Source organism: Stenella coeruleoalba (assembly GCF_951394435.1).
Source record: "Stenella coeruleoalba genome assembly, chromosome: X".
NCBI classification, from domain to species: domain Eukaryota; kingdom Metazoa; phylum Chordata; class Mammalia; order Artiodactyla; family Delphinidae; genus Stenella; species Stenella coeruleoalba.
The window spans coordinates 21,543,475-21,615,563 of record NC_137152.1 but is presented as its reverse complement, the minus strand read 5'-3'; positions in this window follow the sequence as shown (position 1 = coordinate 21,615,563).

Genomic DNA, 72,089 nt, shown 5'->3' with positions numbered 1-72,089 from the left:
CAGGTCCATGGGATCCCCTGTTCCTACCGTATACCTTATCACTTGGTCTATTTTCATGTTTAACTGTCTAAAGGGGACCTTAGGGGTGACAGCCTATAAGTTTGGGACAGTGTTCAAGATTCAAGAAATGTGTGAATCAACAGCCATTATATAGGTTACTGTATTCTTCATAGGTAGAATATACAGATTTGGGAACAAAAAAAGTGGAATTAGGAGTTAACTATCTCATTATTACTCCCAAGGGCCCACTTGGGGAATTTGTGCTTCCCATTCCTCCAAATTTAGGTTGAGTTGAACTAGAAATTGTGGCTCCTGGGTGTGGGTGTCAAATCTACCAGGGGACAGAGTGAAGTGCCACAAAAGCTAAAGTAAAGGTACTGAGTGACTATTTTGAGTTCCTCATGTCAGTAGATCATCAGGCAAAGAGAGGATTTACTATATGGTCATGAGTGATTGACCCTGATGAGCATGAGCAGATAGGATTATTGCTACATAATAGAAGCAGAGAAGAGTATTTCTGGAACTCAGGAGACTCACCAGAGTGGCTCTTGGTGCTTCCCTGCCAGCTGATAACCTTCAACAGGCAATTGCCTCAATCAGGGCCTGAAAAGGACAAGGTAATCAGGACCCCAGATTCCACAGGGCAAGAAACCTAGACCAGCACAAGTGCTGGCCAGAGTGATGCTTGTGTTAAAAAACTTTATTCTTATTTTTTTGAAGAAATGATGACTGGCCATCTTCTTGAAGAAGCCGTGCCGGGACAGAAAAAAACTTAATATGGGCACAAGTGGATCTGAGTGGTGCAAGGGGTGGATGACAGCAGACACTCTCTGCACCCCACTCACATCCCCTTGGTAAAGAGTGTTTGTTTGAATGTTATGTTCCACATCAAATGTATAAGAAATATGATTCCATGGTAAAATACACAAACGACTACAAAACTGCTTGGTGGTGTAATAGATACTCAGTAAATGTTTGCTGAATTGGTTAATGGATACAAAGGATGTATTATTATACAGATGATTTCTGCGGTAAGCAGAATTATAAGATGCCTCCTCTTATGCCTGTTACCTCCTCATGTTATTCCTGTGATGATGTTAGGTTACATGGCAAGCAAAAGGAGTTTTGTAGACGTGATTAAGGTTATTAATGAGTTGACCTTAATATAGAGAGATTATCTGGGCGGGCCTAATTTAGTCACGTTGGCCCTTTAAAAGCAGAGTTTTCTCTGGCTGATAGCAGTACAGAAATCAGAGAGATTAAAAATATGAGAGGGATTCATGTGAGGGAGGTTCTCTGTTGTTGGCTTTGAGATGGACATGGCCAGAGGGCAAGGACCCAAGAGAGTCCTTTGGTTGCTGAGAGCAATCACTGGCTAACAGCCAGCAAGAAAGCAGGGATTTCAGTCCTATAACCTCAAGGAATTGTATTCTGCCGACAACAGGAATGATGCTGGAAGCAGATTCTTCCCCCAGAGCCTCCAGAAAAGAGCCCGGCATTGATTTTGGCCTTCTGACACCCCCTGCAGAAAAATCTACCTGGACTTCTGATGATCAGAACTGTGAGGTAAAAATTTGTGTCATTTCAAGGTGCTAAATTTGTGGTAAGCTGTTACACAGCAATAGAAAACTAATATGACTTCTAAACCTATAAGCCTCATCTAGAACTAGGCTCAAGCTTCTGTCTTGAATGGGCCCCTGAACACCAGCATTCTTGAGGATATTGTCACCTAAAACTGAATATGCATAAAGCAGAATCTATCATGGTCTATGACCTACTAACTCATCTTCACGGGATTCCTAAGTGACCCCACAATCTTTTCAGTAAGTGTGACTCAAAACCTCTGAGTTTTCACCCAATTCCAGGTGGCTTTTGTAATTTACTGTAGTATTGTTAAACTCCAGTCTTCTATCACCTTCAGCATTTTTGCTACATACTAAAATTAACTGCATTGCTATTTTCTTAATATTTTTCTTTATATCCACTCATTCTTTTACTTAAGTGCATTTATGTTAAAAGTTAAGGATATATCACTACCATAAATGGCAAACTAGTATCATTGACCATAAATAGAGGGTAACTGTAAAAATAAATACAATGAAAATAAACTTTTAAATTTCAGCTAGATACTGCTGGCTGCTGAAGGCTCTGAACATAAGGCCTGCTCACTCTTTGTTTAAAAAAGGAGATTAGCAAATGTTAGAGAGGTGTTAAGTCGAAATAGCTCAAATAGCTCAAATTGAGAATTTCTTCTTGACATAATTAGAGGGATTGAAAGAGATTTAAAATGGAAATAACATTTTTCCTATGTGATAGTTACATTCTTCAATGCCTTTTCCACTGCAATTTAAATAACACCCGAAATCATCTTGGATACCTTGTGGTGAGAGTCCCACACTTTGCAAAACGTTCTTAGAGTGACTAAAAATTAGCTTTCCATCTAAGAGAACTGTGTAACCTTGGACACGTACTGAGTAAATGTTCAAGACGTACCTTTATTGCTGTTATGATCAGTACCATCATATCATCATCATCTCCACCCTCCTCCATATTCTTTATCTCAAATCAACTTTATGTTTATAGAACATATCAGTGGTTTCTCTTACAGCTATTGCTTCTTCTCATTCACCTTCTAAAGCTTTATTTTCAGTAGACATTTATTCTCTCCTAATTGATACTGTTGTGTAATAATCCTTTGCATTACCACTAGCTTTCCTTCCAAAATTCATATTTGATCACTTCTGTCCTCTGAATAACGTAAGATCAAAGTGTTATATTGGGAGTATCATGATCTGTTGAGTAAGGCAGACTCTTCTGCATCACCCCCAGTCACTCCCAAGCATATCAGCTTGTTTTACTCTCCTTTAGGCCATTTGTCATCATTTGTAAATTTTCTTTTTTCTTTTTGTGGGATTTTGTTTAAAGTCAGTCTCACTCAACCAAAACATAAGGTCAGGAGTGTGAGGACCTGGTTTGTCTTGGTGTCAATTTATCTGCAGCATTTAGAGGAGTGCCTGTCACATACTAGGCTCTCAATGACCTTGGTTAACCTTAACTTCCCTAGCCTTGGTTTTGTAATCTGCAAAATGGAGATCATAGTGCTCACCTAACCAGGTAGTGGTGAGGATTGAATGAGATAACTAATGTAAAGGTTCTGGTACATCAACAGAAGCTGTTATTACTATATCTTCCTGTTGTTGTTAGAATAAAGTCAATTTTAGACTAAGTATTCAGAGCCTTCGGATTATGTCATCAAATTTTCTTTCATTTTCTCAACCCATTCCTTCACATTAACTTAATACTCCAGCTCTTGTTATAATATTTATTTATTGACTGTTTGTCTTAGGCTAGATTTTGGGTATACAAAATAAAAAGACCTGGTTCCTGCCCTCATAGAGATGTAAGATAGACTCATGAAGGAAAAAAAATCATGCGTTAATAACCATAAATAAATAATGCACAACATGTAGTACAAAGATTAGAGAAATAGTGTCCTGGGTTACCTGGCTAGGAATGAACAAGGGATGGAGGAAGCAGGAGGAGAGGAACAAAATGAGTGAGCACTGTGACTCCTCATTCCTACAACTTTCATGCCACAGTTGCATAACCTGGGCTTTTCCTGCCCTCTGAGATGCCTTTGCACCCTACTAAGATGTCACTTTTTACATGGAATTTCCACCGAAGCTCCCTATCAGCATTTATGCTACCTTTTTCTTTACTCCTTTACACTTAGCTCATACCTTGTTGGTGTACTCCTCCCAGACTCCAAGCTCTCATATTTAATTTTACATTTTTCTGTTCATTTCACAAGATCGCAAGTTTCCAAAGCGTGGTGAATGTTTTTTGTTTGTTAATCTCTATAGACTTCGTGGTTATTTTGGAAGTTACTTTGCTAAAACTAGAACTTCTACTTTTTCTCGGGGTCTATAGGTCCCAAATCCATGCCTTTGGTTTTACTGTAAACTATTGGTATTTTTGTTTAAGACTATTATGTTCTTATAAAATATTAATTTTATGAAAGCACCCATATATAACTCCTTTCATAAAGTGTTAGAAAGAGGATTTAAAACACAGAACAAGTCAATGCACAATCCAGTGCAAACTGTAAACTGGTACTTGAGTTTAAATGAGCCTGAATATGGGAATAAGAATAAATGTGGGAAAAAGTAGAAGTGAGTGAAAAATGCTTGTGGCAAAATTACCAGCTGTTATTTATAGTATGTGCCAAGTATAAATCTGTCCTTGAAAAACTTGAAGAGATGAGTCGTCAGTAATTTCAAGACAAATTTCTGACTTGCTTTATATTATTTAAGCATATTTTATGGAGACTATTAAAAGTTCTGTGTATAGAGGGAAAGATATATGGAAGGACATTATGATGTGACCAGTGGGCCTCACCTAAAGAATTTAAAATTGTGGTCACCAAATCTTTTTGGTTTTACCTACCTATCTATTTTTTTCTGAAATAATATGGAAAGAAATGCATTTGAGTTTATAGTAATCATAGCAGCTCATAACTCAACACAAGTTTAGCAGGCTAATTGCAGAGAGCCATTGGTTTGTAGCTCCTCAAAGGTAAGATCAAAGCAAGAGGCTTTCTGCCCCAAATATACAGATCTCAGCCACTATACACATTTTGTTTCGTGGTTGCTACTTCTTTTGTCCCTAATGGTGATTGCACATATTTATTTAATGTGGGAGTTGCAGCAGACGTGAACTCCCAACAAAACCAAAAATGACCTTCTGCTCCCTTTACACACTCAACAATATCTGTTATGTGTAAGGCATTGTGCTAGGGGCTGGGATAAACAAGAAGGAATACAGCAAAATCCCTCCAAGAAGTTTATAGAAAAGTAGAGAAGCTAATATAGAGAATATAGAAAATGGAAAAGTAGAGAAGTCAATCCCTGACAATATGATGTGATATTCAAGAAGTACATATCCCCAGTGTCTTCATAGGGTCCTGTGGCAGGGAGTGCATCCTTCAGTGTGTGGCATTTGGGAACGATTTCACTAAGGAGACAGCAGGCTGACTCAAATCATAAATACAGGGGATTGCTTGGAAGAATGGTGGAAGGAAAAGTCTTCCAAGGAAGAGAAGTCATAAAATTAAAATCCTTATGTGTTGGATATAGTGTTAAGCACTAGATATATAAAGACAAAGATGATGCAATTTCAGAATTTAAGGTGTGCACAGCTTTGGTAAAGTTAGGGATAAAGACAAATATATATATAAACAAAATACCTGCAAGATGGTAATAAGATCATAGCTAACTTGGCTGGGCCTAGCAGCGAACCTGAAGACAGAGTGGGCCAGGGAGCCCCAATCACAGGATGGGGCTTGGGAAGACAAAGTGTGCAGACAAGTTTTTGCAGCAGAGAAGCCAGCTGAAATTCAGCCTCTGTACACCGGTACTGAATTGAATCTCGGAGACAGAGTTTTGGGTGAAGTAGAAAAGAATAGCTTTATTGCTTTGTCAGGCAAAGGGGACCACAGCGGGCTAATGCCCTCAAAACTGTGTGTCCCAACCCCGGGGAGAGGGGGAGGATTGAGGAGTGTTATAGTCAACAGGCACGGTTGCTGGTAAGGATCAGGGTGCGTGCAGGGCCTGCATTCCTTCAATCCAGAGATCTGCCATCGGGTGGTCTCATGATCTGTAATTCTCAAGGTTATTGAACTGTGATTTTTCTCTCTGGAACATCTTCCTCTTGGTGGGGTTTTAGTTCTGCAGAAGAGCTCAAAGATATTGTTATGTGTATCCCTTGCGGCAGAACCAGAACCTGCCCCAAGGCTGCACTATTGTTTCTTGACTGTTCCTCCCTTGTCTTCATATCCCCTCCCTTCCCTGATTAGCAACTGTTTGAACCTGCCCTTTAGAACTCAGGGAAGGGGACACAGAAAGGTTTTTGTTCTCAGGAGCCGCACAGGGTCCTGCTCAGTTTCAGGAAGGAGTCAGGCCAGGATCATATATGTAATCATCACTTAGTTTTGGCTTCTCCAGAAGCATAACCTGAAATAAGGATTTGATTGCAAGTAGTATATCTGTTAGGTGTCCCCAAGAAACACTGGGAGGGAGGGCAGGCAGCCAATAAAAGATGTATTGTTAAGTACTACTGTGAGTAACTGGGGATTAACCATGCTAGAGGAATTCTGTGATCCAGGGTACAGTGGGTCTAGGTGTTAGCCCAAGCCAGGGGTGAGGGTGGTTAGTCTATCCAGGGATTAGGAGAGCTGGGATATTTATACACTAAATCTTATCAGTTATGGGTCCAGGATTGCAGAATGTGTGCTAATTCTTAGTGCTTCTAGCCTAGTGTTGTGGAGGACTCAGTGGACTCTAGTATCCAAAGTAAGCCCACAGGCAAGGAGATACACAAGCGGGCAGTTGGAAGCCAGGCCTGGGTGGACCTCCATGGGAAGACCTGAGGGCATATAGGCAGATCGGTAACAGTGTCTGCCACATAGCTAATCAGCATTTCTTGTGGTCAGGATGGTGTCTTCTAAATCCTCATCTCTTTTCACAGACCATTGCATTCACCATACAGGATTCAACCTAATTATTTCATTTAGACTTCATTAATAAGAAGGGACATTAGGGGTCATCCAAATCACTCATTTTTATAGAAACCAAGCTCCCCAAAAGTTTTAACAGCTTGTTAATGGTTTAGTAAGCCTTAGAATCCAGGTCTCCTGATTCACAGCCCCAAACGCTAGTACTTTAGCCACATTCATCCACATCCTCAACCCTTTGAAGGAATGTAGCACAGATTTGTTAACAGATTAACTGATAATAGTATTTGAAATGCTTGAAAAAGATGATCAGACTCACGAAGTTTCATATCTATTGTTGTATAGCATCCACTAACTAGTAAAAAATGATTTCTTGAGCCTTTTAGTTAAATAAAACTTTAGATTTTATTTAAAAGTATATAGATAAGTGAATCTCACTTGATGTAATAAATTATTAATCAGATGTTAGTAAAAACAAATCTTTTCTTGTTGTTGTTTTGGTTTTTTTCTTAATTTAATTTTTATTTTATATTGGGGTATAGTTGATTTACAACGTTGTGTTAGTTTCAGGTATAGAGCAAAGTGATTCAGTTATATGTATACATATATCCATTCTTTTTCAGATTCTTTTCCCAAATAGGTTACTACAAAATATTGAGTAGAGTTCCCTGTGCTATACAGTAGATCCTTGTTGATTATCTATTCTATATGTGTATATGTCAATCCCAAACTCCAAATTTATCCCTCCCCCCAACTTTCCCCTTTGGTAATCATAAGTTTGTTTTTGAAGTCTGAGAATCTGTTTATGTTTTGTAAATAAGTGCATTTGTATCATTTTTTTTAGATTCCACAAATAAGTGATATCGTATGATATTTGTCTTTGTCTGACTTACTTCACTTAATATGATAATCTCTAAGTCCATCCATGTTGCTGCAAATGGCATTATTTCATTCTTTTTATGGATAAGTAGTATTCCATTGTATATATATACCACATCTTCTTTATCCATTCCTCTGTCAATGGACATTTATGTTGCTTCCATGTCTTGGCTATTATAAATAGTGCTGCAATGAACATGGGGGTGCATGTATCTTTTCAAATTATGGTTTTCTCCAGATATATGCCCAGGAGTGGGATTGCTGGATCATATGGTAGCTCTAGTTTTAGTTTTTTAAGGAACCTCCATACTGTTCTCCATAGTGGTTGTACCAATTTACATTCCCTCCAACAGTGCACAAGGGTTCCCTTTTCTCCACACCCTCCACGCCCTCTCCAGCATTTATTGTTTGTAAACTTTTTGATGATGGCCAATCTGACTGGTGTGAGGTGATACCTCATTGTAGTTTTGATTTGCATTTCTCTAATAATGAGTGATATTAAGCATCTTTCCATGTGCTTTTTGGCTGTCTGTATGGCTTTTTGGCGAAATGTCTGTTTAGATGTTCTGCCCGTTTTTTGATTGGGTTAGAAATAAATCTTAAAATGCACCAAGCAAGAGTATTATTTAAGGAAGCCACTGGTGAAATTATTTTCTGGAATTTTTAATAGCTATCTAATTTATGTATTATAAAGGATTATTTTTATTATTATTCTTGTGGGTTTGGTGTTTTTTACATTTATTTATGGATATTAGTCTTTCTTAAAGCCCAGCTACTTTTTAAACATAATATCATTGATACATTACAGTTACAATTCTTGCATTGATTATGAAGCCTAAACACAAAGATAAAATGCATCTCATCTCTTGTAAGGGAAATAATTGTGCTAACTTTATATTTTATTCCTGTATTCTTTGTGGTGAACTGTTATTAAATATTAAATTGCATTTTAAAACACAATCTTTGGTTACATTTCTGTTCTGTGTTGGTTCAGATGTTTATGATTCCCCTGACCACTAGAAATTCTTTCTTTAAATTCTTGCGTTCTTGAGTGGAAGTCATGAATTTTAAGCTGGATTGTCCTTACTGAAAGTAAAGGGAAATACTGTAGTATCTATTGGAGTTGTTGCATCTTTCTGTTTTTTCACAATTCTGGGAGGAGTCTGAGATGCAAAAAGGTATGCATCATATAGATGTCTATGGTTACTGTCTATCACTAATTTACATATCAGTGTTGAATGGATCAATAAAGTCTCACTCCTTATCTTGATAAGATCAGCCCCTTGGGAGGAGAATTTTGATTGAGGAGGTGGGTGACTTTGGAACAAGAACATGTTGGAGCTTAGGGCAGAACTGGGTAGAATGTGAAATGGGGGTGGTAAATTACAATTACAGTAGCAGCAAGATAATGTGTCCCTAAAAGATGAAGGATGATGACACTAAAATAGTAACAGCTCTATTTGTTTAATGTTTACACTGTGACTGATACATTTCTAACCACTTTATGGAGATTAACTCATTTAATCCTTCTAATAATCTACTACGAGGTGGGTACTGTTAGTATCACCATTCTACAGAAGAAGAAACTGAGTATTATGGTCTGACCTAAGTCCATTTGTCATACTCAACTTTAAGTTATTTAAGGTAGATATTTGTGGCTGCCATTAGTTAAAGGGGGGTGGTGAAGGCAACAGGTTATTCCCTCATCATCTCACTATTAGGAACTTTATAAAAAGCAAGTTTGATACTTGTACACCAGTGTTTGTTGCAGCATATTCATAATAGCCAAAAGGTGGAAGCAACCCAAGTTTCCATCAACAGATGAATGGATAAACAAAATGTGATATATAAATAAAATGGAACGTTATTCAGCCTTAAAAGGAATGGAATTCTGATGCATGTTACAACATGGATAAACCTTGAAAAGATTATGCTAATTGAAATAAGCCAGACACAGAAGGACAAATATTGTATGATTCCACTTATATTAGGTACCTAGAATAGGCAAATTCATAGACACAGAGAGTAGAATAGAAGTTACCAGGGAATGGGGGAAGGAGGCGATTATTTAATGGGTACAGTGTTTCTGTTTGGGATGATGAAAAAGCTCTGGAAATAGGGGTGATGGTTATACAACATTGTGAAGGTAATTAATGCTGCTGAACTGTATAATTAAAAATGATGAATTTATATTTTGTATATTTTACCACAATACATTTTAGAAAAAAGTTTGAAGATGAATTCAAAGGACATCAGACATTCATGAGCCAGTATTTGTTAGTCAGCAGGTGCAAAACTAGCTCAGACAACCAGTCCTGTAAACTCAATAAAGTCACAGGCCTCAGTCCTTGTGGGTGTTCCTACCACATCTTACATGCAAAGTGCACAAGAGGAAGACACAGCAATCTAGAGGGAGGGTTCCAATAAGTTTATGGTCAGCATCAGGTGTAGACAATGCTATAAATTATTGGCTGGATAGAGGACAATTTCAGAATCAAACTTTGGGAACATTCCAAAAAACCAAGAGCTTGTTTATTCCTTCTACCCTACTGGTGCAAGGATGCGGAGGGCCTCTCAGAGTTTAACCCATCCACTCATATCCTGGATATTAAATTGCACTCAATTTCGGGCAGTTTCCTGGCAAAAAACACCCAGGTGGCATAGTCAAATGTCGTAGTTAGGAAAAGTTTGAGAAAAGGACCATTCTTTATTATAAAAGGCAAGCCAGTAAAATGTGAAATTTTAATATCCAAACTTATGAAGTTATGCAACTTCTATGAAAGTTATGCATCTCTCAGTATATTTTTTGTTCAGAGTTTATACCTGAAAATTTTGTATTTATACCCATTTGACTCAATATAACATTAAAAACACAATGTGAAGGAAAAGTTTCAAGTTACATTTCAATTACAATTTCTAGAACTTCATAATCCCCCTTAGATATTAAAATGCAAACTGAATGTCAACAGATGTGACGTGTGGGATTTGGGGATTAAATAAGTTTTGTGTGCTGACCAGCCAATCAATTTTTTGATCCAACTGAATTATATATGAAATTTGAAATAAACCCGTTTGTACATAGACATTACTATTGATCCTGATATTTTACCTCTTTTTCTGTAGTTCAGGGTTTTAACCACCCTTGGACTTAAGGGAAGCATTATTAGCAAAGGAAATTGGCATTCCTTTCTCCTGAAAGATTCCTCTCCTCTCTTGCTTTGGGAGAAATTACGGGAGGGAGAAAAATGTCATTCCGCCTTGCTTCCTCCAGAATCTCTTGCCTAATTGACCATTCCTCTAGAGCAGCAGTCCCCAACCTTTTTGGCACCAGGGACCAGTTTCGTGGAAGACAATTTTTCCATGGACGGGGTGGGGGAATGGTTTCGGGATTATTCAAGCGTGTTACATTTATTGTGCACTTTATTTCTATTATTATTACATTGTAATATATACTGAAATAATTATACAACTCACCATAATGCAGAATCAGTGGGAGCCCTGAGCTTGTTTTCCTGCAACTAGATGGTCCCATCTGGGGGTGAGGGGAGACAGTGACACCCCAAGTGTGTGGCTTATGTCCAGTCTACTCCATAAGATGCAACTTAATTGTCCCTTGCCACTCACTGATCAGGTTTTGATATGAGTCTGCAAGCAATTGATTTATTATGGTCTCTATGCAGTCACACCTCTCTGCTAATGATAATCTGTATTTGCAGCCGCTCCGCAGCGCTAGCATCACTGCCTCAGCTCCACCTCAGATCATCAGGCATCAGATTCTCATAAGAAGCGCACAACCTAGATCCCTCGCATGCTCAGTTCACTGTAGGGTTCGAGCTCCTATGAGAATCTAATGCCACAGCTGATCTGACAGGAGGGGGAGCTCAGGTGGTAATGGGAGCGGTGTAAATGCAGATGAAGCTTTGCTCACTTGCCCGCCACTCATCTCCTGCTGTGCAGCCCGGTTCCTAACAGGGCGCATAGCGGTCCATGGCCTGGGGGTTGGGGACCTCTGCCCTATAGAGTCTCCTTCAGCACTGATGCTGTCAGCTTCTACTTTATAGAGAGGTACTAATGTGTCATTTGGCTTTGTGTTGTTTAACATTTTTCTTATGTGTATGTGTTCTGCTTCCCCAACTAGACTGTTGGGGAATGTCTCTTATTTTGTATTCCTATACAGTTCTGCAGGCAGTTGGTTCTCCCTAAGTCTTGGTGCACTAAACTCTGAGGTTTCAAATGCACAGGAAGTATATACTTGTCGATACTTTCATTTTAGCCAGAGAAAGAATGGAGCTACCAAGTTTCCAAGTAAGGTTTTACAAGCGCTCCCCTTTCACTGAACAGAGGTAGAGGAAAAGATTTGTTAGCGTTTGTCCCTGATCATTATTTTAGTTGGTTGTAGGACAGCTCTTGGGCATCATGCTTGCCTTAGGGGCTGAACACAGGGAAGAGAAAGCCAGGAAAATTCTGCACACTATTTGGGGCCAAATGCAAAGTGGGAACTAATGGTGTTCAATATCTCTTCTCCCCTGAAACCTTCTACTTTTTGTGTAACAGAAAAAAAAAAAAGAAAGAATGTAGGAATGGATGGAATACTATAGGTGTCAGAAAACTATGACCTGTCAGCCAAATCCAACTCACAGCCTGGTTTTGTAAATAAACTTTAAATGGAACACAGTCATGTCCATCCATTTCCATATTGTCCTTGGCTTTTTTGGAGCTACGATGCTTAGCTGAAAGGTTGTGACAGAGATCCTATGGCCCACAAAGCCTCAAGTGCTTACTCTACGGCCCTTAACAGAAAAAGTTTGCTGACTCCTGGAATACTAGATCTATGTAATTTTTTTAAAAAACCCTGAATTTTGAGTATTGATTTAAAATAAAAATAAATAAGTAAATGAAAATTTAAATGACTGGCTTCTGTTTGCCTGAGGTGAGAGCAATGCTTTTGAGTTCATGACTCCTTTTGTGGTACGATTTGAAGCACGTGCTTGTTCCAGAAGAGGTGGCCCCTTTTCTGGTAGAATTTGAGGAATCTACCACTATAGACTTGCCCAATTTAGGCAAAATATTTTAAAATGCAAATACTCTTGCAGGAAGATGCTTAAGGACTTAAAATCAGTCTTTTTCGTGTGTGTGTGAGTGTGTGAATTAATCTCCTACTTTTCTTCCCTGCAAGATAAGGAGGGAGAATAACAGAATAATCATTAGGAGTTGAACGTTGAGCTGGACATATGGAGGAAACAGTAAAGAAGGAATGGAACTGATGTTACATATACTATCTCATTGTACCTCACAACAATCCTGTGAGCTTTGTAAGGTATAATTACCCCATCCTTAAATAAAAGGAAGCTGAGTCTCAAAGAAGCCAAGTGAATTGCCTGAGGTTAAACAATTAATAGCCGTGAAGGTCTAATTCTCACTCTGAGTGTTTTTTTCCCTACTATACTCCATTTCTTCTTTTTTTTTTCTTAAAAAAATTATCTATTTGGCTGTGCTGGGCCTTAGTTGTGGCACGTGGGGTCTATGTTGCTGTGTGCAAGATCTTCGTTGCGGCATGCGGGATCTTTTTTTTTTTAGTTGCAGCGTGCGGGAATCTTTTAGCTGTGGCGCTCGGGATCTTCATTGTGGCATGTGGGATCTAGTTCCCTGACCAGGGATCAAACTCGGGCCCCCTGCATTGGGAGCGCGGAGTCTTAACCACTGGACCACCAATGGAGGGAAGTCCCTTCATTTCTTCTTCAACATCTTTGCCATCTTCCCTGAGGCCACCATGCTAAAAGTATAATCTCCTCTCTCCTGGAAATATGTCTGCCTTCTAGAACTTAAAATCATTCCCATAAGAGTTGTTGCTGCACCTTGGTCCCATCTAAAATCCCCAGATTAAAACCAAACACTCAACACTTAAAGATGTTTCTTAAATTCAGTCGATATTCACTGGTCAACACACTAGTAAATTGATAGTAATAATCACTCTGTTGTATCAGATGTGATATAGGACGTTGCTCTGTATTGAATTACGGGTGATACAAGTCCTGAATTAAAATCAGGCAAACCATCTTTTCACAATAAAGAATGTATAATAATTAGCTTCAAATTGGGGTAAATCATCAAAGAAAGTTAGGTATCCTGGGAGTTATTTACATGAGAACAGAGGCCTATGGAATTTAAATGGAGTGCGGAAATTTCACAGCATGCTGTAGTAGAAGAGAGGAATTAATAAAATGATCACATCTCAAGTTATGTCTGGTATGAAATAGAAGTTTTATGTATTTTCACAGATTCCTATTTTCAGTAGCAGAAAATAAGAGAAGGTTCAGAATAGTTATTTCAATAAGTGTGATCACACAAAACACGAACACAAACACATCTAACTTTATACATATATATCTGTGTAGGTGCATATACACATACACATAGCGGACAGAAATCAGTAACAATAATTTTGTTTTTGTTTTTTTGTCTGCATCGTGCAGCTTGTGGGGTATTAGTTCCCCGACCAGGGATTGAACCTGCGCCCTCAGCAGTGAAAGCACGGAGTTCTAACCACTGGACTGCCAGGGAATTCCCGATAACAATAATTTTGAAAATCCAAAAATGATTGCCGCATGTACATTATCAATAAGCTACCGTTGGAATTGGAAGCCACTAAGCCCCCACTTTCAGGTAGGATCTCATAAACACACTCAGACAGATGGTTCCCATAATGGTAGCAAACATCAGAGCCTATCGGGCACTTAATTTGAGTTTTACCTAGATCAGTGAAATCACAGTTTAAGCCCATTCCTCTGCCCTGGTTTCAGAGAATCAAGGTCAGGTAGAAAAAGCCACCTTCTTACAACCTTAGTTCAGACCTGCTACATTGTCTCTAGTTAACTTTCAAATATCTTTGCATAGAAAGTGATATTTAATCCTATACTATTGGTTAACTTTGAAGTACCCTAATTAAGCATTCATACTTCAGGTGTGGTAAATTAGCACTGGAACAGATTAATTAGAGTATGCTTTCCTGTTTTGGCTTCAGCTGTCTCATATCACAGCAATGCAAGAAGGTTGAATAATTTGCATATTAGCTATTGGAAATTATTTTTCATTGGTGAAAGAATGGTATTTTAATATATAGACACTGGTTAGAAAGAATGAATTGGCACCTCTGACCCTGCATGAGCAGGCAAAACCCTCTGAGTGGCCATCTTTATCTAGGGTTCTATTTAGCACACTTGGGTTCAACAAAGATTCTGTGGTGTCACTCCCAAATTTAGCTGAACCTGGCTACTATATGTAGATCATGTGCCTCAAGTAAAATTTTTTATGCAGGCTTCTTGTCAGAGAGACGAAAAAGGCAGAGCGATAGAACTTCATGAATTTGCAAGGACAGGCCATGTTTGTGTGCTACAAAATGTTTGCATGTTGGGCAGAATTTGGTTTGAGACTTTAATTGTAAGATGCCACCTGGAAGTGATGATGCAGAGGAGAAAAGCTGTTGTCAAGGAAGGAATGACATCAGCCTCCTACGTTTGCTTAAAGCTTCCATGGTTAAAAATTAATTTTTATTGGAGTATAGCTGCTTTACAATGTTATGTTAGTTTCTGCTGTACAGCAAAGTGAATCAGCTATACGTATACATATATCCCCTCTTTTCTGGATTTCCAAGCCTTCCATTTTTATTTGGATTTCACATCTTGTCCATAGGTTGATATAAATATCACCCCAAAATGCACATAATAATAATTTACAAGAGAATAACATGAAATCATTTATTTAAAAAATCTTGTGGTATATGGAGGCTACCCATCACTAGCAATATACCTAACAATTAAAAAAACCCACTAAATTGGCTTGAGTCTGTTTCAAGAAGGCCCTAATTAATTCTGACGGCTCCTATTTTTTATAGCCTCTTAGCAGGTGTCCTCACCAGTTAACATATTATATCATTATTATTAGAATATTCTAATAATGATCCCTGAATGCTAACTTATTTTCCTCATTAATTGGAATGGTGACTAGATTAATTTCCTAGGACTGCCAAGACAAAGTACCACAAACTGGGTGGCTTAAAACAACAGAAATTTATTCTCTCACAGTTCTGGAGGCTAGAAGTCCAGAATCAAGCTGTTGGCAGGGTCACGCTCCCTCTGAAACCTGTAGGGGAGAATTCTTCCTTACCTCTTCTAGCTTCTGGTGTTTGTTTGCAATCTTCAGCACTCCTTGGCTTATAGATGCATCACTCCAATCTCTGCTTCTGTTGTCACATGGCCATCTTTCTTCTGTGTCTGTGTGTTTCTGTGTCTTTACACGGTGTTCTCCTCTCTGTGTGTTTCTGTGTCCAATTTTTTTTCTTATAGGGACACAATCATATAGGATTAGGGCACACACTAATGACCTCATGTTAACTTGAATACACCTGGAAAGACCTCATTTCCAACTAAGATCACATTCACAGGTACCCAGGGTAAGGACTTCAGCATGTATTTTGAGAGGTTGAAAATCAACCCATGACAGTGACTATATCATGTTCAATTCAGGGCACTTTTGAGAGTCGAAGGATATATGCTGTTGTAAGCTGGCCCTGTCCCAGGCACACTGGGATGTATGATCATCCTGCCCATCATACAACCTGGCCCATGTCTCCAGCTCTTATCCCCCATTCATCCTACACATTCCCTAACTTCCAGTCTGTGCTCTAGACCACAGGTTGGCAAACTTTTTCTATAAAGGACTAGATAGTAAATATTTTAGGCATTGTGGGCCATGCAACCTCTATCTTAAATGCTCCACTTTATACAATATATAAACAAATGGTGTGGCTGTGTTCTAGTAAGGCCCCAAGTGGATTTGGCCTGAGGACATAGTTTTGAAGCCTGAGACCATATAAAGGGGAGGGAAAAGAGGGTGATCTGTGAATTCATGGAGGGGGTTCTTCATCTATTGGTAAGAACCCTTTCTTTGTGTTATGGACTGAATTGTGTTCCCTCACAATTCATATACTGAAGTCCTAACCCCCAGTACCTCAGAATGTGACTGTATTCAGAAACAGGGCCTTTATAGAGATAATGGAAGTAAATGAGGTCATATGGATGGGCCCTAATGAAATGACTGGTGTCCTTATAAGAAGAGGAGATTAGAACATAGACAACACAGAGATGGATAGGTGGACCTGTGTGGACACAGTGAGAAGGCGGCCGTCTGTAAGCCAAAGAGAGAGGCCCAAGAAGAAACCAAACCTGCTCACATCTTGATCTTGGACTTCTAGCCTCCAGAACTGTAAGAAAATAATCTTCTGTTCTTTAAATCACTCAGTCTGTGGTATTTTGTTATGGTAGCCCTAGCGAACTTGGTGATAGAAGATACAAATATTTTCCACATTTTTAATTCATCCATTGATTTTAGTTTTTTTGAGGCAGGGGTTTTGATTTTGATTATCTGAAATATCCATCATTTCTACATATTGTCTTATAGTTAGAGAATCTTTACATATGTAGTGGTTCAGTGAAGGATTATCCCATGTTTTCTGCTGATACTTTTGTGCTTTCATATTTTGCACATTAAATTTTTATCTGTTTGCAATTAACCCTAATGTGCAGTACATACTGTGGATGCAACTTTCTTTCCCCACCCCAGATTGCTGTCTAATTTTCCCAATGCCATTCTTAGAATATATTTTTTTCTCACAGTTGGTTTATGATGCCACTCTTTTCATGTTCTAAAGTTCTGTATGAATCGTGTCTATTTCTAAAATTCTTATTCCTGTCTTTCTATTCCTATGGCAATATTGCATAGTTTAAATTACTGAATCTTTTGGGTATATATCTGGTGGGAATAGTTCCCTTACGTTGCTTTTCCTTTTTTTCAGAGTTTTTCTATATATTCTTCTAATTTACATTATATAAAATTTGTCTTATTTCCCACTCCCCAAAATAATCCTACTGAATTTTCTCATTGTTTATACTAGTTTTTTTTTTTTTTTTTTTGCGGTATGCGGGCGTCTCCCATTGCAGAGCACAGGCTCCGGACGCGTAGGCCCAGTGGCCATGGCTCACAGGCCCAGCCGCTCCGTGGCATGTGGGATCTTCCCGGACCGGGGCACAAACCCACGTTCCCTGCATCGGCAGGCGGACTCTCAACCACTGCACCACCAGGGAAGCCCTATACTAGTTTTAAAATGGTTTCTCTTGGACTTTCCAGATATAATATCATATCATCTGAAAATAGTGATAATTTTACCTGAAGTACTTTCTCGTGTTTATTTGTATTGGTGACTCTCTCCCACAGAGTGTTAAATAAGGAATATGAGAGTGAGCATCCCTACCTGGATCCTGAATTTAGTGTGAATGCCTTTAATGTGTACTCACTGCTCAGCACAGTGGGCTGCAATAGAGAAACGTTTTCATGTTAAGGACATATTCATTACTTAGTCAACACATTTTTCTTGAGCACCTAATGTATACTAGGTGCTGTTCAAGGTGTTTGAGATTCTTTAAAGAGCTAAAAGTACTGCACTTGTGGTACTTATACCCCAGTGGAGTACTGAGGTAGAGACTTAATGTTCTCCTGTTTGTCCTAGGCACAAGTGAGGGCTGTATTTCCCAGCATCCCTGCAGTTAGGCAGGGGCATTTGCTGAATTGCAGCCAATAGAATGCGAGCAGAAGTGACTTGCATCACTTGTAAGCCCTACCACTCTCTTTGTCTTCACTCTTTGGAAGGCCATCCCCAATCAGGGATTCCATGGATGCCCTGGCAGAAAGTAATCTTATAAGAGGAAGGAGCCTGGATGCTTGGTCAGCACTTGGAGGTGGAAAGTAAGATTAAATATATAGAAGTCAATGGTTTTCATAGAATCTATGAAAAAACAATCAATTAAATATGTAATGGTAGAAAAGATCTCATTTACAGTAGTGTCAAAAAAGAAAAATGACCTAGGAATTAAACCTAATGAAAAATGTTCAAGACCAATATGAAAAAATAACCTTAAAGCACACTTGGAGGACAAAAAAAGTGTGTATGAACCAACAGAAAGACTTACCATGTACTTATGTTAAAAGAAGTCATAGGATGGGCTTCCCTGGTGGCACAGTGGTTGAGAGTCCGCCTGCCGATGCAGGAGACACGGGTTCGTGCCCCGGTTCCACATCCCACATGCCATGGAGCGGCTGGGCCCGTGAGCCATGGCCGCTGAGCCTGCACGTCCGGAGCCTGTGCTCCGCAACGGGAGAGGCCACAGCAGTGAGAGGCCTGCGTACCGCAAAAAAAAAAAGTCATAGGATATCAGTCTGCTCTGAAAAGATGAAGGTATATGAAATGTAAAATAGACAGCTAGTGGGAAGCAGCCGCATAGCACAGGGAGATCAGCTCCGTGCTTTGTGACCACCTAGAGGGGTGGGATAGGGAGGGTGGGAGGGAGACGCAAGAGGGAGGAGATATGGGGATATATGTATATGTATAGCTGATTCACTTTGTTATAAAGCAGAAACTAACACACCATTGTAAACAATTATACTCCAATAAAGATGTTAAAAAAAAAAAGATGAGGGTATATGCTAGGGTGAGCCAACTTGTCCTGATTTTGCTCGGGATTTTCCTGATGTTAGCACCAAAAGTCTTAAATTTTCAGGAAACCCATCAGTTCCAGGTAAATTGAGAGGATTGATTATCCTAGCACAGGGTTATTTATTGTAGCACTCTGTGTAAGAGAAAGAGACCAAAATCACTCAAAAGTCCATCAAATGTGCACTGTTTTCATAAACATGGAACATCTATACATCTATACAGCTGCTCTGTAGCAGTTTGGAGATATGGGGAGAGGGGTGATGAGACAATCTGATTGCTATACATTTCTGCTAACTATTCATAAAACTTGTTGCATGAGAGAGAGAAAGAGAGGGAGGAAGGAAGGAAGAAAAGGAAGGAAGGAAGGAAGAAAAGAAGGAAGGAAGAAAAGAAGGAAGGAAGGAAAGGAAGACGGAAGGAAAGATCAGAAGAGAATGTTTACTACATAAATATTTTATAAGAAATTGAATGAAATATGAATATTTATTTACTTATATTTTCAAAAATAAAGTTTTGTTTTATAAACAATTAACATGAGTATAAAAGGGGAAAAGATAGACTGGATGAAGAGACTGAAATGAAAACTAGACCTCTCTGAATATATGACATTTTATAATTTTAACTTAGGAACCATGTAAATTTAAAAACAAAATTGAATTAAAAAGTTTTAAAAAATACATATGAAATTGAAACAAATGACCCATGCATCAACTTGGAGGCATAACCACAGGGAGAGGACTTATTTCAAGTAACTTGGAAACAGTATTTTGGCTGAATAACTCTGGTGGACTATATTCCAAAGACAAAAAGAATATCAAAGACATCTTAAATTTCATTTAGTAGACTTATTGTTAAGATTAAAACTGATATTGTTATTTTGCAATTACACACATATATACATATATGTATATATAACATATATATGTACATACAACTACACACAAATATATATACATGTATGTATATATAGCATATATATGTACACACACAGTTGACCTATGCAAAATTGCTGCTATTCTGTAACTATTGATCTCTAAATGTGTTACTTTAAGATAGCTCAGCCTTTATGTATATCTAGGAAGAAGAAGAGGAAGGGAAAGAAAACACCTGTGCAGATAGGTCAGCTAAGATGAGGACTGAGAACTGACCACTGGTTTTAGAGATATTAGAGGTCTCTGGTGAACTTGACAGATAAGTTTTTCTTGGAGTGGTGGAGTTATAAAATCAGATGAATTCGTTTGAAGAGAAATTTGGAGGAGAGGTAAGTACAGTGAGCACAGGCAACTTATATGGAGAAGTTTGGCCGCCAAAGAGAGCATAGAAATGGGGTAGTAGCTACTCTGGGAAAGAGGATCAGGGAAACATTTTTATGAGATGAGAGATAATACAGCATGTTTGTAGGCTGATTAGAATGATCTGGTAAAGAGAGGAAAAACTGATGATGTAGGCTAGATTGAAGATAATTTCTGGAAAAATGTTTTTGAGGAGGTGAGAGGTATGCTTGAAACTGGCCATTTCTGACAGATGTGGGATTCCTCTGAGAGGCCACGGCTGCTGGATTTCCCATCGAGCTGGCTGAGACAACTCTCACAACTGCACTGAGGCTCTTACTCAATTCTCCCTCCTCCTTCCACTTGCAGAGGTGTCAAATCTGCACTGAGGTCTGAAAGTCTTTCCTAGACTTCTCTTGCTCAGTCACACTTGATCTTTCACATGCAATTCTCCAAAAGATCTTACGCACTTCAGATCTTGTCTTGACATGTGCTTCTTGGAGAGCCCAGATTGACTCACCTTTTGGAGTTATCTTCAATAGTGCTTCTTGAAATAGCCATTAGATACAAATTTTCCCAATTCTTCTACAGAAATTACATATGCTTTCTTTTACATTAGTTTGGTAAATTACATTTCTCTAGCAAATTATCTATTTCAGTCCAAATTTTGAATTTATTTTTGTGTAGTTGAGCAAAATAGCCTCTTATGATTCTTTTAATTTCCTTGCTTGTTTCTTTATTTATTTGTGCTTTCCCCCCTTTTCTTGATTTGGTTAACTCAGGGTTATCTATTTAATTATTCTTAATAAAGAGAGAATTTTAAAAAATCGAAGTATAGTTGATTTATACTTTTATGTTAGTTTCAGTATACAGCAAAGTGATTAAGTTGTATGTATATATATTTTTTCAGATTCTTTTCCATTATAGGTTGTTACAATATATTGAATATAGTTCCCTGTGCTATACAGTAAATCTTTGTTGTATGTATATTTTATATATAGTAGTGTGTGTATGTTAATCTCATACTCCTATTTTATCCGTCCCCCCTGCCTTTCCTTTTTGGTTAACAAGTTTGTTTTCCAGGTCTGTGAGTTTGTTTCTGTTTTGTAAATAAATTCATTTGTATTATTTTTTAGATTCCACATATAGAGTGATATCATATAATATTTGTCTTTCTCTGTCTGACAATTCACTTAGTATGATATGCTCTAGGTCCATCCATTTTGCTGCAAAGGGCAATATTTCATTTTTTATGGCTGAGTAATATTCCATTGTGTGTATTTATCACATCTTCTTTATCCATTCATCTGTTGTTGGACACTTAGGTTGCTTCCATGTCTTGGCTATTGTAAATAGTGCTGCTGTGAACATCAGGGCACATGTCTCTTTTCAAATTATAGTTTTCATCTTTTCTGGATATATTCCCAGAGGTGGGATTGCTGGATCATATGGTAGTTCTATTTTTAGGTTTTTTAAAAAAATTAATTAATTAATTAATTTTTGGCTGAGTTGGGTCTTTGTTGCTGTGCGTGGGCTTTCTCTAGTTGCGGCGAGTAGGGGCTACTCTTTGTTGAGGTGCGTGGGCTTCTCATTGCTGTGGCTTCTCTTGTTGCGGAGCATGGGCTCTAGGTGGGCAGGCTTCAGTAGTTGTGGCACGTGGGCTCAGTAGTTGTGGCTCACGGGCTCTAGAGCACAGACTCAGTAGTTGTGGCGCATGGGCTTAGTTGCTCCGTGGCATGTGGGATCTTCCTGGGCCAGGACTCAAACCCATGTCCCCTGCATTGGCAGGTGGATTCTTAACCACTGTGCCACCACGGAAGCCCTATTTTTAGTTTTTTAAGGAACCTCCATACTGTTTTCCATAGTGGCTCCACCAATTTACATTCCCACCAACCGTGTAGGAGGGTTCCATTTTCTCCACACCCTCTCCAGCATTTATTGTTTGTTGACTTTTTGATGATGGCCATTCTGACGATGTGATACCTCACTGTAGTTTTGGTTTGCATTTCTCTAATAATTAGCGATGTTGAGCATCTTTTCATGTGCCTGTTGGCCATCTGTATGTCTTCTTTGGAGAAATGTCCATTTAGGTCTTCTGCCCATTTTTTGATTAGATTGTTTGGTTTTTTGATATTCAGTTGTATAAGTTGTCTGTATATTTTGGTAATTAACCCCTTGTTAGTCACATAGTTTGCAAACTTTTGCCCAGTCCATAGGTTGTCTTTTTGTCTTGTTTATGGTTTCCTTTTTTCCTTTGCTGTGCAAAAGCTTTTTAAGTTTGATTAGGTCCCATTTATTTATTTTTGCTTTTATTTCTTTTGCCTTGGGAGACTGATCTAAGGAAACATTGGTATGATTTATGTCAGAGAATGTTTTGCCTATGTTCTCTTCTAGGAGTTTTAGGGTGCCATGCATTATATTTAGGTCTTTAAGCCATTTTGAGTTTATTTTTGTGTGTTGTCTGAGGGAGTGTTCTCACTTCACTGATTTACATGTGGCTGTCCAGCTTTCCCAACACCACTTGCTGAAGAGACTGTCTTTTCTCCATTGTATATTCTTGCTTCCTTTGTCAAAGATTAAATGACCGTAGATGTGTGACTTTATTTCTGGGCTCTCTATTCTGTTTCATTGATCTATATGTCTCTTTTTGTGCCAGTACCATGCTGTTTTGATTACTGTAGCTTTGTAGTATTGTCTGAAGTCTGGGAGGGTAATGCCTCCAGCTTTGTTCTTTTTCCTCAGGATTGCTTTGACAATTCTGGATCTTTTATAGTTCCATATAAATTTTAGGATTATATGTTCTAGTTCTGTGAAAAATGTCATAGGTGATTTTTATTTTATTTATTTTATTGAAGTATGGTTGATTTACAACATTGTGCCAATCTCTGCTGTATATTAAAGTGACTCAGATATACACATATATACATTCTTCGTCATGGGTGATTTGATAGGAATCAAATTAAATTTCTAGATTTCTTTGAGTAGTGTGGCCATTTTAACAATATTAATTCTTTCAATCCAAGAGCATGTGATATCTTCCCATTTCTTTGAATCATCTTCAATTTCCAATAAAGTGAGAGTTTTGAATTTTTAATGCTTCAACATCTTTTATTTTTAATAAATTTATTTATTTATTTTTTGCTGCATTGGGTCTTTGTTGGTGCCCTCAGGCTTTCTCTAGTTGTGGCGAGTGGGAGCTACTCTTCGTTGCACTATACAGACTTCTCGTTGCGGTGGCTTCTCTTGTTGTGGAGCACAGGCTCTAGGCTCATGGGTTTCAGTAGTTGTGGCATGCAGGCTCAGTAGTTGTGGCTTGCGGTCTCTAGAGCACAGGCTCAGTAGTTGTAGCACACAGGCTTAGTTGCTCTGCGGCATATGGGGTCTTCCTGGACCAGGGCTTGAACCCGTGTCCCCTGCATTGGCAAGTGACTCTTAACCACTGCGCCACCAGGGAAGCCCCACCATCTGCTTTTGTCCTTATTTTCTTTTTCTTATTCTTCCTAGTCCCTTCTTTTGTTTGTTGTGATTTCTTTCTCATATGTTAAGCAAGATACATCAAATATTTAAATTATTTATTTGTATTCCTTCCAGTTATATCCCATGAGTCTTGATACATAATTTTTAATGATTATCTTTTAGATACTTTGCAATATTATTTAGTATTTCCTCTTTGACTCAACTAGTATATGAAAGTATTTCAAAACTTTTAGTAGATAAGAGCTTTTTCTTTTTTGGTTTTGCTGTTAACATCTAGATGTATTCTCATCAGAGAATGTTATATTTGTTCTATTTCTACATTTTGCAGTTTGTTGACATTTTCTTTGTGACTAACATTATTTTTTAATAAATTTTCCTTTGGAATATAGTTGATTTACAATGTTGTGTCCATTTCTGCTGTACAGCAAAGTGAATCAGCCATACATATACATATATCCACTCTCTTCTAGACTCCATTCCCATGTAGGTCAATACAGAGCACCAAATAGAGTTCCCTGTGCTATACAGTAGATTCTTTTTAGTTATATTTTATATATAATAGTGTGCGTATATCAATCCCAATCTCCCAATTTATCCCCCGCCCTTTTCCCCTTGGTAACCATAAGTTTGTTTTCTACAGTGACTAACATACTATCGATTTTTAAGAATATTTTAAGATTTTCAAGAATGGGTATTTGAAAAGAACTTGTATTCTGTTCTTTAGTAGTACAGTATTTGGTTCACTTTATACTATATTTTTAAAATATTCTATTTTCATATACTGTTTCCTTAGAGATTTTTTGATCTTTCTGATCTTTTATGGCCCAAGAAATGTAAATTATTATCTCCCATCACCAGTGTTATTCTGTCTCTTTTTTCTTTTATGATTTGTAGTATTTGCCTTATGGGTGTTTTTGCTGTTATCTGATGTATAGGTATTTATAAGTATTACAACTTCATTGTGAATTTTACCATTTATTTTTATAAAATGGCTTTCTTTGTCTCCTTTAAAACTTATGACCTAAATTCCATTTAAACTAATATATTAAGAATAGTATCCTGATTCCTTTTTTATTTTCATTTATTTATATAACTTTGCCATCCATTTATTAGTTAATTTTGTGGAGCCTCAGTAGAACAGATCAATTAAACATAATTATTGGTTTATGTTGCATTATCATCACTGATTCATGCTTGGCCTTCATTTGTTGGTTGGTTTATTACAGAATAAATACCCAGGAACCCACTACCCAATCCAATCCAAGAAGAGATCCTTAAAATTAGCTTATTATTCATAAACTCCTTCTCTATTGCATTCCCCTGCTTCCATCACTCCCCTCCTACCCTCAGGTATCCACTATCCTGAACTTGGTATTTATTATACTCTTACTTTAAACATAATAGTTTAAATATATATTATTTAGTTTTGATTATTTTTGAACTTTTAAAAATGGATGTTAGGCTTTTGAGCTGGTGGATACAGGGAGACATGAACAAATCATCAGCCATTGTTAACAATCTACCTATGGTAGGTCATGTGGAATGTGAACATTAGGTTCACTGAGGTACTGTGTTAGAATAATGGATTCAGAGTCAGCCTGAATTATTTAAACTCTTTCATGTTGGAAGATGTAGAGGTTCACTCAGGTAAACTTTGTTAATGGAGTATTATTATAAACATTTTGGGTCAAGAAAGGAGGAAGTAGTGGCAACATCTGCTTAGACATACTGGTAAATAATTGGAAGATAATTCTGGATAAGACAAATCACTAGTGACTATACTATGTTATTTTCCCTTCTCTAGTTCTCTGACACTTTTGTGATTCAGCTATTGTTTCCTTGTTACTGTCAATCAACTGTTTATAGTTTGGAGTGATACTCGGATGAACTCCAATATTCACCAAGTATAGTGGGGACTAATATTAAGTGGAGTCTTTGTGCCTTGTCACTGTTCGCTATTGGTAAATTATTAGGTGACTATTACTGAGTCAGATCTTCATCACTAATTCAGCTCAGCCTAGAGGGCCATTTGAATAGATATGTGTGGGGGGATGACATTTGGATGACACTAACCAATGTTAATTTTCTTCTCCACCGTTCCCCTAACTCTTCAACATTTTTCTGCTCCCATTGAGTCTACTGAGTTTAGTGAGGCATTTAATTATTTGCTCCAGGGAAGGTAGGATACAAAAGATCTCAGAAACAACAAAAGAATCGATTGAGTTCCTAGATAAGTTTTTAAAACTCTTTAATATATGTGGGGTTTTAAAGGCACAGACTTTTTTTTAACTTGAGGTATAGTTGACATACAATATTATATTAGTTTTAGTGTATAACAAATTGATTTGACACCTGTATACATTGCAAAATGATCACCACAGTAAGTCTAATTATCATCTGTCACCATACAAAGTTAATACAATATTATTGACTATATTCCCCGTGCTTTACTTTATAGCTCCATGACTTATTATATAACAGGAAGTCTGTACTTCCTGATTCCCTTCTCTCATTTCGCCCCTACCCCCTTCCCTCTGCCAACCACTAATTATTTTCTGTATCTGTGAGTCTAGGTTTTGTTTTGTTTGTTTGCTTGTTTTTTAGATTTCATATTAATGAAATCATGCAGTATTTGTCTTTTTCTGTCTGATTTATATCAGTAAGCTTGATACCAAGGCATGGACTCTTGATTTTTAAAACCTGAGTTTTTTAAAAGAGAAGCATGAGGATTTTGTTGTTTTGTTTTGCTTTGTTTTACATCCAGAAGCTTGGCATCAGACAACAAAAGCCAAGGACCCAAATAAATAAGGGCTTAAATTTATTTTAGCATCATGGATAAGAGCAAAGATGAAAGAGCCAGGTTACTTCATCCTTAGGAAGACGCCTGGGATCCAGAGGGGGAAGGATTAGTGAGGGTATAAATATTTTGAGGGAAAGATTGGTGGGGCACCAGATAAAATGTACCTTCACTAGTAGGAGGCAGAACCGGCATTTGCAGACTGTACCCCTAGTTCTTGTTCCCCTCCTCATGGTTACACACCTATAGCAGCTAGTCAAGTATTTGATCAGTCCTAGGAGGGCATCCTCCTTTTTAAAGGTCCAGAAACCATTAAATGTCCAGGAACGTTTTAGCATGGAGCCTAGAACATCCAGAGGAGCCCTTCTCCTATTTGTACTGGGAGGTGCTGAGGGAAACCAATATTAACCAATATTGCTTTCCTGAGATGACAGGAGAGTGGTGAAACTCTTTAACAACTGAAAACAGGAGTGAATTTGTATGGGATAAGCTTTAGTTTATTATAGATGCCTTTCCAACAATCAGAACCACCATGCCCCCCACCATGTGACCCTTAGCCTAATACTCATGCCTGCAGATCCTAAGTTTCCTCAAATATAATATATAATGTATAATGTATATAACAGTGCTTACTTTCAATTTTAGGTTATATTTGAAATACATAGAACTAGACCAGATATAAGGAAGGGATTGTATCAGCCAGTCATTTTTTTTTTAACATCTTTATTGGAGTATAATTGCTTTACAATGGTGTGTTAGTTTCTGCTTTATAACAAAGTGAATCAGCTATACATATATCCCCATATCCCCTCCCTCTTGCGTCTCCCTCCCACCCTCCCTATCCCACCCCTCTAGGTGGTCACAAAGCACCGAGCTGATCTCCCTGTGCTATGCGGCTGCTTCCCACTAGCTATTTTACATTTGGTAATGTATATACGTCTATGCCACTCTCTCACTTGGTCCCAGCTTACCCTTCCCCCTCCTCGTGTCCTCAAGTCCATTCTCTAGTAGGTCTGCATCTTTATTTCTGTCCTGCCCCTAGGTTCTTCATGACCATTTTTTCTTTTTAGATTCTATATATATGTGTTAGCATACGGTATTTGTTTTTCTCTTTCTGACTTACTTCCCTCTGTATGACAGACTCTAGGTCCATCCACCTCACTACCAGCCAATCATTTTTAACTCACTGACTCTTCTTTGTTGCTTGTGTGTAACTTGCTAGAGGCACTTTACTTCACTTTTTAAAATAAATACATCTTAAAATTTGTACATTCTTTGTACCTAGGTTATTTTTAACTGTTCAAGTCACAAAATTGGGCGCTAGCTAGTTTTTTATGAAGGCTTTGCTGGTAAAACACAATCTCCAGCTGCCTTCTACATTTGCTTGGACAATTGCGCCCCCCCCCCCCCCCCCCGCTACCGCAAGGAATTGGTACTTGATGATTCAATATATGAAATTGGAAATACTGACAAAACTTTCGCAATATGAATGTTTTAATAGAGATATATAAGTTATACCAGTGTGTTCAATTAAAATATATTAAGTTTCCATTTATGGGAGAATTGGTAGCAGCAAAAAAATCTCTTTTCCATGAATTCTATTAATAGAGCACAAAACATTCCACATCCCCTACCCCCCATGGGCTGTTTTACTCCAGGTATTCATCGAAATAGGCTGTTAAATTGGGCACAACTTAAACAAAAGTTTAAGTAAAGTCTTCAGCTTCACACACACTGGAGGTTTAATTTTTTAAAGAAATGTTTTAAAAATCTTAAAATATAGTACTGTCTATGAAAAAATGAATCAGAAATGGAAATCAAGAAATGGAAATTTTATTCGAGCCAAATTGAGGATTATAACCCGGAAACAACCGCTCAGAAAGCTCTGAGAACTGTTCCACTGGTTGGGGGTCAACGCACAGTTATATCAGTTTTGAGACAGAGGGCTGAACATTAAATGATGTGTTATTGACAGGTTACACAATCTAGTGAGTAGTGGATTGTGGGTCATCATGGCCCATTACAAGATTAAGAAGGAATGTTATCTTTAAGGAGTTATCTTATTGATGCTTGGAGAATGTTGCTCTTTCCGGTTGAGATGGGGGAGGATTGGTCAATGCATAATGCAGATACACAATGCACAGTGCCGGGAGAGAGGAGGCCAAAGGGCAGAGAACATATTTTTTTATTTTTAAATTTTTCATGTCTTGCTATAAAATATGAATTTATTTCACACTACTAATCCATATAATAAAATATAATGACATTTTAATGTTATAGTACATTCTTAATAATCACCCAGAGAATACTTTAAAAAAAGATAACTGATGTGGGGAAGCAAAACTTGCCACCACAAAATGTCTCTTTGGCATGTGGATTTTTTGCAGTTGAAAACAATCAATGTCCAAAAGACTCAGGAGGAAGCTTTGACCTTCCCCCTAAACCGCCTAATGAATTTAGTTAGAGGACCTGTTCCAGAAAAGAGTTATCATCATAGATATTTGAAAAGAATATGGGCTAGCTGAGGTGCAGGAAACCTAGCAGGGCCTGGAGATCAGAGTCCACTCTGTGTCCCATTGTCTCTGCAGGGCCCAGCAAATACTTGTTTACCAAACATTTGCTTTTCCATCTCCATGTCAATTTCCTTCCTCCTCTTTCAAGTCCCAAACCACTATTCCCAACATCTTCTGTCTTTAGCTGAAGATGATATTTAAGGTGAGGGCTTCAGCCATTTTGGTGAGTCACTCAGTGCTCCTGGGTCTGGTGACGAAAACTCGGCCTCTGTGCACAGGGGCCAAATCGAATCTCAGAGACAGAGTTTTGGGTGAAGTACAAAAGAATAGCTTTACTGCTTTGCCAGGCAAATGGGGACACAGCAGGCTCCTGCCCTGAAAAACTATGTGTCCCAACTCGGGAGGATTTGATGGGGAGTTTTATAGCAATGGTTCAAGGATGGAGTTGCTGACAAGACTAGGTTGTGTACAGAGGCTGCACCTCTAATCTAATCTCAGGTAATCTTGGTGAGCTTCTCTGATTCCTTTAATTTAGCCTCAGGTTGTCTTTCTCTGGTATGAAGAATGCTGACATCTTAAAGAGCTTAAAGACACTGTTCTGTGTATCCCTTGAGGTGGAACCACGACCCTGCCCCAAGGCTGCACTATTGTTTTTTGGCTGCCCCTCCCTTGTCTCTGCTCCTCCTCCCTTCCCTGATTAGCAACTCTTCGAATCTGCCCTTAGGAACTCAGGGAAGGTCATGGAGGCTGGAGTCAAGAAATGTGGGACAGAAAGGCTTCCGTGCCCAGGAGCCCCACAGGGTCCTGCTTGGTTTCAGGTCTCTCCCATGTATACATATTATTAAACTTTTGTGTGATTTTCTCCAGTTAATCTGTATCATGTCAATTTAATTCTTAGGCCAGCCTGAAGAACCTAGAAGGGCAGAGGAAAATGTCTTCCTCCTGTCACTGACATACATTACAGTGTGCCCTAGGTACACTTTGGGCTTCAGTTGAATTCTTTTTTCTTAAAATACCTAATAAACTCATAATTCTTGAATGTCCCATCAGGTCAATTCTGTGGTTGAGGGGTGGGGGATGAGTGGGTATAATGAAAGTGAATATTGATAGCATGTGATTGTCCAGAAGACCTAACTGACCATAGAGGCCCTATGGCTGCTTGTTCTGATGACCCCAAGGAGAGGAAGACAAGCAATTTTAGGACCAAAGAGGAAAGAAAATCAAACAGAGAAAGAATAGGAAAATAATAAAGAGAAAGGGAAGTAAAAAGGGAAAGGGCAAGACTGAAGCCAGTAGGGGAGGAAATACTATGAGAGGGTATGGGGTGTGGGTGGCTGGCTGGATAAGTGACTTAGGAACAAAGGGGAATGGAGTCATAGGAAATTATGATATGAACACTTCCTTTCCTCCATCCAGTGCTTTGTCATTCTCACAATAGCTCTTAAAGACAAACAGAGGAACTCTGATTGCCTCATTTTATGGATGAGGCGACTGAGGTCATAGACAAGTCATAAACACAGTACTAGAGTTGAGACTATAAGAGGGAGCAGTAGAATCCTAGATTAGTACTCTGGGAATTACTAATCCTAGATGGATGAGACCTGTTAGTCTGCACACATTAAAGAAAAAAAGTGATATCTGTACATCATGAAGAAGTTCAGACTAAGAAAAAAAATTACCATAGAGTACAGTATTCCCAAGACCTTATTCTACTGCAATGGGGCAAATTGCTCAACTTGACAAGTTTTGGGGAGCAGTGGAATGTTCTTAGTATGTAGATTTTACCTGTAAGGGGGCTTATACAAGAAAAGATTATTGGGTGCCTTTTTGTCTCCATTCTCATTGAAGAGGCAAAATATTTTACATGAGCCAATCCAATTGCATATGCTGTGTGGATTGTTTGTGGGGATGCTCTGGTGTTTTTAACTTCCCTGAGGCATTAGAAAGTTTAATGTTTCTCATGAAAAACATTAAGCTGACCATGAAGTTGTAAGAAAAAAGAAGGTAAATATTTCAGAAACTGAACAGCATAACATTTCTTCCCCTACCAAACAGTCTTGTTGAAAACGGTTCATTTGGTCAAATTCATTCCTATCATTCCTATCAGGTGCAAATAAATCTAGCGCTACTAATTTGGAGTTGATTCAAGTGATAAAAATACTATATATGTTCTAGTTCCAGTTTAGTTATAATAAAATTCTTCAGTAATGCAAGAATGAGGGTCCATTGCATAATACATATAATGTATATAGAGAAAAATATCTAAATGCTTGACAAACATACCATACTTGGAATATATTTAGATGATATATTTAAACCAGTTTTCTCCCCTCACGTGGTAGAATGTTAAAAAGGATGGTCTCTAGAGTTCTAAAATACTTCGTATCACTTTTTTCCAGTAGAATAATTGCAAGACCCAGAGAAGATGGGCTTTGGGGGGCACACTAGTGACCAAGAAAAGACTCTTGCTCTCAGTTTTTTTTTTTTTTTTTTTGCTTTCAATATCTGGCATCAGGATTCTCCTCAAGTATTGTCTTAGAGAAGAGACAGAGGGCAAAGCAACTCAACCTTTAGCCAAATCCATTTTTTTCTCTCTCTCCATCTCTCCCTTCTTCTTTTCCTTCCCCCCTCCTTTTTATCCTCTCTCCCCATCTCTTTCATCGACAGCTTTAAGGAAAATATGACACATTTTTGGAAAAGAAAAGCACCCATGTTCTTGGATTTATTTACTTATTAGGGATGACTAGGAAATTTACTTATTTTCTGTAATCATCAGTAACTTTTGTGAAATGAAGATAGTAACAGAGCCTATGTCGTGGAGTTTTTGTGAGAATTGAAATATGCAAGTAAAGTTTACAACACCAGGGGCATAGTAAACCTGCAATAAACCTTCACCATTATTATTACTGGGGAAAGGCTGTTGTCAATCACTCTATGTTTCTTCAGAGATTTAATTGATCTGCCCTGCTTATAAGCTTCAAAGCATTCCTGCAAAAAGTGCACTATTCTACTTTTCTGTTATGTAAAGGTAGTGGAAAATGAAGTTTGAATCTGGAATTAGTGTCAGATGAAAATATGTACTCTGAGTGGTCCCAGGCTGAACTGGCCTCTGTTATCAACATCTCCTTGAGGTCAGATGTTCAGCCTGGAACCCCTAGAACATAGCTGCATCCATGTGGGCTCAAGAGGGTCTACACTTGTCTAAGTGGCCACAAGAGGGAGTCAACAATGCTAATGACAACGCTTAATGACCATTGACAAATTGGGAATAGAGTCCTAGGTGTTTTCAATGATAGTATAAGTCTGCAGTACAGCCGAATATCTAGGGGAGAATTTGGGGTCAGCTTCTTTCTGATAGAATCAAATTAATCCACCCGGAGAAGTGTGGCACATTTTGGGCTAGATTTAAATAGATTCTGGACTGAATACTCAGGAGAAACATTCTTCTCACTTCACTTAGATTTCTGTTGGATTTTGGTGAAATCTGGCTCACTGGTATGCTGGATGCATTAAATCAAGGCACTGCACTCCGGAATTTATATGCTACAAATAGGTAATTTATCTTCTTTGGAAGCAAAAGTGCATTTAGTTATATGACTCTAATAGTCTTTTTAAAAATGGAACCAGTTTGATAAATTTTTCATCCATGCAAGGGCTCCAATTTCTATTTGAATCCAATTCCAAGTTGTCTAGACATCAGCAACTTAACCCTAGGGCTTAATCCCACCACTTCTTGAAATTCTTGTTGCTGAGGTCAAAAGAATTTAGGAAAGAAAGTGAGTTTTATGAAAAGTCTAATAAAAAGCAGCATTATCTTTACGCTTTAGTAAGATTCTGTATTTATCTGAAAACTCATATTGTTAAATCATGGGGAAAAGATACTTAAGAAAGTTGCCTGAATTTTGTTTCCTTTATTAGCATTTCTGCCTCTAACCCCCATGCCCAGCCCAAGTTAAATTCATCTTCCTAATCTGGTAGATGAGAAGGACATGATATATGTGTGTGTGTGTGTGTGTGTGTGTGTGTGTGTGTGTGTGTGTGTGTGTGTGTGTGTCTATTTCTCAATTGATAGGTCTTTTTCTCTGCACATTTTCTTTCCCTAACTTCCAATGATTTCCTTCCCCTTATATTTAAAGCAAGTTTTCACAGATAACTAAAAAGCCTCTTGCTATCTTTAGAGATGCTCTCATGCAGCTTTTCTTTTTAGTTAACACAAAAAAATAAATGAGGAGCTATGACTGTGTGATAACCACTATGAAGAAAATAATCTATTAATTCTCCTGGGTTTTAGGGAACATTTTCACTGTATGTGGTAGTGGATGGAGGTGGAGGTGGGGAACTTCATAGGGAAAACACTTAAATAGATCAAAAGATAAAAATAACCTCCGTGTGAAATTATAATATCCTTCTTATCATTTCAGTCAAATTGGAATTCAATTCTCAGTGTGTCTGTGTGGTCTAGGTAATTAATAATGATAAAGAGAGAGACATCTCTCTCAGTGGCAAAACCACTATTTTCCAAGATTTTAGTTCATGTTTGAACTAAAGAATGTAAACAGATATTTATGATAACATAAATACCACTTAATGATCATTATATTATTAAATTCATGCTCACATAATATAATTTATTAAATAAATTTGCAAAATGTTTCATTCAAATCTGTATTAGCATAGCAGATGTATGTTTATTCCAAAAAAAAAGTTTTTGCCCTTTAGTTCAGTTATATAAATATTTTTTTTCATTAAGATTAAATAGAAGGACTGGGGATCAATAAAGAAAATGGTTAATACTTGAAAACATGCCTCTCTTTTTTGGTTCCTTCTCTATTAATTTCAATTTTGAAATGAGCATTTAGAGACACTAATAAAATTGATATTGAATGAGTTCAAATGCTCTTTATACCTTCTCATTTTTTTGTTGCAATGAGTACTAGTTAAATATGCCTCCAAAGATAGGGATCTGGAAATACTGATTCACCTTTGATATTTGCCTGCACACTTTTAGAAATAGCATTCTTTTTTTTTTTTTTTGGTAAAATGTAATCTGCTTTTTATTTGCCTAATAATAGCTTATGAGCTCTTTCTTTCTGCTCAGTACTTAACCATGGTGTCAGGCTAAGCTAAGTCTCACATAGGTCTTGATATAAAAAGCTTCACATTTTATCACATTATCTTTCCTGATTGTAGTTCACTGATGCCCTGAAAGTAGTTTAACAGTATTTGCCTGCTCTCCCCCAAATTAAGGTCTCATTTATTCATTGCTTCATTGTGGTTTCTCTTCCCTCAGAAATAACCCCTTAACTTATTATTATCATGTCCCAGCAGATATCAGGGCTTAAACAGGGAAAGCTCACACAGAATCTCACTTCTCAATGCTTATTTCTGTCCCGCAACCTGCGGCTAATTTGATCTTAGAAAAAGTTGGGTGCTTTTACTGATTTACTTGAAGTGTGAGTAGTGTCTCAAACCTTTATCTTATTTAATTTTTCCAAGAAAGTGATGCTTGCAAAATTTGTTTGCCAACGTACAGTTTTGTGTGTGACTTTCATCAGGCATTAGAGGAGCAGTCATTCCCAGCTCCATGCTGTTCACTTGGCTACCTGGGGTAGTTAAATCAGAGAATGTTAAGATGGCAGCAAAGGCCCCTGATTAACCTTCTATTCTGAATGAGCTATTTGAATGTCTTGGGAATGATCTCACCCAAATTCTCCTATTTCACTTCAAATTGCATTTCCTATAAATATCAATGCCCCTCAGTTGTCTTAGTATTCCTAAAAGTTCCTATTAATTCCAAATCCATAGAACAATAGCTCTCAAAGTATGGTCCCTGGACGAGCAGCATCAGTACTGCTAGAAATGCACATTCTCAGGTCCCCTCTCAACCAACTTCCTGGGGGCGGGTCCAGCAATTTATATTTTAACAAGCCCTCCATGTTTAGAAATCACTGCTAGGTCTTATGCTTCTTATTACCCACATTGCACAGCATGATATCTACAGAGATGAGGAACTCAATAATACATACAATGGGAAATTGCAATGCTGACTTCTATTTTTCATTCCCCCCTTATGTTCATGCCCATTACCATGAGACCTTGCAGTTCCTCTTACTAAAGATGCATAGTCTATTTTCCCACCCCTTGAATCTATACTGATTTTCTGCCTTGCTTCAGCCCATAGTATATGGTGAAAGTGACTGTGTACCAGTCCTGAGGTTAAGTCTCTAGAGCCTTTGCATATTTCCATTTGCTCTCTTTTGTACCTTAGCCATTGCCATAAGAATATGCCTGGATTAACCTTCTGGATGTTGAGAGACATGTAGACTATACCTAGTTCCTCCAGTCATCCGAATTGGGAAGAGTTTAGATCAACTGATAGCCAATTGATCCTCAGACAAGGTCAGCAGGTAACTCCAGACATGTGAATAATGAACTCTTACTGTTGAAGGCTACTGAGATTTTGTGGTGTTTGTTATGAAGTGTTACTGTGGCAAAGAACTAACTGCTATTTATGTACGTACAGTGAATTAAGAAATCTAAACTTCTGCAGTTGTCTGGTCCAGCCTTCCCCAAACTTGGTCCAAATATCTGCTTCTTACCACCTCCAGCTGTCGTGGTTTGACTTAACCTTGCATGCTAGATTTACAGGTAATTTTTGCAATACTGTTCCTGGAACTCCCTGGGACAAAATGCTTTCCCTTCAGAGTCAGATTGATGTCAGCTGATTACCATTCTAGAGAATGGGCTGTTTTAAACTCATGAAAGGCATGACAATACATCTAACTCAATATTATTTTGACATTCTCAGTAAGCTAAAGATATCAGAACATAATTCATAAAGAAGCAACACAAGCCAAGTACCATGGAATAAGAAATTTCCTTACTTCAATTTACATCGTGAGAAATATCTCATATTGTGAAGATCTCCTGGCCTATCATTCTGTTGAGAGGCAAATTGGGATTTGGCTATAATTTTTTAGCTAACTTTAAAGATATGTAATAATTTTTAAACTCACTCATCCATGACTTAGCTTTCATCCATTTGGCTTTTATTTCTTGGTATTCTTATAGTCAAAGCTACTGAACTGAAATCTGTCTTCTTTCTGAATAATACTTTTCAAATTATAACAATGACATTTTTTGAATAGTACCTTATGAAGCAGACAGAAATGCATTTTATCCAGCTTTTACCTTACATTCAGAGAGACATCTATTTTCTAATTAAACTCTACATTTATCTTTTCTAGGATTGACAGAGCTCATCATTGCAGATTGAATATTTATTATAAAATTGTATCAATTTCTACAGTTTTTACAGCACCAAGTACAGGGCACTACAGAGAAGTATGTTTTGATGATAATTTAAATCCCATTGTTCTTTTTCCTTAAATTTGAATTACTTGCTAAATAGTATGCTAATTGCCTTAAAGAGTTCTTGCAGTTTCTAAAGGCACAGAACTTTCTTCTAAGTTGCAGTGAGAACGCTAAGAAAATCAAGCTCATTGTTAGGCAATAATTCTCAGATTTGGCTGGTGTATAGCAACTCTCAGGTGTCTAAAAGTTTAGATTCCATGACCTCACTTCCAGAGATTCTGATTTATTAGGTTTGGGGATAGGTTCAGGAATCTGCATTTGCAACCATAACATAAATAGTTATTCTTAAGGTATTGATACAGCTGTTCCAGGATCCACACTTTTAAAATTACTGGTATATTTCAAGTAGCTATTGGGAATACCACATTTTATAACAGAATAATCACATACTTAAAGATCAAATCATCTTCTTAATGATATAGCATAGTACCTTATATAATATAACCTAAATAATATAAATGAGATCCCCAATAGTTTTAGGAAGCTACACTGGGAGACCCTGAGAGGGCTGGGAAAGTGATGCAATTCATAATATATTTCCAGCTGTATGTTTCTCAGAGAAGATATGCCCAATGAGGTAATATATGTGAAACCACTTTTAAGTTGTAAAGTACCCTACAAATATAAGAAACATTCTTTTGAATGTGTAGAACAGAACCTTAGAAGTAATTTCTTTATCATTCAAATTTTTGATCTGTGGGTGCTGTTGGTGTGGGTAAGGCACAGGTGGTGCTGATACACGTAAGGTATTAAACGACAATAATTTGAGAACTATAACAGAATGCCTTTCTAAGTTATGTGTTAGGATGGATCTAAGGTAGCTGAGAAATGATGACTAGCCCGAGGCATTTGCTTCCAAAAGATTCTGAAAGCATCATACCAAATATTGTTGAGAATCCTTGATACCCAGATATCTATTGGGTGAAAAGGACTGAACTGTCTGTGAAGAACATCAAGAAACAAGGTTATAGCACATGAAAGGAAAATCTCCAGAAAGCAATGTCATATTAGGTGGCTATTATAATCCAAGTTTGGGATGATGCACATGAAAATGCTTTGAACACTGCATAGTGCTACAAAAAATCGGTGCTGGCTATAATTGTGAATGATCAGGTTCAAAGACTTCACCTTAGCTTTGGACTACTTTCCTTTATAATGTTAGATAATGTCCAGCTGAGCCACCCTATCACTGATAGCTGCAGCATTCTGGGAAGTTTGCCCTTCCCGAATTATTTCCTTTTATTTATAGGGATGTGCCATTGTACCGTACTGTGGTTGACCCTCAGTATACCCTTCAAGTGTAAATTGCCTGAATATCCAATGTACTGTCATATCTCAGAGTAACAGGGATAAAGAGGCGATTATCTACACAGGGTCATGTTCCACCTTGTTTTTTTCTTCGGCTCATCCCCTTTTGGTCTGGGTAGAATAGAGTACGAGGTGAAATCAGAAAATTGGACCAAATGTTTTAAGTGCCTTCAAATTTTCTAATTCTCCAATTCTCCTAGCCAGAGTGCTCATTTTAAAAAATCTGAAACGAGGATCTTAACATTTCCCTTCCTTACATTGATGCTTAATGCCACCAGAGTGTTAGCTGAACCTTTAAAGTGACTGTAACAGAGAAAAGAAGCCTCACTGTATGGTGTGGCAAAATTGTTTCCTAAATCACTTTTTATTATATGGTAGGATGTAGCCACAAGGTAAATGATGAAAAACTTATCACTAAAGGTGATTATAATAAAATTAGAGAAAATATTGCCAACGTAAAAGGGAAGGCTACAAAAATATGTGTGATAGACTGGATTATCCAGCATCTATTTTAAAACTTTAACTCATGAAGTAAATAGGAACAATGTGCACTTGGTATAAATACATGGCATAGGCTTAAACTATGCCACTCAGTATATGAAAACTGGACTCCAATTTTGTTCCCTCAATTTTCCTGTACTTTCATTCACTCAATAGACATTCATTTAATGTCTACACTGTGGCACTCAGTAGTAGGTGCTAGACATGTAGCTGAGAACAAGACACTAGCAGGTGGTACTGATATGAGGAACTGCTTTCCTAAACATTATTTTGTATCTGGTGCTAAAGAATAACAGTGGTAGTTGTGGAGATAAGCACTGGTAACACCAGAATTTGGTGTATGACTGTGTGGTACCCAGGGTTGTAGCAGCGATGTTCATATAAACACTGGCTCTGAGGCTTGGGCATGTGTCTTGCAGCTTTCTATGGCATATAAGCAAACAGGGCACAGCAGAGGTTTGAAAGGTGCTTGTTCATTGGAGCTTGTCTTCTCCTTCTGCTCTTTGCAACCCCAAGTCAACCACATGAAGAAACAGGCTAGTCTCTTGGAAGATGGAAACCATGTGGAGAAACATGTTGCAGAAGTGAGCCATCCCAGCTGAGCCTCACTACCTGAACTAGCCTGACAACCCACAGACATATGAGTGAAGACCATCCAGTTTCAGTTTCAACAGAGCCTCTAGCTGATTGCAGAGATCAGGTGAGCCAGCCTGGACCAGAACTGCCCAGCAGGTCCATAGACTTGTGAGAAACAGTAAATGCTTATTGTTTTACAACACTAAGTTTTGGTTGGTTGTGCATCCAAAAGTAACTGATAGAGGATATCCACATACATAAGAATGAAGTTGAACCCTGAATTCACACCATATACAAAAATTAACTCCAAATGGATCAAAGACCTAAATGTAAGAGCTAAAACTATAAAACTTTTGGAAGGAAAGATAGGACTAAATCTTTGTGTCCTTGGATTAGGCAGTGACTCCTTAGATACAACATCAAGAGCACAAGCAACAAAAGGAAAAATAGATGAACTGGGCATCCCTGGTATAAGGAGAAATGCTTTGGGGGAGGGTCATTACTGCACAATCTAGCCCAGCCACTTAGTGTTTATGTGACACTGGGAAAGTCACTTACCTCACTAAGCTTAATTTTCATTATCTGTAAAATACAAATACTATTTATATCGTAAGGTTCTTATAAAGATTAATGATTATATTTTAAAATCTTTATATGTATTTAGGCTTATAACACTGCCTATAAGAAAACCACATTTTTGTTTCATACTTTCTGCTTGGCCTACATTCTTCATAAGTTATATAAATATCTACTACCTGGTATTACCTTCAGAATTGAAGTCAAAGCTACTCTATTTATAGTTATTATAATTATTATAATAGTTATATTTATAGTTATTTTAAGGTATTATTTATAGTTTCCTAAAATGGCTGTGCCAGGATAATTATTATTTTTTTAATTTGGCTGCGCCGGTTCTTAGTTGCAGCATGTGAGAACTTCTTTGAGGCATGCGGAATCTTTAGTTGTGGCATAAGGGATCTAGTTCCCTGACCAGGGATTGAACCTGGGCCCCCTGCATTGGGAGCATGGAGTCTTAACCACTGGACCACCAGGGGAGTCACTGTGCCAGGATAATTAAGAGTGTGGTTGTTGCCTGAGTTAGGATATATCTGTGAATCGATAATACTAAGCAAGATCATACCAAAAGCACCTATGTTTGTAAATATGGGTATAATATATAATTCATATGTATTACATGAGTAATATGTAAATATCATAAAATAAGAACTATTGATTTCCTTCCAGTATCTTATTTACTTTGCTAATTAATTTGTGAAATCAATTAGGATCAGAAATTAATATCAATTTCTATATCAATAGCAGCAAACCCATTCAATTCATTACTGTGAGAAGTGACTTAAGCCTACATTTTAAAGACTGTGTTTTCTATGTTAGAGTGAATTAAAGGGAGATGCTGTTTAAAAGAGCTGAATGGAAAAGGTCACTTTCTGAAAGCACAAAGTCGGTTGAGGTAAAGAGGAGCCAGATATCTCTGATAACTTCAAAAGAAACAAAGCAGTCAGAAAATTCCTACCCATAGATTAAATATAGTACTTGGCCCTTGGAAAGGGATGCTTGCAGGAGCAAACGATAAAACCGTATAGAGATGGATAACTCAAGGAACTTCATTTAGCACATGAATTGGTGGAAGATGTTGAGTGACATATTACATTTTTATGTCCCTATTCTCTTGACTGAACAAATTAGTGATTGAAATTAGAATTTTGGTGAGAGTAAGAGAGGAAGTTTGGGATAAACACATTTTCTTGCCTTAGGATTTGGGTCAGTTTCATTTGGATGCAACAGTGTATGTTCTCTTAAACATGAACTATCTCAAGGAGAGACAGCATAAGAATTGTTGCTAATTTAATTGGACATTTGACACCTTGCTGGGTCCAGGTTCTGACGCTTTCCTCTCAAGCATCTGGGCCAGCAGATGATGTGAGAGTTGGAGCAAGAAAAGTCTCTAATGAATTGCAGGTATAAGGGGAAGATTGGCCTAATTCTAAGTTAAAACAAGTATCCACTTACAATAGAGACAGCATACTGAAAGATACTCTAGCATTTACTAGTCATTCACACTTTTTAAATTGGTATATCTATCAAAAATATTCCTGCATATGGAATTTTATTTTAAGATTTAATTACTTAGAAAAAAGAAAAAGTAAAAGCCTCGGAGGTCCTATTGGGTCTGCTAAGTCTTTACTATTTGAGGAAAGCAGTGACACTTAGAGGCAGCGGCCTTGAATTTCAGAAGCAAGGCCCCTAAGTCTCTCAGGGAGGTCTGCTAGAGATTTAACAATTTGGATGGAACCTACCTGGAATAAGAATGAAAGAGGAACACCATGAGCACATTGAAATCACATAATACTGTTATTTTTCACACAAAATAGTTTAGTACAAGCAGGTCTTTCTTGGCTCTTATTTAGTACAAGCAGGTCTTTCAACCAGACAGTCTGGTTGAATTGCCATGGTCACCAAAGACTCCCATTTTAAAGACTGTTCCTCTGCAAAGAGGCGTGACGCTACCCCTAAAGAGAATATTCTAGCAAGGTTTTGGTACATTCAATAATGAGTGCCCAGTGAATTGCAGAAACCATTTGTAAAGTGGTTAGAATACTGTAGCTCTAATATTGGGAGAGATTAGACACTTCTTATCTGGCACTGACATCCGAACCTCTTAATCAGCCACTAGTGAGTCATAGTAAATTTTACAATTGTTGCATGAAAGGTTAAACGTAATGAGTTATAGTCTAACTTTTTTTTATCCACTACAGTAGCTTCTACTATGACTTCAGTTATAGCAGAGTCTTTTAAGCTCATCATCTCAGCTCTTATTTAGTGTTTCAATGGGTAATTTCAAATCGTTATGAATAAAAATGTTAATGTGTCTATAAAATTTTCTTGAAGAAAAAATATTACCTGGGAGGGTCACAGTGCAATTAACTAAATATGCCTAGTCAGTACATAGTTAATTTTAGTTCTTTTATTTGTGAAGAATCTTTCTCTCAGGAACACAAAGTTTTTTGGAAGCTGAACCCTGCTGTGCTTCTCTCATTGTCCTTGGTGTTATGACTCTTACCATGTGAACCCCTTGGATAGGACTGATTACTGGGGTTGTCATTTGTTGTTCGTAGCATTTGTAGGTTGCTCTGGACTTTTAGTCAAAAGGAGTTGCTTGGTTGTTGTCTTTATCAGCTGAGATAGCTAATGCTGCTTCAGAGAGTCAAGAATTATTATTTTTCAGCTCTGTAGAACATTGTACTGAGTATTTTAATAATTGTCAAAGACAAAATGTCTGTTCTCCGTTGTCTTATGATTTAATTTAGAGGCAAAATGCAGACTAGAGGCTTACTCTTAGTTGTGTGTCCTCAAAAGTTTCTAGCTCAGGAACCCACATCCTGAGTTTGGGGCCCACCCTGTGGAAATGATATCATATAATACAAATATAGTTATCTAAACCAACTACACAGTAGAGTCTGTGGGGTAGGGTAGGAGAAGTTATGGAAAAGGACCCTACAGACCAGAGAGGTCTGCCATGTATAGTAGTCGTGGTCCTTTATCATATGAAAATGTATCACCTTCACCCATAAGAAGTGACATAGTGAAATACAAGTTCAAATTATAGGAGGTCTTTTTCTAATTTATCAGCTTGGCAAAGATAAAATGGTTTGATTTGTGTTGGCAAGGGTGTAGGTAATCAGGCACCCCTTTACATTGCTCATAGTAAGTTAAATTGTGTAATTTTTATTCAAGAAAATTTAAAAAGAGCTATCAAAACAAAATGCAAGGACTTTGCAACTAGTAATATCCCTTCTAGGAATATATTCTGTAGATATTTGCAAAAACATATACAATGATAGGCATTGCAGCATTGATTAAAATGATAAAACAGCAGAAACAACTAAATGTCCAGCAATAGAGCATTTATTAAATAAATTATTGTGTATCCATCTTATGTAACAGTATAAAGTTGTATTAAGTGAAATGAGGCAACCCTCATGTACTGACATGTAATACTCCCTGAGATATATCTTTAAGTGGGGGAAGGGGCCAAGGTATAGAACTGTGTGTATAGAATGATGCCATAGCATTAAAGTATTTATTTGTGAGTATACTTATATTTGCATAGAATTTCTCTGGATGAATACACAAGTAGTGAATAACAAGTCTTGTATCCAGAGAGGAACTCTGTGCCTGGGGAATAAAAGGGATTGGTTTATTGTTCAGCAAATATTCACTCCCATGCCCTCTCCCCTTTAAGATAGAGTATAATTTCCTGCCCTAGTGACTAGGTATTGGAAACATGACTTGCTTTGGCAATAGAATATAGCAGATATGATACAAGCATGGGCAGTTCTGGCTTAGTCATATGCTTCTGTGATTGCCATGAGAATAACATGACCCAGGTAGCCACTGTCTCTTCAGCCTATGACTCTGAATGACATGTGTGGATTATCTCCAAACTTGATTCAAAGCCTAGAACCAAGGCCACACAGCCCACAGTCTGAAGTAGAGGTGCCCCTGCCAATTTGTAGGCTTGTAAGTGAGAGAAATCAGTGCTTGTTAATGTAAGTCACTAAGTTCTGGGGTTGTGTGTTATACAGCATTATCGCATCAATACCCAATTTATATAGCTGTAGACTTACTTGTTATGTATAGCCTTTTGTACTTTTTAAATGGCATATAGTGTACATGTATTACCCATTCAAAAAGCACATTAAAGTAATTTGTTAACCTCTATCTCCTCAAAACCAACCCCCAAAAATACACACAAAACAAGAAATAGCTTTAGATTGAACAATGCTGAAGCTCATGCCTCAGTCATATGTGAACTACTCGACTGAAATGGTTATTTGTGGTTTGAGATTCCTCCTTTCCTCCTTAATCTGGCAAGCGACTGAGGCACCAGTTAGTCTTATAAAGAAAACTTACTAAAGTGGAAAGAAAGAAAGTGTTGGAGCACAATGAAAGACTAATTACTTTGTCTAGGAGAAGAAGAGATATTGATGGATGTTTTAATTGATTTTAAATATAGTTTTTAGTGTTTGCTGACCTAATTTGGTTATACCTGAATAGAAGCAGAGAGACTTCAACAGCATTTTGTTTGAATTCTTTATTTAGAAGATGGTAGACAAATGACTTTGTTTTGAGATTATTACATGTCACTGAACCTGAAATTGTAACTCAGTTGTTCTATAAAGCCAGACTGAAGATGATTTACCAAAGTGTATTTTTGGAGAGGTCTCTGTTGACTATGGGCATTTGTGATAACCAGATCCTCACTGAGAAAGCTGGTCATCTATCTACTCCATGGTTTATTGAATGAAAGTTGGGATCAACAAAGTGAGAAATCCAAAAAAGTATTCTGTCCGGTATGAATATTTTATATGAGAAAGTGACTGTAAGTATCAGATCAATGCTCTTAGGGTCTGATTGTGTGACATACAGAGAGACACAGAGTTGGCAGTGGGGACAAAATGTACGAATCTCTGAGACAGAAGATGCCATGACGTAGAACAAATAGTAGAGGGGTGTTTTGGGGAGTGGAGAGAGCAGAAGTAGCATTAGCAGGAGCTGGATCAGCATTCATGGCAGATCACTAGACTGGTGAGTGTTGTAGGCCTGCTGGGGAGTAGCCAAAAGGTGTCCCAGGCTCTGAATTTGCCTTGAATTCTTGAAGTCCAAAGGCTTCTGTTCCCTTTAGGCCTGTTTTTGAGATGGCATCTGTTTTTCCTGTTCTCCCTGCACATTCTTTTTTTTTTTTCCTCAACATCTTTATTAGAGTATAATTGTTCTACAATGGTGCATTAGCTTCTGCTGTATAACAAAGTGAATCAGCCATACATATAAACATATCTCCATATCCCCTCCCTCTTGTGGCTCCCTCCCACCCTCCCTTTCCCACCCCTCTAGGTGGACACAAAGCACCGAGCTGATCTCCCTGTGCTATGCAGCTGCTTCCCACTCGCTCTCTGTTTTACATTTGGTAGTGTATATATGTCCATGCCACTGTCTCACTTCGTCCCAGCTTACCCTTCCCCCTCCCCATGTCCTCAAGTCCATTCTCTAGTAGGTCTGCATCTTTATTCCTGTCCTGCCCCTAAGTTCTTCAGAATCATTTTTTTTTTAGATTCCATATATATGTGTTAGCATACGGTATTTGTTTTTCTCTTTCTGACTTACTTCACTCTGTATGACAGACTCTAGGTCCATCCACCTCACTACAAATAACTCAATTTCGTTTCTTTTTATGGCTGAGTAATATTCCAATGTATATGTGTGCCACATCTTCTTTATCCATTCATCTGTCAATGGACACTTAGGTTGCTTCCATGTCCTGGCTATTGTAAATAGCTCTGCACATTCTTACAAATACATGAGCATATCTCTGTTCTTGCAATAACGTGAAAACGTCCAACTGACCTCACGGTCAACCTCAAAGCCTCTAGTTATCACCAGATAGAGAAAAACCATTTTGTAGCAACTGATTATATCACTAAGCCCAGAAATGGCACTTTAATTGTAATAAATCAAGACTCCAAGGATGACTTCATGGAAATGTGTTGCCACTATTGGAAAGGAAAAAATCCTCAAATATATAGCCCTATAATTGATTTTCTTTTTAGTATGTTACTTGTATATTCATATAACCATGAAGATAATAATTCTGAATAATTTAAAGTCTTACTACCCGAGGATAATAAGCTTTTGGAATGATTAAGTGACACTGAGTGTGAAAATTATAGGATTCTGTTTATCTAGTTATTATCATAATACACAAATTCTATTCTAATTTCTCTGTCTATGAAACAGGCATAATAGTTATAGTTGTCTATTAGTGGACACAAATTAAATTATTTAAAATGTAATGGATACTATCCCAACTCTATACTTGTAAATATTAAATATCCTCCTACCACATCCTCCTTCTAAAGTCATTGATATCGCCATAAAATTTTCAGTACAAATGAGGCTTCAACTAACACTAATAGAATGAGGATTAATGAGGTCAGTTGGCACTGACCATCTTCAAACTGATAAATGTCAAAAATCTTCTTCTGTTTACTAGTCCACAGGGACCCACCTGCAATAAATGCCCTAAAAGCTGTAAGCAAGTAGTTTCTGAAAAGTATTTGGCTGTATTCCTATTCATCAAAACACTGAACTCATAATACCATGGAACAATTAGTCAGACTACGAGTTAACTAAGAAGCTTTACTTCTACATTACTGTGTTTAGTTCCCGAAATCAGCTCCAAAAGAGTGAGACACCTACCCTGGGTCCAAGAATAAATGGGCCCTTGGACTTTTTTCTCCTCACGAGGCATCTACAACTTAAGCAATAATCTCAGCTACTTCACTTTAGCATATGGTATTTGTTATAGTTCCAAAGTCTACTTCACTTTAAATCTCTAGTTGCATCATTTTTGTCTTAAGAACAAAAGCATCATTTGAAAGTATGTAATAGATAATTAATAGGTTAGCCCATGATTATGATATAGTTATGGAAAAATGTGAAACACCAGGGAATGATTTTGAAGCATTTGTTTTTTGCGTTAAATGTTTTTTATAATTCAACACTTCTATATACAGAAAAAAGTTTCTGTTGATAAATTCTATTTCTAGAAGGGGAAGGTAATATTAAACGTGTAATTCTTCATAAATATTTGAAATATAGGACTAGTTTGCTATTTTATGTTCCATAATAGGTTTTTGCAGTTTTATATCATAATTATGGTGTACATAAACTGACATTAACTTTTTCAAACATTATTGGATCCCAACCAACCAAATGGAAGGAGAGGTGTATCAGAAGCTTTCTGGGTGGCAGAAAAGATGAATATAGGCTTTTGCAATGGAAAATTCAGAGGATAATAGCTGCATTAATTACTTGCACTCCCCCGAATAAATTTTGACCTCATAGAGTTTATAAGATCAAAGTTATATATTACTTCCTTTCTCATTTAAAAATAGCAGATGAAAAGTGGGTTTTCTGAAAAGAGCTGTAATGTGTTTTTGTTCTCCTAGGTTTATACGTGGGTCATAGAAATGTCCAAAATTGTAACTCAGTTACTGAAGGAGTATGTCTCACAGAGGTGAACTGTTTGGAAGTGGGATGAGAAAGGATGCCTGGCAGTTGCCCTCAGGGTGGAGAGAGGCTTGCTCAGAGAAACTGAGTTCTAGAGAAGAGTCTGTGTTGCATAGAACTTGTTTGGGGCTGCATTCAGAGTGTTGCTTTGCAGGACTTTTCCAAAGGGGAATTAATTTCCCTATCTCTTTTCCTACTTGGTCATCTCAAGTGAAAATACCCCCAGCTTCCTACACTGACCCCTACTTACTTATACATCTTCATTTCTTTCTTTCCTCCTTGGTTCAAAAGATGAGCTGTTTCTTCACCAGTGCCCTAGAATCTAGATAGAATCCTAACCTCTCTCCTCTGAGATATTGATCTACAATCACCCTTTTCTCTAACATATAATATATTTATTATATTATATTAATATATATTTAATCTCTCTATTAGCTCTTTACTTTCTCATCATATGTGGCAGACACTATTGGCTGATAAAACTCTCAACAAGTTGGGTATAGAAGGAGAATACTTGAGCATAACCAAGTGACCTTGATTTCCCTTTCTTTTTTGCTGGTTTTGCTACTCCTCCATGTTAAAGACCCAGAGTGCCCAGATATCCTATTTCCCAGCCTCTCGTATGGTGGAGGGAAAGACTGATGAAAACGCTGCCGAGGCTTTTGCAAAAGACAGTCCTCACTGATAAGACGGTGGCACGTGAGGAACAATTCCCCTTCCTTCCCTTCCTCCCTGCTTTGGAAGCTGACTAGTGATGATGTGAGGCTTGGAGCTGCAATAGCCATCTTGCAATCATGATGGAAAAACAAGGAGGGCACACCGAGGAATGGTATCTGGGAACAACTGAAAGATCCTGGGGACCGTGATGAGAGGAGACTAATAAAATCAGAAATGAGGGCTTCCCTGGTGGTGCAGTGGTTGAGAGTCCGCCTGCCGATGCAGGGGACACGGGTTCGTGCCCCGGTCCGGGAGGATCCCACATGCCGCGGAGCGGCTGGGCCCGTGAGCCATGGCCGCTGAGCCTGCGCGTCTGGAGCCTGTGCTCCGCAACGGGAGAGGCCGCAACAGTGAGAGGCCCGCGTACCACAAATAAATAAATAAATAAATAAATAAATAAATAAATAAATAAATAAATCAGAAATGAAAGAGGAGACATTATAATTCATACAACAGAAATACAAAGGATTGTGTGAACTATTATATGCAACAAATTGAATAACCTAGAAGAATTGGATAAATTCCTAGAAACATACAACCTCTCAAGACTGTATCATGAAGAAATATAAATTTTGAGCAGACCAATAACAAGTAAGCAGGTTGAATCAATAATCAAAAACCTCACCCCAAAGAAAAGCCCAGGAGCAGATGTTTTACTGGTGAATTCTACCAAACATTTAAAAAAGAGGTAACACTAATTCTTCTAAAACCCTATCAAAAATTTGAAGAGGAAGGAATATTCCCAAACTCATTTTATGAGGCCATGTTTCCCTGATACCAAAGCCGGATAAGGACACCACCAGAAAAGAAAATCACAGGCCAATATCCCTGATGAATATAGATGCAAACTTCTTAACAAAATACTAGCAAACTGAATTCAACAGCACATTAAAAGGATCATACACCATTATCAGGTGGAATTTATCCCTGGGATGCAAGGATGATTCAGCATATGCAAATCAATAAATGTGATACATCATATTAAGAGAATGAAGAGTAAAAGTCATATGATCATCACAGTAGATGTAGAAAAAACATTTGACCAAATTCAACATCCTTTCATGATAAAATGCTCAACAAATTGGGTATAGAAGGAGAATACTTGAGCATAACAAAGGCCATATATGACAAAGCCACGGCTGACATCATACCCCATGGTGAAAGGCTGAAAGCCTTCCCATTAAGGTCAGGAACAAGACAAGGGTGTCCACTCACCACTCCTATCCAACATAGTAATGGAAGTCCTAGACAGAGCAATTAGGCATGCAAAAGAAATAAAAGGCATCCAAATTGGCAAGGAAGAAGTAAAATTTTCTCTGTTTGCAGATGATGTGACATTATACATAGGAAATCCTAAAGACCTGACAAAAAACTGTTAGCATAAACAAATTCAGTAAAGTTTGCAGGATACAAAAATCAACATACAAAAATCAGTTGCAGTTTATACACTAACAATGACCTATCTGAAAAAGGAATAAAGAAAATAATCCTATTTATAGTAGCATCAAAAACAATAAAATATTTAGAATAAATTTAACCTAGGAGGTAAATGTCTGTACACTGAAAATGACTAGACGTTGATGCAATCAATCAAAGAAGACACACAAAAAATGGAAAGATATCCCAAGTTTATGCAGTGGAAGAATTATTATTGTTAAAGCATGCATACTAACCAAAGCCATATGTAGATTCAATGCAACTCCCATCAAAATTCCACTGGCAATTTTCACAGAAATAGAAAAAAAATCTCAAATTTGTGTGGAGCCACAAAAGACCTTGAATAGCCAAAGCAATCCTGAGGGGGAAAAACAAAGATGGAGGCATTACACTTCCTGATTTCAAAATATACTTACAAAGCTATAGTAATCAAAATAATATGGTACTGGCACGAAAACATAAATAGACCAATGGGACTGAATTGAGAGCCCAGAAATAAACTAATGCTTATACGGTCAACTAGAATTTGACAACGGGGCCAGGAATACTCAATGGGGAAAGGAGGAAAAAGTGGATATCCACATGCAAAAGAATGAAATTGGACCCCTATCTTACACTGTCACTAAAATTAACTCAAATGGATTAAAGTCTTAAATATAAGATCTGAAACTGTAAAACTACTAGAAGAAAACATAGGGAAAAATCTCCTTGACATTGGTCTTAGCAATGATTTGTTAGATATGACACCAAAAGCTCAATCAAGAAAGGGAACAATAAACAAGTGGGACTACTTCAAACTAAAAACACTTTGCACAGAAAAATAAAGGATGAACAGAATGAAAAGGCAGCCATGGAATGAGAGAAGATATTTGCAAACCATGTATCTGATAAAGGGTTGATATACAAAATGTAGAAGGAAATCATACAATTCTGTAGTGAAAAAACCCAAACAAACCACTTAGAAACTCAGTAGAAACTTCCCAAAGAAGACATACAAATGACCAACAGGTACATGAAAAGATGCTCTACATCACTAATCATCAGGGAAATGCAAATCAAAACCACAATTAGATATCACCTCACACCTGTTAGAATGGCCTTTATCAAAAAGGCAAGAAATAACAAGTGTTGGCGAGGCTGTGGAGAAAAGGGAACCCTCCTGCACTGTTGGTGGGAATGTCAATTGGTGCAGCAGTATCGAGCTTCCTCAAAATATTAAAAGTAGAATCACCATATGATCCAGCAATCACACTTTGGGGTACGTATCTGAAGGAAATGGAATCACTATCTCAAAGAGATATCTTCACCCACATGATCTTTGCTGCATTATTCACAATAGCTGAGATATGGAAACAACCTGTGTTCATGGACGGATGAATGGATAAAGACAATGTGTCACACACACACACACACACACACACACACACACACACACACACACAAAGTGGAATATTATTCAGCCATAAAAAGGAAATCCTGCCTTTTGTGACAACATGGGTGGAACTTGAAGGCATTATGCTAACTGAAAACAAGTCAGACAGAGAAAGACAAATACTGTATGTTCTCCCTCATATGTGGAATCTAGAAACCCCAGCTCAGAGAAAGAGAGATTGGAAGATTAGTTGCCAGTGGCTGGGGGCTGGGAGAGATGGGAAGATGTTGGTCAAGGGCACAAACTTTCAGCTATCAGATGAGTAAGTTCTGGGGATCTCTTGTACAGCATGGTGACTATGATTAAAAATACTTCATTATATACTTGAAAGTTGTCATTTATCCCACCAAAAATGTGACGAGGGGATGAGGTGTTAACTAACCTTATTGTAGTCATCATTTTGTAATATATATGTGTATCAAATCATCACATTGTAAATGTTAAACTTACATATATGTCAATAATATCTCAAAGCTGGGGAAAGTTTTTTAAATTAATATAACTATTTCAACAAATTTTAAATGAACAAGTTTTCACTTAAATTTAACTTTTTAATCACTGAGAGAAATATAACCATAGAAAAATGTATTGACTGAGCAAATATCTCTTCAGGTTTCTCTTTAAATTTTTTTTTGAGATATTTATTTATTTTTGGCTGCATTGAGTCTTCATTTCTGTGCAGGGCTTTCTCCAGTTGCGGCGAGCAGGGGCCACTCTTCATCATGGTGCGCTGGCCTCTCACTATCGCGGCCTCTCGTTGCGGAGCACAGGCTCCAGACGCGCAGGCTCAGTAGTTGTGGCTCACTGGCCCAGTCGCTCCGTGGCATGTAGGATCCTCCCAGACCAGGGCCCGAACCCGTGTCCCCTGCATTGGCAGGCGGACTCACAACACTGCGCCACCAGGGAAGCCCCCTCTTTAAAGTTAATAGTTTTCTTTGAGCATTGTGTATTAAGCTAACTCACATTTTAAAAAAATAGGTATTGTGTTAAAAATCCAAGTCAGTAAGTTATGAAATTAAAGGTGAAATTAATTCTAGAGATAAAAACACAAGAATGTATTTGTTGTCATTTCTTAAGGCTTTGTGTTATAAATTATTTTCATTTGTATCATCAGAGACTTCTAGAAGTAACTGTTTCAAACATCAGACTCCAGATGGATGGATTTAAGCTACTGCACTCTAAAGATAGAAAGATTTCTGTTAAATCAAATTGTATTATGTCAAAGTTACAGGACTAAGTCAATAACTTTTTCAAAAATACTTAGGCATAGTCACCAATACTTTTAATATTCCTGCCAATAGACAATGACAATTTGAATTCTTGAAATTTATTTACATGAATTTTATGATTATTGACCATATTCTCCAGATTTGGGATTTATTCTGTATCTCTAATATTTGTCCTTTTCTGGTCCTAGGTTGAGTTATGATTAAGGAAAAAAAAATATCTATTCCCTCAGTCTGACTTTGGCCCCGTTAGATTGTCATTCTCTCTGACAGGGCAAAGAAAGCTCAGCTGCCAGTTTTTATGACAAGAACAGCATTCTCTCATATGTATTCTAGTACCTTACTTCAAAGCAAACTTTCATTTCAACCGTCTCAGTAGAATAACACATTTGTCTTTTATTTGTCTCAATACTGTGTCAAAGAAGCTTTCTATACCAGCAGTTTTCCCAAAGAAGAGGAAAAAAAATTCAACATTAAAAACAACCACCTACACAGTCCTCTAAACACGGCTTTCTGAGTTAAAGTATAAAAGATTTGCAATGAGAGAAAATCACATAGGATGTCTATTTCGGTGTAGAGACAAGGAACTAAAGAGGAAACCCAAAATAGGAGGGATGGAAGTAGAACTGCCAGTTACTCAGTAGGGGACCTTTAGTAAATCACTTAACTTGGTCTCATTGCCTTTCAAACTAATCCAGACCTGCCCTCACCTTCCAGCCCTTTAATCCCTGTCCCATTTATATTGCTTCCCCTGCTTCCTCTGGGCCTAGGCTACTTCCCTCCCTCCTTTCGCTATGACTAAACATATTTCTTTTCTTAATACCTTTCCTGGGTAGTTTTTTTTCTTTCCTCCTCATCTTGCTCTGTATGCCTGGAATGATTCTAGTGAGTCAGAGGTATCCTTTTAGAATCACAGTTTCCATAAAGCCTTCCTGTAACAAGCTGTAAGTTGCTGCTCACCCTTTTTATTTTAGTAATTATTAAAGCAAGCAGAAACTTTTCTTACTTTGATTTCAAAAGTTTAATCCCATTGTTTATCAAGACTTATCGAACTTGCTAATAAACTGCGTTGGTAAGATTTCACTCAGCAAGAGACAAGATGTTTCTTCAAGTAATTACATCTTGCAGTCTCTGCTGTGCGCTTCCTTTTTCCTAGCCTGGGTCATGTGCACAGAAATAGATTTTGGGAAATGACACTTTTGTCCTAGACCTAGATGGAAGAGTTGTTTACATCTTGGATGAAGAAGTGAATGAACATAATTAAAAGTTAGAGATAGTATTCTCACCAGATGAAAAGTGCTGCTTTAACCCCATATCTTATAGTTGTTCCCTAATAACACTATTGGATTTATGAAAAGTTTGGAATTAGATCTAACTATATCTAAGCTTCAGAATGCTTGTAGAAATGCATTATGCATTTTAGAAATGCAAAAGTTGTGTTCCTATAATTGTGCTGAAAATTAATATTATTCTTAGGCACTATTTTTATCAACACTAAATTGAATTAATTGAGAAGTAGGAAAATTCCAGGGAGGCACAAATTCTTATGTGAGAAACTGCTTCGTCTGGAACTGTCTTGGGCTGAAAGTTGTTAGAGGAGGTCATTGAGAGGATGTAACTGCTGGTTGACACTCGGGCTGGACCCAGACAAATGGAGGCTCCTCAGCCCCTCCCCTGGCCTTGGAATGTACGTTCTGCCCACTGTTCCCACAGTGGGAGCCATTATCAAGGACGCAGCCTTGAGAGAGAGCGCAATGTGTTGTTGAGACCATCTGGACGGAACCCAGTTAAGGCCTCTGTATAAATTTTTAAGATTCTGGCAGGCAAGTGTGAAGATCTACTTATCTTGTGGTGCCCAAGACAAACCTCGTGGGTAAGTTCCTTTGCTTATTAAACCTGCCACCTACCAACATGGATGGGCTGCCTCTTTCTTCCATCTGCCTTGCCTTCTGTGTACAGAGACCACTTTAACAAACCAATGAAATGGATACAGATGAATGGAAACCAAAACAATTCTGGTGTCAATTTTGATTTTGTTGTGTTTCTTGGTAAACTTTTTCAATAATAATCACCAAGGAGAAAGGTGGGAAAGGCAACTTACAGCTTTTTCTCCAGACATTTAGCATTATTATGTATTCTATTTTACAGACAAGCAATATTAGATGGGTTCATGGTTAAGAACTGCACCAGGGCCAATATGTCTGCCTCTTTCTTGGCCCTAAAACCGATAAAGGGAATTATGGTAAGCAGAGAATCCGAAGACTAGTTCCATGCTCTATTATTTCTGTTAATTTCCAAGATGCTTCCATTTTCTGTGGGAATGGTTTTGAAAGCTCCAACTGTAATGTGTAGGGCTTTTCTTTTTGTTTTTAACTGACGTTTTTGTATCATTTTAATTTGCCAATTTAAATCATTTTTGCAATACAGATTTTTAATCTCACATTACTTTGAAGTCAGCTGCATACCCTTTAGTTTCCCCCCCACCCCGGCAAAAATCTACCTATTTAACTACGTGCTTAGACTCGTGGTTCTCTTTATTTTCTCTTTCCTAGTTCACGGAATCAGAGCTATCTTTAGATGACTTACACTTTTTAAAAACAAGGTTCTACCAAATCAGTTCTTACAAGCATTAAAAATGTTTGGAAGATGGGGGGGGGGGGAAAGAAATGTTTTGATATTCTTAGGGGATTTTCCAGGGAACATGTTAGCAATGCTGACATTTTGTATCAAGTTTTACCCACACAAATGGGCTCTTTACTGTCAACTTGACTTTTGAGAGGGCCTAAAAATGTTATCTAGAATAAAAATTAATTCAAATGATGCAAGCTGACATATCACTTGCATTTCAGATCATACATATTTTCCCATATCCCCGGATACAACACAACAAATAAACATAAGGAGACTCTGAAGGGTGGGAAGAAAGAGGTGAACTGCCTAGAGACCTTGGGATTTGAGGAATGGCATGGTGGTGAATTCTCTGTGTTTCCTTATTACCTCCCATATATCCTGGGCAGGGCTCTCCAGAAGCCTCTAATCCAGAATTTCCAATAGACAAGGACAAAAGGAGGAAAAAAGTCCTTTTCCCTCGCCAAAGGATCTGGAGAAGGGTAGGTTAACAATAAAAAAAAAATTGGAAACACCCACCATACTTCAGCCAAACATCAATGGAAACAATGCTTCCCACCTCTAGGATTTCAGTGGGGCTGAGTGAGGATTTGATCTTCCATGCCTGCACCTTTCCCCATGGAAGCAGGTGGTAGTACTCTAATTCTCTCCTTCCTCCAGGTGCAGGGCTAGGCAGGGGCCTAACCTTCTGAGCCGGGAGCTTATCTTCCATTTCCCGCCTGGTGGAAGCAGGCAGCACTCTAATTCCCCTGCTGAGTAATGTCAGCAGCTTATTCAGGGGAGCTGATCTTCCATCCCCCACCCAATGCAACCAGCAGGTACACTCCGGTTCCCCTGTAGGGATAGTGTTAGCGAGGCTGCGCTGGGACCTGGTCTTCCATTTCCTGCCTGGCAGTAGCAGGTGGTGTTCTGATTTCTCAACCAGGGTAGTGTCAGTGGAATCCAACTGTGAGCTGTGCCTCCACCTCCACCTGCAGTCAATGAGGCTGAGTGAGGTGAGAAGTGGGACTAGTTGGCATTCTGCTTCCTCCTCTCTGCTTTCCTGGTGTTGGAGGGGTCCATTTAGAAGAGTGAGCTTCTGCCCTCACCCTGCAGCATCAAGGTGATATGAATAAGTCAATTTCTTCCCTTATTCGTGTCAGCAGGGCCCAGCGGGAAGCTGAGCTTTTGCTGTGAGTCGGCGCCCCACTTTCACCAGGAGAATGTCAACACAGCCAAGCGGGGAGCTAAGCCTCCACCCCACTTGTCTGCAATGAAGCAGTGTGTGTTGCTGCCAGGAGAGTTGTTGGGATCCACTGAGAAGCAAAACCTGCACAGCAAACTGCCCTCACACTAAACTTGAACAGGGGACTGCCTGCTAAAAAGGACGTTAAATAGGATCCAAAGTCTCATAATATCCAAAACGTCCAAAATAAAATAGAAAATCACTCGTCATACTAGAACGAGGAAAGTTATAGCATGAATGAATAAAAAAGACAACCAACTGATAATAACACCAAGATGAATCAGATCTTGGCATTATCGGACAGGGATTTTACAGTTATGGTAGTGTTTGTGTGATGACAACACATAAGATTTTCTTCCTAGCAAATTTCAAGTATACAATACAGTGTTATTAACCATAGCCACCATGTTGTACATTAAATCCCAGACTTATTCATTTTATAACTGAAACTTTGTACCCTTTGACCAACATCTCCTTTTCCCCCCACTCCTCAGCCCCTGGTAACCACCGTTCTATTCTCCAGTTCTATGAATTCAACTTTTATTTAGATTTCACACATAAATGAGCTCATACAGTATTTGCCTTTCTGTGTCTGGCTTATTTCACTCTGACAAAGATTTTAAACCAATCATCATACAAATGTATAAACAAGCAATTACAAATTCTCTTAAAACAAAGGAAAAAATAGGAAATCTCAACAAAGAAATAGAATTTATTAAAAATAACCTAATGTAAATCATAGAACTGAAAAATACAATATAAATAAAAACTCAGTGGATGGCTCATTAGTAGAGTGGAGATTACAGAGGGGGGGAATTAGTGAACTTATGGAGAGATTGTTAGAATTTACTCATTCAAAACATAGAGTTACCATATGATTCAGCAATTCCTATGTATATGCCCAGGAGAAATGAAAACTTGTGCCCACACAAATATTTGTAAATAGATATTCATAGCATCACTATTCATAGTGGCCCCAAAGTGAAAACAACCCACATGTGCATCAACAGATGAAAGGATAAACAAAATGTGTATATTCATACAATGGAATATTATTTAGCCATAAAAATGACTGGAGTACTGATACATGATACAACATAGCTGAATCTCAAAAGCATTATGCTAAGTTAAAGAAGACAGGTATAAAAAGTCACATATTGTATCATTCCATTTCTATGAAGTGTCCAGAATAAGAAGATCTATAGAGACAAGAAGTAGACTAGTGGTTTTCAGAGGCTGTAGGTGGGGAGAATGAGAAATGACTGCCAGTGGGTACAGGATTTCTTTTGGGAGTGATAAAAATGTTCTGAAATTGATTGAAGTGATTGATGGTTGCACAACTCTGTAAATATACTAAAACCCATTGAATTATATGCTTCAAATAGGTGAAATTTATGGTATGTAAATTATGTCTCAGCAAAGCTAAATGTAATATTAATGTAGTAGACTAGGTTAGCCCAGTTTGAATACCTACATGCCTTTTGTGTGTATATAAAAATGGTTATTTAAAAGAAAAAGACATTTAAATTCAGTTCTACTCAAATCCTATCTTTTTTGAGTAACTGTGCCAGGCACTGGTTTGGGGGTGCTCTGAGGAATATAGAAATGAATAAGAAACAGGTCTTAACCTCAGAGAGCTTACTGGTGGTAGAGCCGTACATAAATATTTATAATCTAAAATGGTCATTTTCACATAATTTATTTCATTTATTCAGATACAGCAACAATACATAAAAATACAGCAGTTAATGACAACATTAGGAACCTTACACAAGTGAATCATGTTTTCTCATATTGAGCCCCCCCATAGCATTTATCAGTATAAGAAATAGCAAAACTGAAGCTTGGTTCATGTTAACTATCATTCTTCATGATCCAATCAGATACTTATTACTAATACTTAAAGACCTTTCCTTTGGGCAATTGTTTGTGAAATCAACCTGTTCCACACTCCTATATTAACTTGGAAACAGTCACTATTTCTAGCTGTAACTCTTGACTGGGCTAATAATGTATTGAATTAATTGACTAGCCTGCAGATGTGGAAGGATCTGCTTGATATATCTGTGTGGGCAATTTTCCGTGAGTCTTGTTGGCTCATTTAAGATTCTGTGAAGAATATAATGATTGACAGAAAAGCTTCCCTAAAGCAGCATTTATTTTGGAGATACATTACCTTTTACTAGTGAACTTGCCAGTTCAACCTAATGTAAACTGACTGGAATTAACAGTCACACTGCAAGCTACTAATGTCCACATTGAGAGGGAGTATTTGTCCAATCAAATGCAGTTAATGATGTCTTTATAAACCACAAAGTTGGAACTAAACTATGTAATCTGAGGTGGAAGAAAATGAAATGCACTCAGAAGATGGTTATCTATTAGATCAAAGTCTAGCAGTGCACATTTATCCAAACTTTTTACTCTGACTCCTCTCCACCCAACAGCGAAAGGGGATTTGTGAATGAGGTCCATTTCTTGCAGGCCACAAAACTAAAAATTAATAGTAACTATCCAAAGACACTGAATAGTAGTGTAGTGTTGTCTGCCCTAGAGTAAACCTGCTTGGGTTCGAATCCCTCTTCCACCACTTAATAGTTCATTGACTTTGGGCAAGTCTCTATCCCTTTCTGAGCCTCAGTTTCCTCATCTGTGTAATTGGAATAGAAATAGAACTTATCACATGGGATATCTGAGAGTTTTGAATGAGATAATACAGAGTGTTTACTATACTGCCTGGCTCTTAGAAGCATGCTATACATATTCATACTTATTAATATCAACCATTATTTCACTCACAGAATGAAAGTTGGACAAATAGTGAGGATGTACAGCCACCATGAGTATGATTGTGGACCACAGACATAAAGTTGGATACTGGGTTTTAAGGGCATTTGGGATCAGGTAAATGGAGTAAGTCACCAAGAAAATTAAAGATATGAAAAAGCTAATCGCACTGACCATACTCTATTTTTTTAAGATAATGGCAGGATACTGCTGTTCCAGTTTATTAAAGGGATTTTAAAAAATTAATTAATTAATTAATTTGGTGGCACTGGTTCTTAGTTGTGGCTCTCAGGCTCCTTAGTTGTGGCTCACCAGCTCCTTAGTTGTGGCATGTGAACTCTTAGTTGTGGCATGCATGTGGGATCTATTTCCCTGACTAGGGATCGAAACCAGGCCCCCTGCAATGGCAGTGCGGAGACTTAACCACTGTGCCACCGGGGAAGCCCCCATACTCTATTTTCTGAGGTACAGTTTTATGGATAACTGCAAAGATACTAAAACTACCTAAAGCTACTGCACTGCTTCTTCCGGTGGAAGTGGTAACATTCCCTCGAAAAGCCCAAGTTATCTATGCTCTTCATTACATCTCTGCTAGGCAGTCAGAAAGCAGCTGAGCTTGTTGCATTTATTTCTATTTAATAAATGACTCCCATATTTAGTAGCTTAAAGAAATCATTTTACTTGCTTACTGTTTTGTGGGTAAGGAATTCAGGAAGGGCTTGACTGATACTTTTTCTCTGATCCCCGTGGTTTCAGTGGGGAGGGTTTGGGCCAAGATGGGTTTGTCATTCACAAAATTAGAGCCTTGGGGCTCCCCGTCTCTCACTCTCTTTACATGGATCTCACTTTCCATGGCCTTTTATTCTGGCTTGGGCTTCTTGAAGACATGGCAGTCTCAGGGTAGCTGGACTTCTTATATGGCAGCTGAATTGCCCCATGGTATGGTTCTAAGAGGCAGGAAATGGACACTGCCAGTCTTTTAATGCCTGGGCCCACACTCTAGCACAGAAATATTTGTGCAATATTCTATTGTTCCAAGCAGTCAAGAGCTCCCCAGGTTCAAGGGAAGAGGATATAGACCTCACCTCTCAATGAGAGAAGATCAAAGAATTTGTAGCCATGTTTTTTCCCCCAACTTTATTAAGGTATAATTGACAAGTAAAATTGTATATAAAGTGTACATTGTATTGATTTGATATATGTATACGTTGTGAAATGTTTACCATGATTAAGTTAATTAACACATCCATCACCTCACAGTTACCCTTTTTTTGTGGTGAGAAAAGTTAAGATCTATTCTCTTAGCAAATTTTAAGAATACAATACAATATTATTAACTATAGTCACTATGCTGTTTATTAGAGCCTCAGAATTCACTTTATAACTGAAAGTTTTTACCCTTTGGCCCACATTTACAAATTTCTCCTACCTCCCAACCCCTGGCAACCACCATTCTAGAATTTGTTTCTATGAATTTGCCTTTGTTTGGGAAAAATTTTACGTGTTATGCCATACTAACAGCTGTGAGGTGATATCTCATTGTGGTTTTGATTTGCTTCTCCCTGATGATTAGTGATGTTGAGGACCTTTTCATATATCTGTTGGCCATTTGTATGTCTTCTTTGGAAAATATATTATTCTGGTCCTCTGCCCAATGTAAAATCAGATTATTTGTTTTTATGCCATTGAGTTGTATGAATTCCTTATATGGCTGCCTCTTGGTACCTGTGGGGGATAGGTTCCAGGAACCCCCACAGGTACAAAATCTGAGGATACTCAAGTTGCTTACAGTCATCCCTTCATATCTGTGGGTTCTGCATCTGCAGAAATGAAGGGCTGACTGTATACATATATTGAAAAAAGTCTGTGTATAAGTGGACTCATGCAGTTCAAAGGTCAACTATATATTTTCAAGGTTAACTCTTTATCAGATATGTGGTTTGCAAATATTTTCTCCCATCCCATATGTTGCCTTTTCATTTTGTTGACTGTTTCCTTTGCTGTGCAGAAACTTTTTAGTTTGATGTAGTCCCACTTATTTATTTTTGCTGCTGTTGCCTGTGTGTTTGGTGTCATATCAAAAAAAAAATTGCCAAGATCAATGTCAGGAGCCTTTTCCTGTGTTTCCTTCTAGGGGTTTTATGGTTTTGGGTCTTATATTTAAGTCTTTAATCCATTTTCAGTTAATTTTTGTGAATGGTGTAAGACAGAGTCCAATTTCATTCTTTCACACATGGATATCTGATTTTCCCAGCACAATTAATTGAATAAAATATTCTTTCCTCATTGTGTGTTCTTAGCACCCCAGTCAAAGATTAGTTGACCATATATACCTGGTTTTATTTATGGGCTCTCTATTCTGCTCCACTGGTCTATGTGTCTGTTTTTATGCCAGTACCATACTGTTTTGATTACTATAGCTTTGTAATATAGTTTGAAATCAGGAAGTATGAGGCCTCCAGTTTTCTTCTTCTTTCTCAAGATTGCTTTGGCTATTTTGGGTCTTGCAGTTTCATATAAATTTTAGGATTGTTTTTTCTATTTCTGTGAAAAATGCCATTATAATTTTGATAGCAATTTTATTGAATCTGTAGATCACTTTGGGTCATATAGATGACCCAAATGTAACAATGTTACATTTAACAATGTTAAGTCTTCCAATCCAAGAACATGAGTTCTTTCCATTTACTTGTGTCTTCTTCAGTTTCTTTCATTAATGTCTTATGGTTTTCAGTGTATAGATCTTTCACCTTCTTGGTAAATTTATTCCTAAGTATTATAAATTTTGGTGCTATTGGAAATGAGATTGCTTTCTCTGTTTCTCTTTTGGATAGTTTGTTTTTAGTGTATAGAACCACAAGTGATTTTTGTATGTTGATTTGTATCCTGCTGTAGCCATATTTGATCTACCACAGAGCTACATACCTATATGAATATATTTTTCTCAGCATTATCATTTGTTGATTAATGAAGCCTTGGCGTATGGAATATAGAGGTTAATATCATGAGGATTATTTCTAAAGTTAAAACTGACATCAAATGTCACATTTAAATGTGTAGATGCTGAAAATTGTCTTTGGTTTTGAGTTTCCTTGGAAGCTTTCTTATTTGATTCTAGTGATATACCTAGATAAACTTTCTTGAATGAAATGAGACATATAAAGGAATTTGCAATTATGTTCTCAATAGTACCTTTCAGTTCCATAAAATAAAATAGGTCAGAAATAATAGTAAATTAATTAAAACAGGTAAATTTGTGAAAGCAAAATGTATTCTGTAGATAAAAATATAGGTTCCTAATGCAGATTGTTAGCATGGGCTCATTATTTTAAAATAATTGTTTGCATCCAGGGAACATTCTTTTTAAGTCACATTGTTATTAACATAAAAATTGCTGGACTTCCCTGGTGGCACAATGGTTAGTCCGCCTGCCGATGCAGGGGACACGGGTTCGTGTCCCGGTCTGGGAAGACCCCACATGCCGTGGAGCGGCTAGGCACGTGAGCCATGGCCGCTGAGCCTGCGCGTCCGGAGCCTGTGCTCCGCAGCGGGAGAGGAGAGGCCACAACAGTGAGAGGCCCACGTACCTCAAAAAAAAAAAAAAAAAAAATTGCTTACCCACCTAATTTATTCTGGTTATATGGCATCTATTTCCACTTGAATAAGAAAATGTTTCATGTGTTTCTTGCTAATAAGAAGAGTTCTGAGTATGAAAACTTGTTTTTCAATTTATATTGCATATTCCTGATTTTTACATATTGGTCTGCTGCCTAATGTCACTTATGTATGTGACTGACAGAGCCTCTTAACATTGCTGGTCCTACAACAAAGGTTACTAAAGCTTTATTTTGTCTCCCTTCTGCTTATAGGGATTAGGTGATATTTGGCCTAAGACATTAACCTGACCTTTGTAAAAGGATTTGGTCATGTCAAATTTTTGGTAGTATCTTTGTGCAGCCAAAAAGCGGCAAGCAAAGGCACAGGGTATTGACCATGCAAAGTTGTCAATGGATGCTGACTAGAGGAACAGCTAGTATATTCTAATGACTTAGCTTTACTGTTTCTCTGGGGACATGAACAGAACTCATCTCAGGAGACCTGAATCTTCCTGGGCAGAGATTGTGACCTTTTTAGGGCATGGCACCACACTAAGCTCCTGGTTTCTGGGGACTCTTATTAACTAGGAGTGCTCCTCAAATTCCTGACCTAATTTTCGACTAAAGCAGTGATTTTCAACCTTGCTTCAATAACTACAGTCACCTGGGGAGATTTAAGAAATCCTGATGCCTGGGGTTTACTGCAGAACAGTTACACTGGGATATTTGAAAATGGAACTCCAAGACATCAGTGTTTTCTAAAACCCCAGAGGTGATTCCAATAAGCAGCATAAATAGTGAGATTTTTATATATACAAATATATATATGTATATATACAAATATATATATGTATATATACAAATATATATATGTATATATACATATATATTTTTGAAAACAGTATATGTAAACCATAAAATTTACTAACTGGCAGGTTTACAATTCAAGGTTTCTGTAATTTTAAGTAGGACATACCAACCCACCAAGTGGATGTGGCATTTTGTGTTTCCTGAATGGTGCATGACACCTCTTATGTTACCCAGTCTAAACTGGGGAGATGTTTTTCATCATTATTTGATTTCCTGTTTTGGTCATTGTCAATATTGTTGGAGAGCCTTTTTTTTTTTTTCTTTTCTTGCGGTACGCGGGCCTCTCACTGTTGTGGTCTCTCCCGTTGCGGAGCACAGGCTCTGGACATGCAGGCTCAGAGGCCATGGCTCACGGGCCCAGCCGCTCCGCGGCATGTGGGATCTTCCCGGACCGGGGCACGAACCCGTGTCCCTTGCATCGGCAGGCGGACTCTCAACCACTACGCCACCAGGGAAGCCCTGCAGAGCCTATTTTTAAAATAAAAAAAACTTCAATACAAAAAGTGAAATTAAAAAATTTAAAAGGACTATAAAGAGACGAACACTAAATTTGAATCCAAACTAAAAAATAAGAATATATCTATGTAAAATTGATAACACAACCACACTGGGAAAAAATAATTATTTGAAGTAACTTGTTTTTTTTGAAGTAACTTTTGATTAAGGACTCTAATTGTACAAACTCAGTGCTGTATATTCTTGAACTTAATATGTTTATTATTAATAATGGAATTAGTATAGTAAATCTGCAACTATTTTGTATATATTGTAGGACAGAACAAGTGAGTAAACATATAGAAGTTATTGGGAACCAGGATTATCACTGTGGGAAAAAGAAGAATGATACAAATATGAAGTAGAGGGAAGGGAGGAAAAACCTGTGTTATTACATTTGAATAGAAGGTATCCGACTGAACAATGGTTTAACAGATTTTGTAACTCTGCTCATTGAAGAGGTTTAGAAGCAATGTCATTCTAGTAATATTGAACATGCCTTGTTATTTCTGAATAACTTTTCCTCCAAAAAGGAACTAAGGCAACTTGGAAAAATTCTTGATTCTCACTCTGGGGGAGGTGAAGTATAAAGTGAAACTGGGACATTTCATTGTGCCAGAAAGCAAGAATGTGGTTTTAAAAAAATCAGTGTACTTCAAACAGACATGGGGTTTGAATAGACATTTCTCCAAGCACATATACAAATGGCCAATAAGCACCTGAAAAGATGCTCAACATTGTTAGTCATTAGGGAAATGCAAACAAAAAACATAATGAAATACCACTTCACACCCACTAGGATGACTATAGCCTTAACAATGGAAAATAGGTGTTGGCAAGGATGTGGAGAAATTGAATTTCTCATTTATTGCTGGTGGGATGCAATAGTGCAGCCACTTTGGAAAACATTCTTGCAGTTCCTCAAAAAGTTAAACATAGAGCTAGCACCATATGACCCAGGAATTCAACTTCTAGGTATATACCCAAGGGGATTGAAAACAAATGTTCACACAGAACTGTGTACACAAATGTTCATAGCAGCATATTCACAGTAGCTAAAAGCAGAAACAACCCAATGTCCATCAATTAATGAATGGATAAACAAAATATATATCCATACAATGGAGTATTGTTCAGCCATAAAAAGGAACGAAGTACTGACACATGCTGCAACATAGATGAACCTGGAAAATGTGATGCTACATGAAAGAAGCCAGACATAAAAGGTCACATATTGTATGACACAATTTATATAAAATACCCAGAATAGGAAAATCCATAGAGACAGAAAACAGATTCATGCTTGCAGTGGCTGGGGTGAAGAGATGAGGGGAGTAATTACTTAACGAGTGCAGGGTTTCTCTCCGGTGATGAAAATGTTCTCGAGTTAGTGGTGATGGTTGCCCAACATTGTGAATATACTAAAACCCACTAAATAGTACACATAAAAATAGTTTAAATGGGGACTTTTGTGTTATGTGAATTTTATCTCAGAAAAAAAAACCCTACAAAAAGCAGCAAGTATCTTAGAACCAGACAGATCTGAGTTCATATCCAGACTTTGCTATGTCCTAGATGTGTGAATGTGTGTCAAGCACTTCATCACTGTGCATGTTTCATGCTCTGTAATATGGGTATTAATAATCTCTAGCTCAAATCTGGGGGACATATTGCAAGGGGCCCAGGTATAACTTTCTGGAGTGCTTATAATATTTGTGTCCCCCACATTTAAACTGAAACCTTCTTCTCAAAAGTCAAACCCTCTCCATCCTTTACCTTACCTGGATACGGTACAGTTATCTGCAGAGTTCACTCCATTTTCAAACACACGTATACTCTTTCTGCTCCCATGTCACCACACCCTGTTTTTTCTTTGAATTATGGTGTCTGTCAATTGGCTGATTCCTCTTTTCGTGCTTGCCTTTAGGTTTGGAAGACCTGGTTTGCATTCTATCTGAGGACCACTTAGTTTTTTGGGCCAGGTAGTGTCTCCCAGGATATTCATCCATGTCTTATTTTCGACCACAATATATAAGCCAATAACTCCCATTTATTTTACTTCTGAGATCTGGGGCTAAGTATGCTATTGACTGGTAGATATCTTCCACTGCGTATGACAAGTTAGCACCTCAAACTCAAGGCCTAAGAGATGAAAATGCTTCTCTTCCTAGCTTGAACCTTTTCTTCAACTTAAATTTCATTTAACAAAAACCACCACCTACACAGTTCTCAAGATAGAACCTGGAAAATTGTCTTAGACATTTGTCTATGAATCAACATTGCATCCTATTAGTCAAGTTTGTGTAGTTTTCATGTTGAATATAAAATTCATCTATCTTTACTTAGAGCTACCAAACAAATATTTACTTAAATAATAGGAAGACACATTATAACAGAAGTTAAGAAACTAGATTCTCATATCAAACAGAAATAACGATTTTACCACTTTGGAGCCAGGCAATTTGGTCCTGTTAGTAACCTACCTGAATTTCAATTTCCTTATCAGTAAAATGGGATAACCCATATCTTACAGTATTTTGGTGAGAAATAAATGAGATAATGCATATAAAAAATTAGCATAGCATGGTACCAGTACATAGCAAGTAACCAGTTCAGGAAATCTTTTTTTTTTTCAGATTTTATTTTATTTTGTTTTACTTTCATTACCAAAGAGAAGACATTGATAAAGCAAATACAATCTGTAATAATAAATACATCTGCAATAGATGCTAAATATCATTAAATTATTATATAATTTAGACAGTAAATATGGTCTATTTTTGCTTCTTTCCAATAGAATACATTTGATCACATTTCTTTTTATACAGCAGGTTCTTATTAGTCATCAGTTTTATACACATCAGTGTATACATGTCAGTCCCAATCACCCAATTCATCATACCCCCACGCCCCCGTGGCTTTCCCCCCTTGGTGTCCATACGTTTGTTCTCTACATATGTGTCTCAATTTATGCCCTGCAAACCAGTTCATCTGTACCATTTTTCTAGGTTCCACATATATGCGTTAATATACGATATTTGTTTTTCTCTTTCTGACTTACTTCACTCTGTATGACAGTCTCTAGATCCATGCACGTCTCTTCAAATGACTCAATTTCATTCCTTTTTATGGCTGAATAATATTCCATTGTATATATGTACCACATTTTCTTCATCCATTCGTCTGTCGATGGGCATTTAGGTTGCTTCCACGACCTGGCTATTGTAAATAGTGCTGCAATGAACATTGGGGTACATGTGTCTTTTTGAATTGTGGTTTTCTCTGGGTATATGCCCAGTAGTGGGATTGCTGGATCATATGGTAATTCTAGGTTTAGTTTTTTAAGGAATCTCCATACTGTTTTCCATAGTGGCTGTATCAGTTTACATTCCCACCAACAGTGCAAGAGGGTTCCATTTTCTCCACACCCTCTCCAGCATTTGTTGTTTGTAGATTCTCTGATGAAGCCCATTCTAACTGGTGTGAGGTGATACCTCACTGTAGTTTGGTTTGCATTTCTCTAATAATTAGTGATGTTGAGCAGCTTTTCATGTGCTTTTGGCCATCTGTATGTCGTCTTTGGAGAAATGTCTATTTAGGTCTTCTGCCTATTTTTGGATTGGGTTGTCTATGGTGTTAGGGAGTGTTCTAACTTCATTCTTTTACATGTAGCTGTCCAGTTTTCCCAGCACCACTTATTGAAGAGACTGTCTTTTCTCCATTGTATATCCTTGCCTCCTTTGTCATAGATTAGTTGACCATAGGTGCGTGGGTTTATCTCTGGGCTTTCTATCTTGTTCCATTGATCTATGTTTCTGTTTTTGTGCCAGTACCATATTGTGTTGATTAGCTTTGTAGTATAGTCTGAAGTCAGGGAGTCTGATTCCTCCAGCTCTGTTTATTTCCCTCAAGACTGCTTTGGCTATTTGGGGTCTTTTGTGTCTCCATTACAGATTTTAAGATTTTTTGTTATAGTTCTGTAAAAAATCCCATTGGTAATTTGATATGGATTGCATTGAATCTGTAGATTGCTTTGGGTAGTATAGTCATTTTCACAATATTGATTCTTCCAATCCAAGAACATGGTATATCTCTCCATCTGTTGGTATCATCTTTAATTTCTTTCATCAATGTCTTATAGTTTTCTGCATACAGGTGTTTTGTCTCCCTAGGTAGGTTTATTCCTAGGTATTTTATTCTTTTTGTTACAATGGTAAATGAGAGTGTTTCCTTAATTTCTCTTTCAGATTGTTCATCATTAGTGTATAGGAATGCAAGAGATTTCTGTGCGTTAATTTTGTATCCTGCAACTTTACCAGATTCATTGATTAGCTTTAGTAGTTTTCTGGTGGCATCTTTAGGATTCTCTATGTATAGTATTATGTCATCTGCAAACAATGACAGCTTTGCTTCTTCTTTTCCAATTTGTATTCCTTTTATTTCTTTTTCTTCTCTGATTGCTGAGGCTAGCACTTCCAAAACTGTGTTGAATAATAGTGGTGAGAGTGGACATCCTTTTCTTGTTCCTGATCTTAGAGGAAATGCTTTCAGTTTTTCACCATTAAGAATGATGTCTGCTGTGGGTTTGTTGTATATGGCCTTTATTATGTTCAGGTAGGTTCCCTCTATGCCCACTTTCTGGAGAGTTTTTATCACAAATTGGTGTTGAATTTTGTCAAAAGCTTTTTCTGCATCTATTGAGATGATCATATGGCTTTTATTCTTCAATTTGTTAATATGGTGTATCACACTGATTGATTTGCGTATATTGAAGAATCCTTGCATCCCTGGGATAAATCCCACTTCATCATGGTGTATGATCCTTTTAATGTGTTGTTGGATTCTGTTTGCTAGTATTTGGTTGAGGATTTTTGCATCTATATTCATCAGTGCTATTGGTCTGTAATTTTCTTTTTTTGTAGTATCTTTGTCTGGTTTTGGTATCAGGGTGATGGTGGCCTTATAGAATGAGTTTGGGAGTGTTCCTTTCTCTGCAATTTTTTGGAAGACTTTGAGAAGGATGGTTGTTAGCTCTTCTCTAAATGTTTGATAGAATTCACCTGTGAAACAATCTGGTCCTGGACTTTTGTTTGTTGGAAGATTTTTTTTTTTTTGCGGTACGTGGGCTTCTCGCTGCTGTGGCCTCTCCTATTGCGGAGCACAGGCTCCAGACGTGCAGGCTCAGTGGCCATGGCTCATGGGCCTAGCTGCTCCATGGCATGTGGGATCTTCCTGGACCAGGGCACGAACCCGTGTCCCCTTCATCGGCAGGCGGACTCTCAACCACTGTGCCACCAGGAAAGCCCTGTTGGAAGATTTTTAATCACAGTTTCAATTTTATTACTTGTGATTGGTCTGTTCATATATTCTATTTCTTCCTGGTTCAGTCATGGAAGGTTATACCTTTCTAAGAATTTGCCGATTTCTTCCAGGTTGTCCATTTTATTGGCAGGGAGTTGCCTGTAGTAGTCCCTTAGGATACTTTGTATTTCTGGGGTGTCTGTTGTAACTTCTCCTTTTTCATTTCTAATTTTATTGATTTGAGTCCTCTCCCTCTTTTTCTTGATGAGTCTGGCTAATGGTATATCAATTTTGTTTATCTTCTCAAAGAACCAACTTTTAGTTTTATTGATATTTGCTATTGTTTTCTTTGTTTCCATTTCAGTTATTTCTCTCTGATCTTTATGATTTCTTTCCTTCTGCTAAATTTGGGTTTTGTTTGTTCTTCTTTCTCTAGCTCCTTTAGGTGTAAGGTTAGATTATTTATTTGAGATTTTTCTTGTTTCTTGAGGTAGGCTTGTATAGCTATAAACTTCCCTCTTAGAACTGCTTTTGCTGCATCCCATAGGTTTTGGATCATCGTGTTTTCATTGTCATTTGTCTCTAGGTATTTTTTTATTTCTTCTTTGATTTCTTCAGTGATCTCTTGGTTATTTAGTAACGTACTGTTTAGCCTCCGTGTGTTTGTGTTTTTCATGTTTATTCCCCTGTAATTCATTTCTAATCCCGTAGTGTTGTGGTCAGAAAAGATGCTTGATATGATTTCAATTTTCTTAAATTTACTGAGGCTTGATTTGTGACCCAAGATGTGATCTATCTTGGAGAATGTTCTGTGTGCACTTGAGAAGAAAGTGTAATCTGCTCTTTTTGGATGGAATGTCCTATAAATATCAATTAAATCTATCTGGTCTATTGTGTCATTTAAAGCTTCTGTTTCCTTATTTATTTTCATTTTGGATGATCTGTCCATTGGTGTAAGTGAGGTGTTAAAGTCCCCCACTGTGATTGTGTTACTGTCAATTTCCTCTTTTACAGCTGTTAGCAGTTGCCTTATGTATTGAGGTGTTCCTATGTTGGGTGCATATCTATTTATAATTGTTACATCTTCTTCTTGGATTAATCTCTTGATCATTATGTAGTGTCTTTCCTTGTCTCTTGTAACATTCTTTATTTTAAAGTCTATTTTATCTGATATTAGTATTGCTACTCCACGTTTCTTTTGATTTCCATTTGCATGGAATATCTTTTTCCATCCCCTCACTTTCAGTCTGTATGTGTCCCTAGGTCTGAAGTGGGTCTCTTGTAGACAGCATATATATGGGTCTTGTTTTTGTATCTATTCAGCAAGCCTGTGTCTTTTGGTTGGAGCATTTCATCCCTCACGTTTAAGGTAATTATCGATATGTATGTTCCTATGACCATTTTCTTAATTGTTTTGGGTTTGTTTTTGTAGATTCTTTCCTTCTATTGTGTTTCCCACTTAGAAAGTTCCTTTAACATTTGTTGTAGAGCTGGTTTGGTGGTGCTGAATTCTCTTAGCTTTTGCTTGTCTGTAAAGCTTTTGATTTCTCCATCGAATCTGAATGAGATCTTTGCTGGGTAGAGTAATCTTGGTTGTAGGTTCTTCCCTTTCATCACTTTAAGTATATCATGCAACTCCTTTCTGGCTTGTAGAGTTTCTGCTGAGAAATCAGCTGTTAACCTTATGGGAGTTCCCTTGTATGTTATTTGTCGTTTTTCCCTTGCTGCTTTCAATAATTTGTCTTTGTCTTTAATTTTTGCCAATTTGATTACTATGTGTCTCAGTGTGTTTCTCCTTGGGTTTATCCTGTATGGGACTCACTGTGCTTCCTGGACTTGGGTGGCTATTTCCTTTCCCATGTTAGGGAAGTTTTTGACTATAATCTCTTCAAATAGTTTCTCGGGTCCTTTCTCTCTTCTCCTTCTGGGACCCCTATAATGTGAATGTTGTTGAGTTTAATGTTGTCCCAGAGGTCTCCTAGGCTGTCTTCATTTCTTTTCATTCTTTTTTCTTTATTCTGTTCCACAGCAGTGAATTCCACCATTCTGTCTTCCAGGTCACTTATCCGTTCTTCTGCCTCAGTTATTCTGCTATTGATTCCTTCTAGTGTAGTTTTCATTTCAGTTATTGTATTGTTCATCTCTATTTGTTTGTTCTTTAATTCTTCTAGGTCTTTGTTAAACATTTCTTGCATCTTCTCGATCTTTACCTCCATTGTTTTTCCGAGGTCCTGGATCATCTTCACTATCATTATTCTGATTTCTTTTTCTGGAAGGTTGCCTATCTCCACTTCATTTAGTTGTTTTTCTGGGGTTTTATCTTGTTCCTTCATCTGGTACATAGCCCTCTGCCTTTTCATCTTGTCTGTCTTTCTGTGAATGTGGTTTTTGTTCCACAGGCTGCAGGATTGTGGTTCTTCTTGCTTCTGCTGTCTGCCCTCTGGTAGATGAGGCTATCTAAGAGGCTTGTGCAGGTTTTCTCATGGGAGTGACTGGTGGTGGGTAGAGCTGGGGGCTGCTCTGGTGGGCAGAGCTCAGTAAAACTTTAATCTGCTTGACTGCTGATGGGTGGGGCTGGGTTCCTTCCCTGTTGGTTGTTTTGCTTGAGGCAACCCAACACTGGAGCCTACCTGGGCTCTTTGGTGGGGCTAATGTCAGACTCTGGGAGGGCTCACTCCAAGGAGTACTTCCCAGAACTTCTGCTTCCAGTGTCCTCTTCCCCATGGTGAGCCACAGCCACTTCCTGCCTCTGCAGGAGACCCTCCAACACTAGCAGGTAGGTCTGGTTCAGTCTCCCCTGGGTTCACTGCTCCTTCCCCTGGGTCCTGATGCACACACTACTTTGTGTCTGCCCTGCAAGAGTGGAGTCTCTGTTTCCCCCAGTCCTGTTGAAGTCCTGCAATCAAATCCCACTAGCCTTCAAAGTCTGATTCTCTAGGAATTCCTCCTCCTGTTGCCGGACCCCCAGGTTGGGAAGCCTGACATGGGGCTCAGAACCTTCACTCCAGTGGGTGGACTTCTGTGGTATAAGTGTTCTCCAGTCTGTGAGTCACCCACCCAGCAGTTATGGGATTTGATTTTGCTGTGATTGCACCCCTCCTATCCTCTCATTGTGGCTTCTCCTTTGTCTTTGGATGTGGGGTATCTTTTTTGGTGAGTTCCAGCGTCTTCCTGTTGATGATTGTCCAGCAGCTAGTTGTGATTCTGGTGTTCTCGCAAGAGGGAGTGAGAGCACGTCCTTCTACTCTGCCATCTTGGTTCAGGCCTCCAGGAAATCTTGTTCTTGTTAAGTTTGACCCTTTCCATTGCAGAAAATATTCTAGGTCTTATCCCTTTCTTTTGCTCTCAGATATTCTCAGACCTTATTTGGAGTATGGGAGGGTGTTACCACTCAGGGTGATTAGAGAGGGACCAGGCAAAGCCTTAGGATGAAAGAAGTCTTGAAGCCCTCTGGCACCGTATAGAATACTAACCAGACAAAGTCATCAATGGATGCTGACTAGAGGAAGAGCTAGTATATTCCAATGGCTCA